Here is a 70,996-nt window from a genome sequence, read left to right on the forward strand (position 1 = left end):
TTTCACCAATTTCAATAAAATCTCTTCAAAAACTCCTTCATTTGTATTTTAAAAACCAAAATCACAGAGTCCTAAAAATCCAAGACTCTAACCCGGAGTTCCAGTTCACTTGAGACTCTACTTTCAAAACTTTGAATTTCAACTATTGATTTTAACCCCTTTTCAAAGCCATTTTTAGAATTTATTTCAATTTTTCAAAACTCTGATGTGGGGTCCACTCAGTTGGCGCCATATCCAGAGGAGTTCTGACCCAGTTAGAACTCTATGCCATTTCAAAACTTTTGATTTCAAGTCTACTTTTGAATCTCTTTTGAAAAACCTCTCATTTTCAAGTTTTAAAATCACTTTTGAAAATTCAAGTGGAGCCCACTCGGGGTGGCGCCACATTTGAAGAAGTCAAGGTTAGACTAGGATTAGTCAATGTCCTACCTAGGTTAGATGTCTAGATGAGTCAAAATCAATTTTAAAAATCAATTTTATTTAAGTTTTAAACCATTGGTTTTTAAAGGTTTTAAATTCAAGTTTTAAAAACCAAATGTGGGTCCATACTAGGTGGTACCACATTTGGACTTTCTAGGGTTTAATTAGGTGTTAATTAGGAATTAATTAGAGTCCATTTAGGTTAGAATTGTCCAAAAAAATCGTCCTCCCCATGTGGTTTATCAAAAACAATTAAAAAGAGTCCAAAAAATCAAAACTCTTCCTAAACAAATCCAAATAAAAAAAAAATCTATAAATAGGGGACCTAAAGGGGGTCAAAGGGAGCTCTTTTTCTCTCAAATTTTCGTGGTCTCCCTCCTCTCTCCATCTCCTCTCCTTACTCCATTGTTGCAGCCCCAAGGTAAGGTTTTATTTAACATTATTTTATTATTTTTTATGATTTTATATTAGATTTCACCATTGGCACCTCCCCTCTCATGGATTAAACCATGAATTCAAGTTCAAGAACCTCAAGATAGGTTCAAGAAGATGATCTAACTCTGTTTTGGTGTTTTTTCAGGGATTCTAATCCGTTAGAATCGATTGTAGCATGGTTTTTCATGTTCTTAACCATTAAGACATGCGATTTACCCGTTAAATGGGTCAAATCCATGCTTTTTAAGGTAAAATCAAATTTCAGCCATGGATTCCCTGTATTTTATTTATTTATTTGCTTATTTATGTTTATTACATGTTTTCCAGCATAGAAATCAATTTTATTTTACTGTTTTGGTATTTTCTTTATTGTTTTCATTGATTAATGCATGCTTTATTAGATTTTATCAAATTTCTGTGTGTTTTAAGCTTGAATCAGCAAAGAACAGGTTATTTCGTATTGAAGTACTCACTGTAAATTTCTGAATTTTTAATATGTGATACATAGATATGTCACTGAACTACTGTGAAAATTTCGGATGCTTTGGGATTCAGGAACATTGTCAAAAAAATAAAAGATTAAACCGTGATTTTCAGTCATTTAGAATCGAAATTGAAATTCATGGGTAACTTGCAGTTGTAATATTTCTCTCATCTGATATTAGATTTGAAATCCGTAAAGTGCAGTGGATTCATATTGATATGAAATATTTACTATGAAATTTTGATAATTTTTAGCCTCTGTTTAGTATTTTTCCTCTGTCAGAGAATCGGATTTAAAATTTAAAACTCGTTAGGGTTTACCCAAACCTTAATCTGACTTGTATTGATCATAGATCTCAGATCGTAGATTCGATTCATGATCTATAAAAAAGGAGTTTCATTATTTTTAGATTTATTCTTTACTGCTGAAATTTCAGAAATTTTTTATTAAGTTTTCTATTTATTTATGTATTTTCAACCCGAAGTATCTGTTTTAACCAATGCTAGATTCATTAAATTTTAGTCCAGATTGCTGGAAAGGTTTCTCCCTAACCAAATATGCTTTTCCCAATCTGTAAAAGGGGAAGTTTCTGTTTTTTTGTCTAGTTTACCTCTGTGAAATTTTAGAAATTTTTATGGTGATTTTCTTCCTGATTTGGGTCTAACATTGGAACTGGTCTGTGAACATGGGTGAAAATAGCTTATTTTAGGGTTTTAATGCAATATTTGAATTAAAAAATTGTCAAAAATATATTTTTATGATTACAACCTGATTTTAGGATGATAATAAGTGTAGGTGTCGATTTTTAGTAAATTTAGAATTCATTTGATGCTTGAATAGATCAAATTGCAAAATAGGGTCCCTGAAATATCCAAAAACACTGCCAAAATCATGATATTTGTGATATTTCTTGATTTTCGTGTATAAGTTCATGTTTTTAGGGTTTTTTCATGTTTAGCATCATATTAGAATGTTTCATGTTTTATTTTATGTTTATTTCAATCATAAATCCCAAGTTTTTACTAAAATCTATTTCAGAAAACCCTGATTTCAAGGCCATAGTCTTGCTATCAGGGGCATTTTGGTAATTTGACCTAAATTTCGAAATCATAAACCCTAAATTTCATATTTTTAATCATGTCATATCATATTTTAGTTAATTTATCATTATTTGTATTTCAAAAGTTGTATTTTACAAAATATCTTTCTAAAAACCCTGATTTCAAAGGCCATAGTCTTGCTATCAGGGGTATTTTGGTCATTTTGACCCTAATTTCGAATTTTCAAATCTCATCTTTATTATTTATTTAGTTTTATTTTATATTTCATTAATTTTATATCAAGGAATCATGGAAAAATGCTTATATCTAGCAAAATCCAGCAATTTCCAGATATTGCTAGATAAACCTAGAAAAGCCAACATATCTTTACTAACAAGTTTTCTAGTTTTGCAGGGATATTGGAGACTTTATTTTTCTGTATTTAAATTCAATTAGTGATGTAAATTTTAATTAAATTTGGAATAAGAATTTCAATTTCTGCTTAGATTAGGATTTGCATTGCATATAGTTTTAAACTTTGATATATAACTGTTGTGTATGTCAATCCATGCACATTCTTTACAAATCCACTATAGTCTACACGAATGGCACATGCACTAGCTCTTATGAAGTTGACAAACTCGGTGGAATTTGTATTTATGGCCATAGTCAGAATACGAATGATACCCAGATTTGTAATCTTCGTATTAGTCACATTAGGCCTACACTCTTAGGCTAACTTCAAAAATGCATTGCATTTCTCAAAAATACAAAAAGGATTTCCTAAATTCCTCAAAATTAAGTCTTTCAAATCCATATTCATTCATTTCATTCATTTGCAAATTCCAATTTCAATTCAAAGAAATCGATTTTCTCAAAATTTCTAAGTCTTATTCAGAAATTGATTTTCTCAAAACATTGAATTTCCAATGATATTTTAAGCATTTCCCAAATTCAAAATCCTGATTTTTAAAGTTACATTTTCAATTCTCAAGTTCTAATTCAGAAAAATCAAAATTTCCAAAGTTATTGGGGTTTTCTCAGAAATCAATTTTCACAAAACCTCTAAATTCCTCAGAAATCGATTTTCATTTTCCTCAGAAATATTCTCTCACCATGGTTCACGATTTTTCAAGTGTTATCTTTTCCAAAAATTTCCAAGTATTTCAAATCTTAAAGCAAACATCATGTTTTCAAACCTGCATTTTTAGAAAGCCATAGCACATGCTTGATTACTTGTGCATTTAGGAAATAAAACATGATTTAGACAAGTTGAGCAAAGTTAAGCATACAATTGATCCTTGGTTCAATTACCCCTGGTAAAGGCGCCATGAACGATTGAACCTCGTACCGACAGGCGAGTCCCATTCTTCGGAATTATCCCGCATTTTAAAACAGAGGCGAGTTATTTTCAAAATCTTTTTCAAAGGTCAGTTTGACTTGCAAAAGTAAAAAAAATTGCGATGATAACACAGCCCATGGTGCTTACACAATACATTTTCTGCACATTGTGTATGTTATGTATTTACCCATTCCTTTTTCTGCAGGTATGCAGTCTTGAAAATGGGCCATGTTCATGAATGGATATTTTAATATCCATTCATGATTTTTGGACAATCTTTTGTATGTTTTGTTATTGATATATAGGAAAACTCCATACCCAATTTTACTGAAAAATATGTTATAATTTGATAATTACAACTTTGTGAAATCACCTACAGAAACTGTATATACCCTGTATTTTCTGATTTTACCCATTTCAATTATTATATATATTCTCATTATACGTATATATATCTATATATATATATATATATATATATATATATATATATATATATATATGTATATATATCTATGTATATCTACATATATATATACATGTATATACATATATATATATATATATAGATAGATAGATATATACTTATATATATATAGGGATATCTTCATATACACTTGTTTTCACATATATTTTTCTTTTTCCTTTTCTTTTTGTAAATACACCTTCATTATCACATGTCATTCAGCACAAATTCAAACATTTAGATATATATATATCTTCGTTGTACATGTTCTATATATGCCCATTTCTTTGGGTATCTTGTATATTTCTTCCTTGTACTAATTCTCATTTTTGCAGGAAAATCTGGAGGATGCTGATTCTTTTACACTATGTATTTTGTTTATTTCATTTATTTTGACTCATGTCAGAGATGTAATAATCAAACTTGGAATAATATTTACTTTTACCGCTTAGATTAGGATGCATCTCATGTAGTTTGATTCCTGCAATATCCTGATTCTATGATTCATATATCTCAATTTTCAAAATTCACTGTGGATGAACACGAATGGCACGTGCACCAACTCTTAGAGAGTTGATGAACTCGGTGGAGTCCATATTTACGGCCCTAGTCGGAATATGGACGAGACCCAAATCCATCTTTCTACTAGTCGCACTGAGCCTACACTCTTAGGCTATCTTAAAAATGCACATCATATTTCAAATGTTTTCAAAATATTGTGAATTAACTCAAATAAACTCTGAACATATTCATGGCCACAGTCAGAATATGTGAAGAATTTACTTTGGCTTAATACACATTGTTCCAACAAATTTCTCAGAAAAATCTTTTCAAAGTGCATTCATTCAAATCATCTGCATCATGGCATCATCTGCTTTTCTCATGATTTTCTCAAGAAATTTTCATTCCTTGGAAATCGATTTCTCAAGAAACCATAAAGATTTCCGAAGTTGGATTTCCCAAGTTAAAGTTTTCCCGTGAGTTTTCCTGAAAATATTATTTTCTTAAGATGCTTTTCAAAAGGAATTTTTCATCTTTCTCAAGAATCAAAGTCGATTTTCAGATACTTCAAGGACAAGATTCTCAGAATTTCAATTTCCTAAGTTTTGAATTTCCTTCTTCAATGAGTTTTCCTATAAATTTTCCATCATTTTCCTAAGAAAATTCTCAAAGTCTGAGTTTTCCTGACAAGTGTTTTCTTTTTCAAGTGTTTATCTTTTCTCAAGAATTCTTACCATTTTCTCGAGATTCTCGTTTCTTCAAGATTTTCCAAATCTTTATAAACTTTCTCGAAATTTCAAATCTTCTTCGTCTGAGTTTTCTGAGAGATTGATTTCCATCTTTTTCCTGAGAAATGCTTTTCAACTCCAAATGTTTTCTAAGCATACATCATAGTTTTCCAACTTATATTTTACCAAATCTCATAGCACATGCCTGAATTCTCTGTGCATTTAGGATAGAACATGATTTCGATAATTTTACTAAGTCAAGCACAATTTTGGTCCTTGGTTCGATTACCCCTGTTAAAGGCGGCAGGAACGGTCGAACCTCGTACCGACAGGTCGAACCCCATCCCATGGATTTTCCCGCAAATTTTCAAAACTAAGGCGAGTATTTCAAAACCATTTCTAAAATCCGGTCAAGTTTGAATCGCGAAAGCATTTTCCTCTCTCTTCCGCAAGGAAGGGAAGACGGAAAAAAATTGCGATGATAACAATTTCCAATATTTATCTCAACTTTTTCAAAACCCTGATGTGGGGCACACACAGTTGGCCCCATATCTGGAGGAGTCACAATCCATTCAGAACTCCGATGGATTCGAAACTTTCAATTTCAAATCCAAATTCCTTTTAACCTCTTTTAAAATATCTTATTTTCCAGTTTTAAAATCGTTTTAAAAATCAAGTGGGGCCCACTCTCGGTGGCGCCACATTTGAAAGAGTCAGGGTTAGTCAGTGTCCTAATTAGGTTAGGAGTTTAAAATGGTTCAAATTGATTTTAAAACTTTATTTTTCTTCACAATTTTCAAAACACATTTTAACTTTTAAATTCAAGCCTTTAAAAACCCAAATGTGGGCCCATAGGGGTTGCCGCCACATTTGGATTAGTTTAGAGTTTAATTAGGACTTAGGTAGGTTTGCTAGAGTCCCACCTAGGCTAGGAGTTACTCAAAAAAATCACCCCCCCATATGCTTAATCTCAATTAATTAAGAAGAGTTCTAGTTAAACTAGAACTCCCTTTAATTAAACCTAAAAAAAATCTATAAAAAGGGTGGATAGGGGGGGTCGACCCCTAGGTTTTCTTCTTTCCTTGGATCAAAATCAAATTATTCCTGTTGGGTTTCTTTAAGGAAGCTATCAATTTCCTTGATATGAAAAGAAAGGAATTTGTTCTCAATATCATAAAAGCAATTGACGAAAAGGATATTGATAAAAGAATTTCACATAAATAAAGATAATTCTTGGTTGTTTTGGCAGTTTGATGTCTTAGTTTTTTTACCCATGATGATCTTTTTGCACTCTTTTGAGACATAGAGGATGAGTTTTCCTTGGGTCTTGGCAAGAATTTCATCACATCAGCCTTCAATTTAGCCGTGTTCTGATTTTCTCTGAAAGGATACGTCACAAACTCCTTCAACTCAGAGATGTTCCGCATCTTCTTTGGTCCCAAGAATTATATTAAGTATGTTGTCTCTTTTAATTAAAGTATCTTGATAATCTTTTGTGCTCTTTTTAGACATGAAAAGTGAGTTTCTTGGGATTGGGCAAGAATCTCATCACATCAGCCTTCAACTTAGTTGTATTTTGATTTTCTTAGGAAGGACACGCCACAAGCTCCTTTAACTTGGAGATATTTTGCATCCTTTTTTATTCCCAAGAAGTGAATTAATAAAATGGCCTCTTTGGTTGAAAATCTCTTTATGATAACAGTGGTTAAATATCTTTTAGAGATTGTCAGGAGGTTCATCACATCAACCTTCAACTTAGCAATGATTTAAACTTTCCCTGGAAGGACACGTCACAAGCTCCTTCATCTTGGAGATGTTTCGAATCTTCTTTGTCCCCGGGGGACTAACTCATCCATCGTTTTCAACTTGACGATATTTGAGAGATCCCTTTTGCAGATAGTTGATTATAGCTTGATTGATTGGAGAGATATTAAAATTGAGATTGAGTGAATTCTTTTTTATATTGCCCAGGATATTTTCATTATGTTATTACCAAAAGAATGATCTTTAAAAATGTGTCATAGCTATGATCAATACTGATTCATTTATGGCTTCTCAACATCATTGAATTTTTCCTTTGATGGTCATATCGGGGATTTTTTTTCATCCTTTTAGTTGATAAACAGAAAAAGCTTGAATTTTCTTCTTTATTCGCAAGAGCTTTGTCCTTTTGGATGGAATAATGAAAGTAATATAAGGTAAACTTTTGTGCAATAAAGACTTGAAATCAACAACTATTTTGATAGCAAATTGGAAAAATATTCTTGGAATCCTTGATGAAAGAAATCGCTTGAGGTCTAAATGAAGTATCTGTGGCTAGATTGAGCCCTGAAAAGACTCAGTATTTGATAAACGATCAACTCAAAAGTTGAGTTTTGAGAAGAAAGACTGAGTCAGAACTTGGATCTCCGAAGGAGAACTGGAAAGTTTGAGTTGAAACTCAAATTGGTTCAACTAAAAACATCATTGGTTCACTTAAGAACAACATAGGTTCACTTAAAAACAATATTGATTCACTGGGAACACTATCAGTTCAACTAAGAATGACTATCAGTTCACTAAGAACACTATCAGTTCAACTAAGAACGACTATAAGCTCATTGGGAACACTGCCAGTTCAACTAAGAATGACTATCAGTTCACTGAGAACACTATCAGTTCAACTAAGAACGACTATCAGTTCACTGGGAACACTATCAGTTCAACTAAGAACGACTATCCGAGAAGGAAATTGGTTCAACTAGTTGGTTGAATGGACCATCATAGTTAGCTGTATGTAGTCTGATTTCAGAATTATCCCCTTATCTTGAATGGGGATCTTAGATTTATCCCTTAACCTAAAGGGGAAGAATGAATTTGATGTATATGAATGCAAAAAAAAAAAATGCAGATGAATGCGAATATAAGCACATGTATGCAAATGAATGCTGATATATGCGAATGAATGTGGAAAGATTTTGTTTGATCCTGCCTACATACAGGACATTTTGAAAACAAATTTTCAAGAAAAATACCCCAGTGTAACTGAGTATAAGCTGTTGGACTAAAGAATTGATATTTGACGAAAGCTCTCTGAAGGTAATAAGGTAAAAACTAACAATGATCTTCTTGATTGATTTAGGAGGTACTCTGAAAGAGGTCACTCCCTTGTAAGAAGACATTAAACATTTTGCGAAGGAGGAATATAAAAGATGGTGTCCAGCCATGAAAAAAAAATTGATAAATTTATTAATGCATTGAAGAGAGAGATAACAGATTGGTAATAGAACTGGGCCTACATTATCCCTTCAAAATGACAAAAAACAAAAATGATAGAAGTGACATAGACTTGACATTGTCAATTTCTTAGAAAAACTTGGTTATGATGGTCGACTGGTATCTTCCTCATCTTCAATAAGGAGATTCTTGTCGATGCAATCTTGAATGATGTTCTTAAGAATGAAGCAGTTCTCTGTGTCATGCCCTACTGCCCGATGAAATTTGCAGAACTGTTCTTTAAATCTGCCCATGATGGCTGGGGGATCAGCTGCTTTAGGCAAACGGATCATATCTCTCTCGAGCATGTATTCCAGAACACTCTCGAGTGTCTGGTCCAGAGGGGTAAACTTTCAGTCAGTACTCCAAAACTTGCGCTTTGATTTTTCTTGATCTTTCTCTTTACGCTGAGGACTAGATTGAAGAGCCTTATCATTGTTGGAGAACTTTTCTTTTTGGCCCATGGATTCTTCTGAATTGTTATCATGATTTTTCTTGTTGCCTTTGCCATCATTGGCAGAAAGAGTGAAGTGAGCTTTCTTCTTCTACTCATTTTGATTGTTGTTCCGGGTAAAGATGAAGCCTTCATAGACTCCATTTTTCATGCTCAGCTCGAGCCATTCGGCTCGTTCTGTCAGTTTGATGAAAGTCCTTGACAATGCGGTGGAAATAAGACCTCTCAGGGATTGCAAAAAATGGTTTAAGATCAGCGACAATGGATGCCCCTCTGATATTGGGTCCCTCATCTTATTGTAAGCTGACCTCCATCGGTGAATGATGATGCGTAAATCACTTATAATTATAATATATTTTCATTGCAAAAATGCATCATTTATAGGTTGAGAACCCTCACTTAGATGCATTTAGATATCATTGAGCTAGTATTCAAATTTCGTTTGAATCAGACTTAAAATGAGAGAGATATTGCATTTTTAGTAAAACGGGTCGAACCTCAGGGTGAAATGGGTCAAAGTGGATCCAAAAGCCCATTCTGAGCCTTGGATGTGGGTGAAAACCTTAGGATCCAACCCCATTCACATTTTTTAAAATCTTTGCTAAAACCTCCCTCTAGAATAGGCACCTAAGAATTAAGTATTTTTTAATCTCTTTTCTGGAATTTCTAGAAAAGAGAGCTTATTCTATAAAAAGCCACTAAAACCCTATTCACACTATTCTTGTCTTGGAAATTGCGCCACCCAACTCCTCCTTCTCCCCTCTCCTTCCTCCCCATCCGTCTCTTCTTCTTCCTCTTCTTCTCTAAAACATCTCCTCTAACGCCCAAGTGCTGGCCGTCTCAACCCTTGAGCGTTATTGTCTCCATTATCGCCTTTTCGCCCTCTTCTTATCTACTTTCCATTTGCTGTATTGTGCTAACTTCATTAACCCTGCTGTATATTGTTTTTGTTGCAGAGAAGCAGCCGTGAAAGAGAGCACGCCTAATGGTCGTGCTGTCTACGACCCTTGGGTGACTGCCCCCCCTCTAGCCGGCATCTCCTCTGCCTCAATTCGGTGAACCTTCAAGGCTTTGCTTCAGCCACTTGCAGTAGCAGCAGTATGTATTAACCAACAGAATCTAGCAGCGTGGGAGGCACCTTCCGGGATTTGAACCACCTCTCTTCTACCATCCTCTTCGTCGGACTACCGAAGTAGTGCACGGTATGTCTTCACATCCCATTTCTTGTAGGTAAAACCCACTTGCGTGTGCTCTTGTTTTTCTTTTCAGAATGGTCTGCGTTTTTCTAATTTTTTTCAGCTATAGCATAGATATATAGTACTTAAACCAGCACCATATGTGATTTAGGAATTTTGTTTAAGTTGTTTTTGCATTCTAAAGGCTTGAACAACCGTTTTCCTCTCTAGCGCTTCCACCGCCTAGAGTACTTCTAGCCGGCTGAAGCGCTCCATTGTAAATCCTAGATTAATTAATTAGCTGTTGTATTCCCTATTTCTGTAGCTTAGGATGCGTTTTGCTGTGTTAGAAATGTTGGTTAGACTTTAAATGACTGTTTTAGTTTTTTTTGAAGCATGAACATGGTAGAATCGGGAACATGGTAGAATCGGGTAAATAGTTTTTTATCATGTTTTTTCTGTATTAACGGCAGCTAGATTATCTGTTTGGTAGCTAATTAGAGAATGTAATTAGGCTGCAGCAGTATAGTCTAATAGTATATTGGATTAACTTTGTTTTTGATATATTTTAAATGTATTTTGAATTAGGTGTTATAGTGTAAATAGCTTTGTTTGGGTATAATTTTTTGTTGACAGAATTTTTGTAACTGCTTCACTATTAAGTAGTGAGTTTAAGTATGTTATAGTCATATCGTTTCATTAGTGTGTTAGTTTTAATTCTGGCGTTAATTCAGGTTGTTTCATGCTACCCGATTTGGGTGTGTTGATACACATAGGGTTTTGGTTAACAGCCGTGTGATTCTGTTAACTCAGTGCTGCCACAATTAAGTCTAATTAGTTGAGGAGTATTATGTTGATTAGTTGGATGGATTAGGTTAGGATAATTGGATTAAATTGGGTTCACTTAGGAATTTATGTGCTAGCCTTGTTAGGGTCGATTTTTATGATTGACTGAAGTATTGTGTTAAAGTAGATTAGTAGACTTATATAATTTGTTTTGTTTAGTAGTATTACTGTAGTAGTTTCATTGCTCAACAATGAGTTGCTTTTAGCTTAGTTTGATGCTATGCTTGCTAAGTTTTGTTTAGAGTTTAGTTAATACTAGGGTTAATGGTACTTTGGAGCAATTCGGGTTTATCTAGTTAGCTTATGTTAAGTAACGATAGTCTAGCATTAATATGTATATAAACAGTGAATTGTTTCAGCACTAGATTAAGTCTAATTGCCATTTTGAGTGTGAATATTATTGTCATTTATGTGATAGCTCTAATTAGAATTTAGTTCCATGCTTAGTCAATGTTAGCATTGCTTAATTGATAGGAGTTTTTAATCTATTGTTAAACTGTTTTTTTTTAGCATATGTTAGGTGTTATTTATTTAGTCACAGTAGATAATGAATTTAGTTAGCTTAGATTAGAGAATATTAGTGTTTTTAGAAGTTATTTGGTTCAAACCCCTCAAATCGACTAGAATCACTCTAGTCGATTGAGGGCATTTTCCAAAAACCCAAGCATAGTTGTGAGATTGTATTTTCACTATGTTTTTAAGTTTAGTTAGTTGGTAATTAGTCCTATATAGAGGGTAGTTATGTTAAAATAGGTTTCCATTGCATTTTAGGTTTTCGTCGCAACAAATCTTCACTTTTACATCAAAATCGGCTATAACCGCGTGTTTAGACGGGTTTGTTGAATTGTGAGCGTAGGATTCATTGTGACAATTAGTAAGTTTTGTAGGATACTAGTTTACTTAGGCTTAGGATTAGTAAATATACATGTTAGTTCATTAATTAGTATTTTAGGATTCAATTTTTCATGGTTTTGCCTTTTGCATAATTAGATTTTCTAAATAGGCTTAGTGTGTAAGTTTTGCTTATTTTGTGATGCCTATATCTGATGTTCTGGGAGCGATATTTAAGATCTGAAAGCTTCACTGAATTTGTGGTTCTATTAGGAATTCAACGCAACAGAAATCACTCCAATCGGATTCCGTTTGAGCCGTCTACGAATCATTTTCCAATCGCCTATCAGAAATTAGGGTTTCGCGTAGCGTAGGGGCAAAATAGTCATTTGTGATTTTTTGTATTTTTCTAATTTCAATTTTTAGTGTTTTATTAGGTTTCTAACATTAGTCCAAAGTTAATGATAGTGTTAGTATAATTAGTTTAGGAAGTTAGCTCTGGTATTTTCTCGTATTACGTAGAATTAGGTTAGCGATTAATTTTAGCATTAACCTAGAAATATTTGTTTTTAATTTTTGTAAATAGTTTTACTAACTTCGTTTTGTGTCATGCAGGTGATATTAAGTTGTAGTAAGAGTATCTCATCCCAGTGGTCGATGATCGCATCAAGTTAAATGATGAAGATGCCCTTGCATTTGCAGGCTTAAATCACTACATGACTTCTTTTGTTATTCAATTTATTTGTCATTGTAATATTTCATGTAATTGAACAAGTGCAATATCAATGAAATGCAATTTTTAGTCTTATATTGAGTATATCCTGTTCCCTGTGGATCGATCTGACTCACCACTTACGTGAAAAATCGGTATTATTACTTGGGTGGCAATTTTCTAAACACTTTTCAATGATAAAAATATGTGTTAAAAATAACCATTACAAAAACCACACCAAGTTTTTGGCGTCGTTGCCAGGGAACGACGTATATACTCTTTTAATTCTAAGTTTGCAATTAGTTGATATTTGCTTAGTTAGTTAAATTAATTGCACTTTATCTTCTAGTTAATAGGATTAGTGAGTAAATATAGGGTTAACGTAGTAAGTACATATAGGGTTCACATTTTGTTTCTCTAAGATTCACAATTTTTCATCTTTCTGACGCGATTAGACAGGTGAGTTCTAGGTAACATAGCCTAGAGTCCTATTTCTGTATTTAAGCATACTTAGAGTAGATTTAATTTTGTATTTGAATTTTATTTAAGCATGATTAGCATAGTTTAATTGCATTTAGTTTTAATTCTTGTTTTTGTTCATTGTTTATTGTTTCTTTTCATTTACGTAGTTAGGTCACCTAGTTAGATTAGGTTTGTTGCACACATCTAGACTTAGTTCCAGTGTATGAAAGGGTGCAAGAATTTGGGTGTCCCACTTCAACCTTTCGTTGAGGATCGAGAGAGAATCATACGTTCTTCCCGGAATTGATCCGAAATGGGGGACCTAGAACCCGAAGCTCCTACGTGCCTTCTCAGGGAGTACTTCCTACCTACCAAGTACACTCAGACATCATGCATTTGCAGACCAACTATTGGAGTGCCTCATTACGAGTTTAAGGTCAGTGTAATTCAGATGCTCCCATCTTTTTATGGCCTTAGTAACGAAGATCCCTATTAGCATTTAGACGAGTTCCTCGAAATATGCCCGATGGTTAAGATTCAAAATTTTGAGGACGATACGCTGAAATTGACCTTCTTTCCTTTCTTGTTGAAGGACAAAGCCAAATATTGGCTAAAATCCTTAGACACTATCGTTATAGGGTCATGGGATCAGTTGCAACAGGAGTTCCTTAAAAAGTACTTTCCTATAGGTCAGACCAACCAATTCAGGCGAGCCATCACCAGTTTCTCAGAACTAGATGGCGAGCAATTCCATGAGACCTGAGAGAGGATGAAGGATCTCCTCAGGAAATGTCCTCATCCCTAGGTGCTCAAATGGCAGCTAGTGTAATACTTTTACGATGGATTGTCTGACAGAAATAGTCAGATGATCGATGCTTCTTGCGGGGGGGCATTCATGTTGAAAAGCGAGGATGAAGCTTGGCACTTGTTTGACACTCTTGCCGAGAATTCATTACACCATGCCTCCACCTCGCGCATTGAGAAAGTCACACCCAACGGATCAAAGCGGGGTGGTGTTCTTGAAGTTGGGTCCACTGCCGAGCTGCAAAGCAAGGTAGACATGCTCTCTCAGAAGCTGGACCAACTCCTCTCAGGACCACCTCAACCCCAACCTTATCCGGTGTGCATGTTGTGTGCTAGTCTGGCACATGTTGTTACTGAGTGCCATTCGGCATCTCAGTACCCTGAATTTGTGCAAGAGCAAGTTCAGGTTGCTCAAGGTTACGCTAGGCCCCCGAACAACCCATTCTCATCCACATACAACCCGAGGTGGTGTAACCACCCTAATTTTTTGTGAAGGAGTCCCCAGACTGCCACCCAGATTCTTCCCTCACAGACCACTCAGTTGCCTCTATTCACTCAGACTTTTCAGAGGCTAAGTTTTCCTCAAGTCACTCATTATCCTCCCCAGCCTTCACAAGGGTTTGCCTCGCAGACTTCATTCAAGGAGGGTCTTCTCCAAGCATTTTAGGAGGTGAAAACCTCTAATCAGAATGCTTTCAAGAAGTGCAGTCAGATTGTGAGTTCCCATACTCAATTCATAGTGAAACTAGAGTCACAAATGGGACAATTAGCGGAAGCGCTAACCAGGAGGCCTGAGGGTAGCTTGCTGAGTCAGGCTGTTGCGAACCCTAAGGGCAAGGAGCTGAGCTCTAGTGGCCTGTACATGACAGATTCACAGCAACAGGCCAAAGCTGTGATGGCCCTTAGGAGCGGACATGAACATCATGTCGAGAGCAGTCCAAGGACAGAAGAGCCAGAACTGATTAGATCGCCCCCTACGGCTCAGTCTTCTCCCCCGATTCAAATTCAGGATAGAGGTGAGCTTTCTCACAAAGAGGAGGAGCTCCTGATGTATATTCCCAAGCCACCCTATCCAAAAGCGTTAGAGTCTCTCCTTGGCAGAGGAAAGCAAGGCATGAAGGTCCAGGACATGCTTGAGATCTTCAAACATGTACAGATCAACTTGCCATTGCTTAATGCCATTCAACAGGTGCCGACTTATGCCAAATTTCTCAAGGAACTTTGTACCCAGAAGAGGAAATCTAGAGGAAAAGTTCCTACCAAGGTCCATCTCACTGAGCATGTGAGTTCGATGCTGCAGCACCTGACCCCGCCAAATCTCAAAGACCCTGGAGCCCCAATCATTTAGTGCACCAAAGGAAACATCCGAATAGAACGCGCTCTGCTCGATCTTAAAGCAAGCATGAACATCTTGCTGTGAACACCTTAAATTTTCCAAAGAAATCCAAAAATTCCTTCTTTGCCCCTAGATCCATCTTTTGAATAATCAGGTCAATTTTTTATAAAATTTTCATTCATTTCTCGGATTTGTTGGAAACCAGACCCAATTTTCATTTCTAACCCATTTTCTGAAGGATTTTCCAAAAGAGCAACGTTAAAATTCTTAGAAAACCCCTCTTTTGTAAATATTTCTCAAAATAAATCTGAAAATAGTTTAATCTCTCATTTTCCCTAGTTCTAGAATTTTTATTCTTAAAAAATACAAAAAATGTAGAAAATTTCAAAGAAAAATAGCAAAAAATCAAAATCTCAAGAAAAGAATAAAAAAGATAGAAAAATCAAAAAGAAAAAAAATAAAACTCTTAAAAACCACCTTTTTGAAAAAATCATCCTTTTGAAAAAAACTTTATTTTAGAAAATCAGATAAAATCAGAGGGGGTATTTGAAAAAGAAAAGAAAGAGAGAGAAAAACCCTAAAATGGACAGCCCTCTCTCTCTCGCCCAATTTCTCTCATTCTTTCAGAAACCCTCTCTCTCCCTGGCACACTCTCGACCTCCCCTCCATCGCACGCCCTCTTCCTCCTCCACTCATCTCTAACAACTTCAAAACCTCCAGACCCTTCTTCTCCATCTTTAAAAAGGGGCATGAAAGGCCACTTTTCCCTCATCCGCCTTCACCTCCCCATGTGCTCACACTTCTTCTTCCTCTCTTCTTTGTTTCCCCTTCTCTTCTTACTCTTCTTCTCCTCCTCTTCCCGACTTCTCTGCTTTCTCTTCTTACTGTGTAAGGAAATCCGATCCTACAACAGTAACATCCAGAGAGGGAGCCTCTCTCATCTCAGCCTTTGTAAAGCTACGGTAAGAGCCTCCCCCCCTTTTTTTTCTCTTTTATTTATGTCTCTTTTTTTCAAATTAAAGCACCCCTGTAATATCGATTTGCTCATAGCAAAATCGATCTACAGATGTGCGATAGCATTGGAATGCTCCCATTCCAACACCTTTTTTTGTGTTTTTTATTTATTTTCTTGGCAATTTCTTTGGTTTACATATGTTTGAATATCTGCATTTCCTCTGCGATACTGTTTCAACACAGTATTAGTATTTCCTTCATAAGCATTTTCTTTCTTACTTTCATTTTAGTGAATGTATTTGTTTTTAATTCAACGCATGACTGCATTTTGTCCATTTTTTCTTGGTTACAGCATCATCAGCCCTCGTTCATCGATCTTTATTTTTGTCACTACCCCTGCACAACATGTTACTATGTCACTGATGCATATATCATTGGATGGAGTCCAGAATCACCTGAAATAAACATCGACATCCCTGTTGTAACACGGTGTTCTAACACTGATCCAGCTTGATTGTATCTTTTGTTGCTGATTTCGCAGTGAAATCTTAACCCACATTGATTTCACTGCGAAATTTTGAGCTACATCCCCTTTTGTTACATGAGTAGCATTCTTTCTTTACAACAGTTTTCTAGTTTGCAGTTCAATGCAACACTAGACCATCTACTTATCTCCATGTGTTGTGCATTTACCAGACCCAGTAGTCATCCTTGTTCACCTCTTTATAGATATCTCATCCACCTTATTCCATTTATGATTCATCACAATCATTGTTCCTGGTGCTGTGGGAGTTTTAGTTTTATTTCATTTACTATCTGTCTGACTTCTCATTTTGTTTGGATTACCTTTCTGCAAAACATCTCACAGCCTAGCATTCCTACTTTGTTCACTCAGCATATCATCATCATCCACCGTAGCATATCTCCATTTTGCTTAGCTCTTATCACTCTCCCTTTTAAGCTCATTTTGCATTTACTATCGCGATCCATACTTGCTATGTTTTTGAGATACATTATCTTCATTTTGTTTTCAATATTTTGTTGATTTTGTTAGTAATATTTTGCTTTTTGTTTCTTCTGTGTTTTTTTTTTTTGAAATTTTATTTCATCGTTAGCACATGCACATTCCCATTGTGCCTTGCTTCATTTGATATCCCCTGTATATTTTTGGATCCTATGTGATCAAATTTCTTGTTTATAAGCAGCATCTAGGTATAGCCAGTGAACCCTCCCCAAGAGTTGTTCTAAATTTGTTCCCAAATGACGATCCTACCAATCAAGTTCAACACAGAACTTACCTCATTGATGGCCGATGAGAAAGTTTTAATGACATGTGATATTGCTTTAATCAAAGGCCCTTCACTTGTAATTATCTTGCCACTTGAACCTAAAACTGCTACATTACCACCATCTGGGATAGTAAACTCTGCAAGAAAAGGGAATGTTGAACTTCTAGGCGTACCAATTACAAGTAATTAGGCTCGTACTAATAAATCAGGTGATTATTGGTTCACATGATCCCCTATGTTTGGAAGAGATGGTACTTCAGGCCTTTAGAGTCTGTTGGTAAAAAGGATGAGGTGTGAAAGGAGGAAAGACGAGTTTATGGCTTGTAGAGGTGTCCGAATTTCTGAAAGAAACGTGACTGCTAGTAAAACTTTATTGATCCATCTACGATGAAGAATGTTTGGAAGCAGGAAGGAAGGATCCAGTCTTAAGTTGTCAATATAATGTACATGACATTCTATTTATGCACCTTGGCTATACAGTTTTTTTTTTTTTTTACTATTGTGCCTCACTAGTTTTCACAACCATCTCTCAAAGAGGAGGCTGGAGATTTTCTTGGTAGCAATGAAAGAACCTGAAATTCAAGGAGGATGCATGCCATTGGTCATATTCAGTTACTTTTCACAGGCCTTGTAAGATGGATAATGTGTGTTCTCAAATATGTTTAACAGGAATTCCAGCAAGCCTTGGTTACTGAATGTACAATGAGTGCCATTATGATATTAACATACTTGACAGGTGTGGGTTTTGTAGAAGCTGCATAACAGGTAATTTGTGTGGAATTCTAAAGCAGGAGATCCCTCTACGTTGTCACTCCACCACGGTGGTGATTTGATGAAAGCTACCCTACAACCAACTGCGTGATAATTTGTGTAACCATGCTTGGACCTTGAAGTTTCACAGCTCACTGTCGGCATTTCCAAGACTCTTGCTTCAATACATATATCACTACCTATATTGTTGATCTGAAATAAGGTATGTATTTAATCCCTCCTAAAAATCTGCTGACTTCTAAATAATGCTCCCAGGTTTGACAAGCTTTCAGCCACTGCTAGGTTCTGCATCTCACATCCAGCACATATGTTGAAATGCCTGCCACAACACTTTCACTAAAGTTTATCTCACCTGCATTTCACATTGGTTAATATATGATATGTTAAGATCATTAGTTAATATAACATCTCTAGGTATGCCATCAGCACATCAGCTTGCGTTATATGATCTCTGTGTATTACTTATAGCATTTACCCATCCCATTTAGATATCATACCCGCTTTCATGGCATCCCCTGTCATCTACTGTTATGCTGCCACAGTACTATCTGCAGCAAACCTGAGTATACCTTATCAACCACTATGGCTCGTACCCCCATGACATTGTATCAGTTTGTCATATTCTCAATTCATCTCAATTACTGGCCTTTATTCCCTACTGTAATCCCCTTGTCAACATATACTCATCATCACATACCTATAGTCATACCCACCTATATACTATCACAGCCAATCAATTCCAGCTATTCCCCTTTACCGCTGCAATTACCAGCAGCAGTTACTGTAACACCCCAACGTTTAATAGTAAAAATTTTGGAGTAAAATATATATTTTTTTAAATAGCAGAAGTGCGGAAAACACAAGTCGGGCGCATTACAGGGTAAAACAGAGAAGTACTAAACATACTATTCATTAATTGAAACATTAATGTCATTAATTACATCCCATAACAGAAATGTAAATCTACTAATCAGAGTTCAAACATAGAATACTGAATAAATGAGATCTCTTGGCTTTATCCAAAACGACACCCCGATGCTCCAATTAGTTGCTACCTGAAAAACATTTAAAGCAGAAGGGTCAGACTCCCCAGTCTGCGTAAGAAGCATTATATTTATATGTGGTGCTCAGTGACTTGTGTACAAATATGTGCAATAACTGCAGATATAACTAGCATGAAAGTTTATAACATTCTAAGAAGATGATTATGCTTTCTAATTCATGATACAGTGCAAAAGCTGACTGAACTAGATGTATATTTAACCCCATTAGTACAAGCTGTAGATTCCACAAGTTTTACTAAAGTCAACTCAACCGAATGTAATTCTTCAGAGATAAGTTTCTAGTCAACTTAAATTATTTAATGTTTATCTTACTCTTACCCTGTGGGTACGCACAGGCATAGACCTTGTAGTGGACCGAGACCATACGGGGGTCTATTATTTAATAACCCGTATGACTAGCCGTACGGATATCCAAAGAGGACGGTCAGTGACCGAGAGAGAACTCCTCAGTGGCTAGAACAAAAATTAGGATGCACCCTGTACTTCTGCAGAAGACTTGGATCTACCACCTAGGACATACTGGTAGTCCTGGTCCCCTAACTTCGTGTACTGGGGACCGGGTGAGACGCCTAGCTCTCACAAGAACAAGAATGTCCACGAAGCTTGTACCACCTACCCTCTCCAAGGTAGACCATGGGTCCAGTAACATACACCATCTTTCAGGTGTACCCAGAGCCCTGGGAAACCAGTAACATATACCATTTTCAGGTATACCCAGAATCCAACATATTTAATTTATATGTGTATAAATTTTCATTCTTGTTTTTTTGGATCCAGTAACATACATCTTCTTTCAGATGTACCCAGAACCCTGGGAAACCAGTAACATATACCATCTTTCAGGTATACCCAGAATCCCATATTTAGGTTATGTGTGCATATTTTTAATTTTATTTATTCCTATATGCAAGTCATTGCACCACAGGGGACTTTAAAAACCCCAATTCATACTCAGGTTGATCTTAGTATATGCACATTACCCATCGAATGCCTCAAAGGCACCAACCACAATTTCTCATAATTCTGGTTCAACTTTGTGTCGAGTACTCAAACATTCGGCATTTTCAGTTTTGTTTATGAGCTCGAGTGTACGTTTCGTACCCCTACTGGTTATGCCGCAACATGGCATTATCCAACTTTATCATGTGCGTTCCATGTATTGGACATAATCCTAAAGTCCATATGTGAATCACATATTTAGTTTACCATCGAAACTATTTCCTTCATAGATATTTCAATTGCATTCCACTTAAAAAGTCTTTAGAAAAACTTTTCTAAAAGAACCCTTCACGAAAATCATTTTAAAAAACTCTTTACTCAATTTTTTTTCATGTTTATTAGTCGACCAATAGGCTCACCGGTCGACCAACCTTTTTGGCTTCAAATCTTCTAAGCAAAACGTTATTTTTTTGTAAAATTAGTCGACCGAAGAATTTATCAGTCGACCGGACATAATGTCTGTTTTCTGGAAAAGTTTAGCAGCAGTCGACTGAAGCGTTTATCAGTCGACTGATCATAAAATTAGTCGACCGAAAGTTTTATCAGTCGACCGGACAGAATGTCTGTTTTCTGGAAAAATTTAGCAGCAGTCGACTGAAGGGTTTATCAGTCGACTGAACAGAATATCAATTTTCTGAAAATTTTAGCATCAGTCGACTGAAGGTTTTATCAGTCGACTGATCAGAATATCTGTTTTTTGGAAAAAATTTAGCATCAGTCGACTGAAGGTTTTATCAGTCGACTGATCAGAATATCTGTTTTCTGGAAAAAATTTAGCATCAGTCGACTGAAGGTTTTATCAATCGACTGAAAAGAATGTCTGTTTCCTGGAAATTTTAGCAGTAGTCGACTGAAGGTTTTATCAATCGACTGAACATATTATCAGTCGACTAACTATTGTCTCAGTCGACTAATTTTGCCATTTTTCTGTAACTTTTAAAAGGGTGTATCTTTTTATTTTTTAAACATTTTGATCATTCTAAATGGACTGTTTTGCCACCCCTTTCATCCTCAATGTATGGAATCTTTCAACTATAAATATGAGTGCATTCCACACTCAAAAACATCGAATCCAATCGAATTACCCAATAGGAATGATATATCTTTATTTTTACCATGATGTGAAATAGCAATCACGTATACATAACTTCAGACTTGATTAAAACCATTCAATCTACAAGGTATGAAAGGTGTATTGAACAAGAAAATGCAACCAAACAATAATTTCATGAATAATAATCCGAGATACTTAAGGTTTCACGCTATTTGCCTACTTTATTTTTGTTTCGATCTTGAATCTGTCATGGCTAACACCCACACCAAAATATATGCATTTTCCTACATAGATTCGAACTATAGGTTTTGATATGAGTACTACATATCACCAGGCATACACATAGGAACAAAATGCCCTTACAAAGAACACTACAGTGCCCCAACGTTGGCCAAGGGTGAGAACCATTGGCTGAACCACTACATATTAACCTATTGGCGAGTAGGTGTTTCCGCTCATGCCACCTCGGTCTCGAGGCCCTAAACATTCCTATATACAGGTGGTGCTTGTCGCATAAACTCCATGATATTGCAATATAGATGTGCAACAAGGCATCAACCACTTACATACAAATAGCAATGCTCTTTACCTCTTTGGAGTCTCACGACGGTAAGGCTGCAACCCCTTCTCTTCATTAGAGCGGCACTCCACGTCGATGATGGATGTTCACGCGTTCAGCAAGGGAGGTCCACACAGTCCAACAATGGAGGTCAACCACCACCGAGAGAGAGAGAGAGAGAGAGATACGTCTAATGTAACTCCTTACCAAAAATCTCTCATTTAACTCCTCTATTTAGGGGAAAGTTACTAAATTTTCAAAGCATTAATCTTCACCCAAATCTCAAGTTTTTGGTGGGTGATGTCTATTTCCAACAATGCCCCCCACTCTCTATGGCATGATTTCCTCTAACTTCCCTCACTATTTGCTTTATGGGTATCCCTCTTCCATGTCACCTGGGATTCTCCTCAATCCTTGGTAAAGCTAGATAGAAAAGCCAAAAATTTAGGCTTAACATAATCCCACGTTTTTACCCTTTTCACCAAGGTAGAAAACATCACTTTCTTGTGACAAAAAAATAATTTGTGCACAGGGGGTTTTGAATTGAGGTTGTAACTCTACAACCCTATGTGTCCTACCATAACTCCACTTCACCACTTGTTGTTTACTTTTGCGAAAATATTCTTTTTATGTCATATTGGGACGTTTTTCCTTGTTGATGGATTTCTTCCGTTTTCAAGTGGATTTTTCACCTGTTGGTTTTAAACTTGCACTCGTTTACTTTAAATATGCTTCGGATCTCACGCTATCATCCTGAAACCATCGGGTTTCCTTACTTGGACTCGTGAACTGGGTCGAATCATCGGATCTCGCCAAGATCCGGATCCAAAACCACTTGTGAGAGTTTGTTATCGATTTCGTTCTAGAAACCACAAGTCATAAAAATTGTATTGCCTAACTTAAAATCTTACTATTTCACATAACGGATGCCTTTTATTCATTTAGAATTTCAGAAATTTCACGGGTTTTACATCCTTCCCCTCTAAAAAGAAATTTCGTCCGTGAAATTTGTAATACATATCAATCCAACAATTGTGGGTATTTGTCCTTCATTGCTGCTTCCGGTTCCCACGTGCATTCTTCTAAGCCATGATGTCTCCATCTCACTTTGACTAATGGGATGATCTTATTTCGTATCACCCGCTCACTACGATCCACGATTTCAATCGGTCTCTCTTCTACGGTCAGATCTTCTTGCACACTGATGTCCTCGAACTGAATCACGTGTGACGGATCTTGAATGTATTTTCTCAACATTGATACGTGAAATACATTATGAATCTTGGCAAGTTGAGATGGTAACTCAACTCGATAAGCAGTTTCGCCAATCCACTCCAATATCGGGAAAGGTCCGACATATCTAGGACTCAACTTTCCCTTCTTTCCGAATCTGAAAACGCTCTTGGTCGGCAATACCTTGACAAACACTGCATCTCCCACTTCAAAACTAAGCTCTCTGCGTCGCTGATCCGCATGGTTTTTCTGTCGACTCTGTGCTGCTCTAAGTCGATCTCGTATCTTCTGTATTTGTTCAGTGTAATGTTGAAGTACCATTGGTGACTCAACTGTTCTTTCGCCAACTTCATCCCAATATACTGGTGACCTACAAGGTCGCTCATACAGTGCTTCGAAGGGCGCCATGCCAATACTCGCATGGTAGCTATTATTGTAGGCGAACTCAGCTAGTACCACGTGAGCATCCCATTCGCCTTTCCAATCCAACATACAGGCACGTAGCATGTCCTCCAGTGTCTGTATGGTCCTTTCTAACTGTCCATCTGTTTGTGGATGAAAGGCAGTGCTAAACTTCAACTTAGTTCCCAATGCCTTTTGTAACTGCCCCCACAGTCGTGAGGTAAACCGAGGGTCTCTATCAGATATGATCGAGATAGGCACCCCATGTAGTCGTACTATCTCCTGGATATACAGGTCGGTCAAGCTCTCAAGTGACTGATTCTTCTGCATTGGTAGGAAATGTGCTGACTTAGTGAGTCGGTCAACCACTACCCAAATAGAGTCATGGTTCTTTCGGGTTCGCGGTAACCCCATCACAAAATCCATCGTGATATGTTCCCATTTCCATTAAGGAATTTCCATCAGCTGCATCGTTCCTCCTGGCCTTTGATGCTTGATTTTGATTTGTTGACATGTTAAGCACTTTGTGACGTATCTAGAATGATAGCAAAAATTAGCATAATTCTGTTCTTATATCATAGAAAGAACAACCTAATTAGAACACATAAATTTTTCTCGTGAATTGGTTACCTTGCAACATCGCGCTTCATACCATTCCACCAGTACCGGTATTGAAGATCTTTGAACATCTTGGTACTGCCCGGGTGAATGGTATACTTGCTCTTATGTGCCTCTGCCAATAACTCTTCTCTGGTCTTTGGATCACTCGGTACCCATAATCGATCTTTAAACCATATACTTCCATCCTCTTTACGCTGGAAAACAGTGTCTTCTTGCAACGCCAATGCCTCCATCTTCCCGTACTGTGAGTCTTCTTTTTGCTTAATCATGATTCGCTCTCGTAGTTCTGATCGTACAGTCAGGCTAGACAGCCTAAGTACGCCTTGATCATCGGAGAAAGGTCTCCATTCTGTGAACTCAGAAATCATCTTCCATCCAAGATTTACCAGGCTAGAAAGGTTTCCCCCAGCCTTACGGCTAAGGGAATCCGCAACAACATTTGCCTTTCCGGGATGGTACGAGATTGTAAACTCGTAGTCCTTGATAAACTCGAGCCACCTTCTTTGTCGCATATTAAGTTCCTTCTGAGAAAATAGATACTTCAAGCTCTTGTGATCAGTGAAGACTTCGAACTGCTCTCCATATAGATAATGTCTCCAAACCTTTAAAGCAAAAACCACAGTCGCCAACTCCAGGTCGTGAGTGGGGTAATTCCTCTCATGCATCTTCAGTTGTCGTGATGCATAGGCAATGACCTTGCCGTGATGCATCAGTACACATCCCAATCCAGTACCAGAAGCGTCCGTGTACACCACGAATCCTCCGCTTCCAGACGGTAAGGCTAACACCGGGGCTGTGGTAAGCTTATCTTTAAGGGTTTGAAAACTTTCTTCACTTTTCTCATTCCATTCAAATTTTACCCCTTTTCGTAGAAGCTTTGTCATTGGCATAGCGATTCGAGAGAAGTCTTGGATGAATCGCCTATAGTAGCCAGCTAATCCTAGGAAGCTTCAGATTTCGCTGACATTCTTTGGTTGTGACCAATTCATCACAGCTTCCACTTTGGCAGGATCTACTGAAACTCCATCTTTCGAGATCACATGTCCAAGGAACATGACTTCTTCAAGCCAGAATTTGCATTTCGAGAACTTGGCGTATAACTGATGTGTCTGGAGGGTTTCTAAAACGATTTTCAGGTGTTCTTTGTGTTCCTCCACATTTTCTGAGTATATCAGTATGTCATCAATGAAGATAATGACAAAAGAGTCTAAGTATGGCTTGAATACCCGATTCATCAGGTCCATGAATGCCGCAGGAGCATTCGTGAGTCCAAATGGCATCACCACAAACTCAAAATGCCCATATCTGGTTCGAAATGCTGACTTTGGGATATCTTCATCTTTTATTCTCAACTGATGGTAACCTGACCTCAAATCAATCTTAGAAAAGACTTTTGCTCTTTTCAATTGATCAAATCGGTCCTCAATACGGGGTAAAGGATATTTGTTCTTCACTGTTGCTTGGTTTAACATTCTATAGTCTATGCATAGTCTCATAGACTCGTCCTTCTTTTTCACGAACAGGACCGGTGCTCCCCATGGAGACGTACTCGGTCGTACAAAACCACGCTCCATCAACTCCTGCAACTGCTTCTTCAGTTCTTCCAACTCCGCTGGTGCCATCCGGTAAGGTGCTCTTGATATTGGCTTTGTACCTGGCATTAGTTCAATCCCAAACTCGACTTCCCGCTGAGGAGGAAGTCCAGGAAGTTCTTCAAGGAATACATCGGCAAAATCGCGGACAATTTCCAAATCCTCTAGCCGCGTTAGTTTTGTTTCACCTCCGATCATACTAACCAGGAAAGCCATATCTCCCCGACGGAGATACTTTTGGGCCTTGAGGGTCGAAATAACCCTTTTCTTGATTCCGGGCCTTGCTAATCGGAATTTCACTTCCGGCATATCCGGTCGAGACAGAATTACTTTTCCTTCTCTACAGAGGACTCTAGCATAGTGTTCAAAGAGCCAATCCATACCCAGTATGACATCGTATTCGGTCATATCAAGTATGATTAGGTTGGCAGGTAAGTTGTGTTCTCCTAAAATAACTTCTACTTCTGGCATATAGTTCACACAAACTTCATTGAATCCTATAGGGTTATACACTACTAGTTCTTGATTCAATGATTCTATGGGGATTCTAAGTTGTTTTGCAAAATATAAAGAAATGAAGGAATGAGAAGCTCCACAGTCAAATAAGACAAGGGCAGCTTGGCCCGAAACAAGCACGGTACCTTGCACAAGGTCCCCCTTCTCCAGTTGGTCAGTTGTAGTAGCATACACACGTCCAGCTACGCGTTGTGGAGCCGCCTGAGGCTGTGGTGGTGCACGATGTTGTTGTGGCTGTTGTCCTCCAGTGCCGCGCCGTGCATCATCGGCCAGCTTCTTCCGACACTCCTTAATGTAGTGCCCCATCTTTCCACAGTAGAGACATCCTCCTGTCTCACGGGGACACTGTTGTCCGGGGTGAAAGCGATTGCACTTCTGACACCTTTGATTTTGTCCTGGCATGTGTCGGGTACCTCCGTCATGCCTTGGTTTCTTGGTTTGATGGTTGAAACGTTTTCCACCAAACCACTTCTTGAACTCGGGTTTCTGAACCCCCGTTCTGTTCTTTTGCGACTTTTGCCCATCCTTCCAGTCATCGTTGAGGAGAGTCGCAACCTGAATAACAAGGATAGTTGATAACTAGTCAACATTTCTTGCTAGTCTAAGTGTTAATTTTGATAACTTAAAATAAGACTTGTATCACAAGGAATATAGTGATTTTACCTGAATGGCTTCGTCAAGGCTCTTTGGCCCTCGAGTATACAGACGGTTTCTCAAGCCCGTCTTCAAGCCTCGAGCAAACTTCATTGCTCGATCTTCATCCGATGTATACACATTTGGGCAATAGCGTTCCAAACTGTGGAACTTAGTGATGTACTCGGCGAGGGACATCTCACCCTGCTGTAGGTCCAAGAACTCTTGCATCTTCTTCGCCCTCTCGTGCTTTGGAAAGTAGGCAGCGTTAAAAACCTCTACGAACTCCGTCCAAGATACAGGACCATCCTGGAACTTGACTGCCCTGGTAGTTTCCCACCATTTTTCAGCATGATCCTTGAGACGATATGTCCCAAAGTCCACCCGACGCTCCTCGAGCACCTCCAGTACTCGAAAGATACGTTCAATCTCCCGGATCCAACTCTCAGCAGCTTCTGGATCCGTCTTTTTGGAGAAAGCAGGAGGATCCATGTCCATGAATTTCTTGTAGGACATAGTCCCACCGTTTGTACTCTTCTCATGGGCCACATGTTGTAGATTGTCACCCATCTGCTGCATTGTCGTAGCTTGTTGGCGTACTACTTCGGCCAGGTTATGTAGCGTTTCCATAATATCGTTGCAGCGGTTTGCCTAAGCCATCTATTTGAGCAATTTGAAATTCATTATCACCTTAGCCATAATTTTGTGAAATACTCATACATACTCATATGGTTTTTGTTTGTACATTACAAAACAACTTTTCTACATACTTACAGAGTCATCGCGGTCGCTGGAAGAGCCAAGATCTCAGATTGTTCAGTCCTGCTTTGATACCAAAGCTATAACGCCCCAACGTTTAATAGTAAAAATTTTGGAGTAAAATTTTTTTTTTTTTTAAATAGCGGAAGTGCGGAAAACACAAGTCGGGCGCATTACAGGGTAAAACAGAGAAGTACTAAACATACCATTCATTAATTGAAACATTAATGTCATTAATTACATCCCATAACAGAAATGTAAATCTACTAATCAGAGTTCAAACATAGAATACTGAATAAATGAGATCTCTTGGCTTTATCCAAAACGACACCCTGATGCTTCAATTAGTTGCTACCTGAAAAACATTTAAAGCAGAAGGGTCAGACTCCCTTGTCTGCATAAGAAGCATTATATTTATATGTGGTGCTCAGTGACTTGTGTACAAATATGTGCAATAATTGCAGATAACTAGCATGAAAGTTTATAACATTCTAAGAAGATGATTATGCTTTCTAATTCATGATACAGTGCAAAAGTTGATTGAACTAGATGTATATTTAACCCCATTAGTACAAGCTGTAGATTCCACAAGTTTTACTAAAGTCAACTCAACAGAATGTAATTCTTTAGAGATAAGTTTCTAGTCAACTTAAATTATTTAATGCTTATCTTACTCTTACCCTGTGGGTACGCACACGCAAAGACCTCGTAGCGGACTGAGACCATACGGAGGTCTATTATTTAATAACCCGTATGACTAGCCGTAGGGATATCCAAAGAGGACGGTCAGTGACCGAGAGAGAACTCCCTAGTGGCTAGAACAAAAATTAGGATGCACCCTGTACTTCTGCAGAAGACTTGGATCTACCACCTAGGACATACTGGTAGTCCTGGTCCCCTAACTTCATGGACTGGGGACCGGGTGAGACGCCTAGCTCTCACAAGAACAAGAATGTCCACGAAGCTTGTACCACCTACCCTCTTCAAGGTAGACCATGGGTCCAGTAACATACACCATCTTTCAGGTGTACCCAGAGCCCTGGGAAACCAGTAACATATACCATTTTCAGGTATACACAGAATCCAACATATTTAATTTATATGTGTATAAATTTTCATTCTTGTTTGTTTGGATCCAGTAACATACATCTTCTTTCAGATGTACCCAGAACCCTGGGAAACCAGTAACATATACCATCTTTCAGGTATACCCAGAATCCCATATTTAGGTTATGTGTGCATATTTTTAATTTTATTTATTCTTATATGCAAGTCATTCCACCACAGGGGACTTTCAAAACCCCAATTCATACTCAGGTTGATCTTAGTATATGCACATTACCCATCGAATGCCTCAAAGGCACCAACCACAATTTCTCATAATTTTGGTTCAACTTTGTGTCGAGTACTCAAACATTCGGCATTTTCAGTTTTATTTATGAGTTTGAGTGTACGTTTCGTACCCCCACTGGTTATGCCGCAACATGGCATTATCCAACTTTATCATGTGTGTTCCATGTATTGGACATAATCCTAAAGTCCATATGTGAATCACATATTTAGTTTTCCATCGAAACTATTTCCTTCATAGATATTTCAATTGCATTCCACTTAAAAAGTCTTTAGAAAAACTTTTCTAAAAGAACACTTCACGAAAATCATTTTAGAAAACTCTTTACTCAATTTTTTTTCATGTTTATTAGTCGACCAATAGGCTCACCGGTCGACCAACCTTTTTGGCTTCAAATCTTCTAAGCAAAACGTTATTTTTTTGTAAAATTAGTCGATCGAAGAATTTATCAGTCGACCGGACAGAATGTCTGTTTTCTGAAAAAGTTTAGCAGCAGTCGACTGAAGGGTTTATCAGTCGACTGATCATAAAATTAGTCGACCGAAAGTTTTATCAGTTGACCGGACAGGATGTCCGTTTTCTGGAAAAATTAAGCAGCAGTCGACTGAAGGGTTTATCAGTCGACTGAACAGAATATCAATTTTCTGAAAATTTTAGCATCAGTCGACTAAAGGTTTTATCAGTCGACTGATCAGAATATCTGTTTTCTGGAAAAAATTTAGCATCAGTCCACTGAAGGTTTTATCAGTCGACTGATCAGAATATTTGTTTTCTGGAAAAAATTTAGCATCAGTCGACTGAAGGTTTTATCAGTCGACTGAACAGAATGTCTGTTTCCTAGAAATTTTAGCAGTAGTCGACTGAAGGTTTTATCAGTCGACTGAACATATTATCAGTCGACTAACTATTGTCTCAGTCGACTAATTTTGCTGTTTTTTTGTAACTTTTAAAAGGGTGTATCTTTTTATTTTTCAAACATTTTGATCATTCTAAATGGACTGTTTTGCCACCCCTTTCATCCTCAATGTATGGAATCTTTCAACTATAAATATGAGTGCATTCCACACTAAAAAACATCGAATCCAATCGAATTACCCAATAGGAATGATATATCTTTATTTTTACCATGATGTGAAATAGCAATCACGTATACATAACTTCTGACTTGATTAAAACCATTCAATCTACAAGGTATGAAAGGTGTATTGAACAAGAAAATGCAACAAAACAATAATTTCATGAATTAATAATCCGAGATACTTAAGGTTTCACGCCATTTGCCTACTTTATTTTTGTTTCGATCTTGAATCTGTCATGGCTAACACCCACACCAAAATATATGCATTTTCCTACATAGATTCGAACTGTAGGTTTTGATATGAGTACTACATATCACCAGGCATACACATAGGAACAAAATGCCCTTACAAAGAACACTACAGTGCCCCAACGTTGGCCAAGGGTGAGAACCATTGGCTGAACCACTACATATTAACCTATTGGCGAGTAGGTGTTTCCGCTCATGCCACCTCGGTCTCGAGGCCCTAAACATTCCTATATACAGGTGGTGCTTGTCGCGTAAACTCTATGATATTGCAACATAGATGTGCAACAAGGCATCAACCACTTACATACAAATAGCAATGCTCCTTACCTCTTTGGAGTCTCACGACGGCAAGGCTACAACCCCTTCTCTTCGTTAGAGCGGCACCCCACGTCGATGATGGATGTTCACGCGTTCAGCAAGGGAGGTCCACACAGTCCAACAATGGAGGTCGACCACCATCGAGAGAGAGAGAGAGAGAGAGAGAGAGAGAGAGAGACGTCTAATGTAACTCCTTACCAAAAATCTCTTATTTAACTCCTCTATTTAGGGGAAAGTTACTAAATTTTCAAATCATTAATCTTCACCCAAATCTCACATTTTTGGTGGGTGATGTCTATTTCCAGCAATGCCCCCCTCTCTCTATGGCATGATTTTCTCTAACTTCCCTCACTATTTGCTTTATGGGTATCCCTCTTCCATGTCACCTAGGATTCTCCTCAATCCTTGGTAAAGCTAGATAGAAAAGCCAAAAATTTAGGCTTAACATAATCCCACGTTTTTACCCTTTTCACCAAGGTAGAAAACATCACTTTCTTGTGACAAAAAAATAATTTGTGCACAGGGGGTTTTGAATTGAGGTTGCAACTCTACAACCCTATGTGTCCTACCATAACTCCACTTCACCACTTGTTGTTTACTTTTGCGAAATATTCTTTTTATGTCATATTGGGACGTTTTTCCTTGTTGATGGATTTCTTCCATTTTCAAGTGGATTTTTCACCTGTTGATTTTAAACTTGCACTCGCTTACTTTAAATATGCTTCGGATCTCACGCTATCATCCCGAAACCATCGGGTTTCCTTACTTGGACTCGTGAACCGGGTTGGATCATCGGATCTTGCCAAGATCCGGATCCAAAACCACTTGTGAGAGTTTGTTATCGGTTTCGTTCTAGAAACCACAAGTCATAAAAATTGTACTGCCTAACTTAAAATCTTACTATTTCACATAACGGATCCCTTTTATTCATTTAGAATTTCATAAATTTCACGGGTTTTACAGTTACCCTCATTCCATTGCCTCTCCCCTGCTACCATTCATATCCATCTTCAAAACATTCCAGTTTAAATATATGTCTGCCCACTGCCTATTCCTTGCTCCATATATCTTGTTTGTAGGATATTTTATCCACTTCTTAGTCAATAACAGTCAGTCATAACCCGATACAACCACATTGTCGTTATGTCAGCTTTGCAACATGTTCAGTTAATAGCCTTTTTTCTGGTTGTTGAGTATCCCAATATGACCATAGTAGTTATGTTTTATAGTTACATAGGCACCAATCTCTGCACTAGTTTGAATATAATCTCCTCCATTGTTTTCAATTTCATTTTACCATGTTGTTTTATTCTGGACCTGATATCATTCATACCTAGTTACCATTTTGTGTTTTGTAATATGACATGCTCCTTCATTTACATTCTATACATTAAATCACCAATACCTTCTCAGCACAAGGTAGGTGCACTAATATTCCATCATTTGCATCCTAAAAATTCAATAGGGTGCTTTTGTTATATATTCATCTTTTGTCTTATGCTAACCTGAATTTTGCAGAGATTAGGTAGAAAAGGCTATTTTCCATCTTAGCTTAGGAATTTGAATTTCAATTCCATTCGAGTTGTAATAAATTAGATGTTAATGAGAATTCTTTACATTTTCAATACTAGATTAGAATGTATGAGCATATAGATCTCAAAATCATGTGTTTCATCTCATTTTCCCTCTTTTATTTCAAAATCCACTATGGTGAAACACGAATGGCACGTGCACCATTCAAATAAGAGGTAATTAATCCTAAGCAAATGACTCACATTGATGGCCATAGTCAAAATGTGGGCAATGCTTAGGATTTTTATCTCTTATGGAATAACATTGGATCCACACTGGATCTCTTTCTAAAAAAAAATCATCATATTTTAAATATTTCCTTCTTTTATCAGAGTTTAACTTAAAATTAACTCAAGATATATATCAATGGCCATAGTCAGGATATGTTGAGAGTTAATTTCATTTTTAACTCTATAAAAGCACCAAAAATGTATTTTATTCTTCATCTGAATTGAAATATGATTATTATATAATACATTCAATGACCATAGTCAGGGATGTATTATATCTTCAATCTTATTTTAATTCGTTTAAAAAATGAGATATGCTTTTCAAGTCCAATTTCAAATTTCTTCAAATTCATTTATCATCTAAGATAGAACATCATCATACTTTCAAAATTCTTTTCCAAAATCCAAGTGATCTCAAAAATCTTTCCTCAATCACTATTTCAATTCATTCTTTTTTTTTCAAAGATATAAATTTCGATTTCAAAGTCCAATTTGACTTTGAGATTTCAAAATTCAATTTCATATTCAAAATTCCCTTTCCAAATTCAATTTCAAAGTTCAATTTAACTTTGAGATCTCTGATTCATTTTCTGATTTTCAAAAACTCAAATCAAATTTATCCTTTATTTTTTTAGTCTTGATTCTCAAATTCAAAATCCAAGTTTTGAGATTGATTCTGAATCTCAAAATTTGATTCTTCCTAAATTTTAAATTCAATCTGGGTTTTTAAAAAAACCCAGACCCATCTTCGAAAGTCCCATTTGGACTTTCAAAATCCAAATCTAGAGTTAAAGCCCAATCCCAACTAGGATCCAGAATCCAATTCTATCTTGGATCTCAGACTTCAGATCCAAAATCCATTTTTTAGGATCTAGAATCCAATTCTATCTTGGATCTTAGACTTCAGATCCAAAATCCATTTTTTAGGATCCAGAATCCAAATCTATCTTGGATCTTAGGCTTCAGATCCAAAATCCATTTTTTAGGATCCAGAATCCAATTCTATTTTAGATCTCAGACTTTAGATCCAAAATCCATTTTAGGATCCAGAATCCAATTCTATTTTGAATCTCAGACTTCAGATCCAAAATTCATTTTAAGATCTAGAATCCAATTTTATCTTGGATCTCAAACTTCAGATCCAAAATCCATTTTAGGATCCAAAATCCATTTTAGGATCCAGAATCCAATTTCATTTTGAATCTCAGACTTCAGATCCAAAATCTCATTTGGGATCCCAGAATCCAATTCCATCTTGAATCTCAGACTTCAAATCCAATTTCATTTCATTCCAGATTTCAAAAATCCAAGTTTATCTTGATTCCTAAAATTCCAAAAACCAATTCCATTTTTCAATTCTATTTAGATTTCTCAAAACTCATTCTGATTTCAAACTTCAAAAACCAGAATTCAATTCCATTTCAAACATTCATCTAAGGTTCAAAATTCTAAATTCAAAGTCCATCTTGACTTTAAAAAATTCCTTTTTGCTCCCTTTATCTCAACTTCAAAATCATTCCTTTAGAAGTTCAGGTTTATTTTCCCAAGCTCCGATTATTCCAAAAGCTTAGAACTTTAAATCTTAAGTTCTAAGTTAGAAACCATTTCTTCATTCTATTATCAAATCCCTCTCATAAACACTTGAAGATTTCGAAAATCATTTTTCAAAAAGAGCCTACATCCTTGCATTGCACAAGCATGATTATTTATGCATTTAGACTTAGAATAAATTCTTAGATAATCTCATAGGCAAAGCAAAAAGGCATAAATTTGATCCTTGGTTCGATTACCCCTGGTAAAGGTGCCAGGAACGGTTGAACCTCGTACCAACGAGCGAGCCCCGTCTCCCAATTTTCCCGTAAATATTTCAAAAACGAAGGTGAATAATCTTTTAAATCTTTTCAAAATTAAGGTCAAGTGAGACCTTCGCAAAAGAGTTTCTCTCTCTTCTTTCCTTTCTTTCCTCTTCTATCTTCTTTTCTGTCTTTTATTTTCTCCCTTCAAAAAAAGGAGGAAATAGGGATTTGAAAGGAAAAGATAAGGAAGAGAGAGAAATACAAGAGAAGGAAAAATTTTGCGATGATCACACTTGCCTGAATACTTCTATGATTCATTTGGGCTAGGAGAAATGAAACTGACCCTTATTACGCTTCAGCTAGCAGATCGATCAGTCAAGGTGCCGAGAGGCATCTTGGAAGACATGCTAGTGAAAGTAGATGATTTCTATTTTCCGATCGATTTCATCATTCTCGACATGGAGGCAATTGACAGCCAGCACCAGACTCTGATTATTCTTGGTAGACCCTTCCTAGCGACTGCCAATGTGTGCATTAATTGCAAAATCGGAGCCATGGATCTATCGTTCGGAAATCGAAAGGTTAGGTTGAACATTTTCAACGCCGCGATGGGCCAATTGGGAGATGTAGAGTGCTTTCATATAGATATTGTTCAGGAGTTAGTGGAAGCACATCCCGAGATGTATATGGCAGATGACTCCTTAGATGTGTATTGTACAATAGAAGATAGTTTTAGGGATAGTGTAGATGTGTCTTTGGTTGTTTTAGGTGCCTATTCGTGGAGAGCACATGTTGAACCTCTCCCACCACTTGCTGAGACCCCAACAAAGTCGTCGATAGAGTCTCCCTCACAACTTGAGCTAAAACCCTTACCGAATTTACTCAAGTATGCGTATCTGGGAGACAGTGAGACCCTGCCTGTGATCATCTCCTCACAGTTCACGGAGGAGCAGAAGCATAGATTGATCGACATCTTGCAAGAGCACAAGGCAACAATTGGTTGGGGAGTAGCAGATTTGAGAGGGATAGACCCTTCATTCTACATGCACCAGATTCATTATAATGAAGAATCCAAACCGGTGCGGGATATGCAGAGAAGGAAAAATCCCAACATGAGAGAAGTGGTGAAGAACGAAGTGGTTAAGTGGTTGGATGCGGGAATCATTTACCCCATTTCTGATAGTCAGTGGGTCAGCCTGATTCAGACCGTGCCTAAGAAATTGGGACTTTTTTAGAAAATGAAAAGGGGGAGAGCATCCCGATGAGGACCACCACAGAGTGGCAAGTCTGTATTGATTATAGGAAGTTGAATGCTGCAACTCAGAAGGATCACTTCCCGTTACCATTCATTGATCAGATCTTAGAGCGACTCGCTCGACAGAGCTACTACTGCTTTTTGGATGGTTACTCTGGATACAATCAAGTAGTTGTCCACCCTGATGACCAAGAAAAGACTATATTTACTTGTTCGTATGGCACCTTCGCGTTTGAGCTCTGCAATGCCACGACAACTTTTCAGAGGTGCATGATTGCTATCTTCTCTGACATGGTGGATGATGTCATAGAAGTTTTCATGGATGATTTCTCTGTTTATGGCTCTTCGTTTGAGGATTGCCTCCAGAAACTTACTTGAGTACTGAGTAGGTGTATAAAGACAAACTTAATTTTGAGTTGGGAAAAGAGTCACTTCATGGTCCAAGAAGGGATAGTGCTTAGACACATTGTGTCCAAAAGAGGGATAGAAGTTGATCAAGCAAAGATGGAATCGATTTCCCGATTGACCCCGCCTACCACTGTTAGACAGGTGAGTTCATTCTTAGGGCATATTGGATTTTACAAGCGGTTCATCAAAAATTTTAGCAAAATCTCTCAATCGCTCTGCTCTTTATTGGCAAAGGATCAACCATTTGAGTTTGATAATGATTGCATGAAGGCCTTTGCGACACTCAAAGAGGCCTTAACCACTGCGCCCATCCTGAGATCTCTGGATTAGATGCTTCCTTTTGAGATCATGTGTGATGTTTTCGATTATGCGTTGAGGGTCATTTTAGGGCAAAGGATTGATAAGAAGCCCTATGTGATCTACTATGCGAGCAGAACTCTGACCGATGCTCAGATAAACTACACTACGACAGAGAAAAAACTGCTCATGGTAGTGTTCACTTTGGATAAGTTTAGGTCCTATCTTCTCGGTTCGAAAGTGGTTGTCTATTCTGATCACGTTGTATTGAAGTACCTTCTCAGCAAGAAAGACACCAAACTGAGGCTCATCTGATGGGTCCTGCTACTACAAGAGTTTGAACATAAGATTTGAGATAAGAAGGGAAGTGAGAATGTAGTAGCAGACCATCTTTCGAGACTGATCATGGATTCCACTCAAAACCAAAGGTCGATCTGTGACACCTTTTCTGATGAGCAGATTATGGCCGTCGGAACATCACATCTGTCTTGGTTCGCAGATATTGTGAACTACCGGGTTTCGGGATAGATACCTGCACATTGGACTAAGAATGAGTGAGAGCGATTCTTACCACAAGTCAGACAGTATTATTGGGACGAACCAGAGTTATTCAGATATTGTGCAGACCAAATCATTAGAAGGTGCATCTTGAAGGAAGAGTAGGAGTCCATCCTGAGTTTTTGCCATTCGCTAGCCTGTGGAGGGCACTTTAGTAGCAGGAAGACAACTACAAAAGTTTTGCAGTCTGGATTTTTATGGCCCACACTCCACAAAGATGCTCATGAATACTGCAGAAAGTGTATCCGTTGTCAGTAGACAGGGAACATGTCCAAGAGGTACATGATGCCCTTGCTCCCGATCTTAATTGTTGAGATTTTTGATGGTTGGGGCATAGATTTTATAGGCTCATTCCGGCCATCCTTTGGTAATGTGTATATCTTAGTGGCAGTCGATTACGTGTCTAAATGGGTCGAGGCCGTGGCAACCAAGACCAACGATCTTAGCATTGTGCTTAAGTTCATTAAGCACAATATTTTCAGTCGATTTGGTGTGCCACGCGCGATGATAAGTGATGGAGGCAAACATTTTAGGAACGTACAGGTAGCTCCTCTTTTGAGAAAATACTCTGTCAATCATAGGTTCACCACTCCTTATCATCCGTAGACTAGTGGACAGGTCGAGTTTTCTAATAGAGAAATCAAATGGATATTAGAGAAGACAATCCGCCCGGACCGCAATGATTGGTCTCAACATTTAGATGATGCTCTCTAGGCATATAGGACTGTGTTCAAAACCCTTATTGGAATGTCCTCATACCGTCTGGTTTTTGGAAAAGCATGTCACCTCCCTGTAGAATTGGAACACAGGGCATATTGGGCAATTAAAAAGCTTAACTTTGATATGACCCAGGCCGACAAGGAGCGAGCACTACAACTCACTGAGCTAGAAGAGCTTAGGAATGATGCATACGAGAATGCCAAGTTGTATAAAGCTCGCACTAAGGCCTTTCATGATAAACATATTATCAGAAAAGTGTTTGAGCCGGAGCAACAGGGGTGGTTGTTTAATTCTCGCATGCAGTTATTCTCAAGTAAGTTGAAATCATGATGGGATGGGTCTTATACTGTGAAAGAAGTGTTTTCGCATGGGGCAGTGACGCTAGTCGACCCACGCACCAATTTCACGTTCAAGGTTAATGGGCAAAGACTGAAGCCCTACATTTCAAATGTCTTACAGGCCAATGAGTGCGAGGTCTGGGATCTCACAAATGACTAGGGTCCGAGCAAAAAAATGTATTTTATGTACATAGTAGAATTAGGATTTTTAGTTCAGCATTTATTTTTATTTCGTTATTTGATTTCTGATAAGCTTATATTTGATTTAAATCATGCTAGCTTATTTGATTGTTTAAGTATGAGTACAAATTACTAGATTTAGGACATGGCCTTGAGAACAAACAATCGATTAGGTCAGCTGAAAACTAAGCATCGGCGTATGCTTAGTGGCAGAGCATGATCCAGTCAAGAATCAGCAAGAGGCCCCACATATCAAGTTATATCTATCCTTTCTCCCATCTTAAATTTCAATTTTTTTTAGTAAGCATCTACATTGCATTTTTATATCTCTGCATGCCACTAGGGACAATGTCATTCAAGCATGGGGGGGGGGGGGGGGGTCAGTAGATACACACTATTTTGTTCTATTTATCCTATTTCAATAGCTAAAACTCATAAATTAGGCGTTTCAAATTTTTTTTTAACATATCTGAATGTTTTTTACATAATCTGACATGTTAGGAATTTTTAGAAGCCCCATAAGGAATTTTTTTTTCTAAACAAAGCTAAAAAGAGTGAGTATTTATGTGAAGTTCAAAGAAAAGACTGTATTTAAATATGAAAAGATAATTTTGAATCATGAAGTATAAGTAAGCACAGTTTAAAATAAACTACTATGTAAATGAAAAATATAAGAAAAAGATCGAGATCAAAAGATAAGAGCCTGTGTTAGGTTGTTTGGATGATTTCACAATCTCTAGTAAGATGAATTCAGACGCAAGTTGAAACATTTGAATTTCATTTAAAATGGAAAGTAAGAACTTCGTGAACCTTAGAAGCTGAGATCATACACAAGTTGAAGTGTCTGAACCTCATGTCGAAGGGGTAAATGAAGGAAGTCACTTTTGTGCCTAGTTAATGCCCTTGACATACAAATAGTGGTATAAGAAGGCATTAACATTGCACAAGGCACAAAAGCAGACCACATGCAAGCTATCAAATGAAAAGAAAAGAAAAGAATCCGAAAATTTGAAAAAAAATAAAAATCCAATGAAAATGAGAGCTTAATGAAAAGAAAAAGTCATTACTTAGAAGTAGAATGAAAAACTATGCAGAAAAAGATATAAGTGATGAAAAATGAATAATAGCATGACAATACACGATTTTATGAGAAACAATCATAGATAAATGCAATTTTTAGAAGAGTGAAAGGAAAAATTTTATCGTGGAGGCATAGAATCTCTAATTGTGTCCTGAGAGTGAAAATTACATGAAATGTTTGCTATAATTGATTTCTGAAATTGCCTAGCATTTTAGAAGAAAATTTTCAATTTCTGCATGATTTTTGATATTTGTGGGTAGCATCTCTGCAAACCCTCACGAGACCTTGCTCGTCCACAGGGATAACCCAGGGGTTCAAAAAGGGCTTGTTGTATGTGCTAAATGCATTCGTGATTCCTACAAAAGTGAGTTAGTTGTTTAATAAAATTTGCATTTTATTCGGGTAGTTCATATTCATCACAAGAGTAGAGTATATTGCTAGGGACTAGCAATTATTCTAGCATGAGGGTATTTGATGATACGTAAATCACTTATAATTACAATATATTTTTATTGCAAAAATACATCATTTATAGGTTGATAACCTCCACTTAGATGCATTTAGATATCATTGAGCTATGGTTCGAATTTCGTTTGAATGAGACTTAAAACGAGAGAGATATCACATTTTTAGTGAAACGGGTCGGACCTCAGGGTGAAATGGGTCAAAGTGGATCCAAAGACCCATTCTAGGCCTTGGATCTGGGCGAAAACATTAGGATCCAACCCATATCCAACCCCATTCACATTTTTGAAAACCTTTGCTAAAAATCCCCTCCAGAATAGGCACCTAGGCAATAAGTATTTTTTAATCTCTTTTCTGGAATTTCCAGAAAAGAGAGCCTCTTCTATAAAAAGCCCCCAAACCCTATTCACATTGTTCCTGTCTTGGAAATCGCTCCACCCAGCTCCTTCTCCCCTATCCTTCCTGCCCATCTGTCTCTTCTTCTTTTTCATTAAAACATCTCCTCTAACGCCCAAGTACTGGCCATCTCAACCCTTGAGCGTTATTGTCTCCATCATTGCCCTTTCGCCCTTTTCTTATCTACTTTCCATTTGTTGTATTATACTAACTTCATTAACCCTACTGTATATTGTTTTTGTTGCAGGGCAGCAGCCGTGAAGGAGAGAACGTCCAATGGTCGTGTTGTCTATGACCCTTGGGTGACCGCCCACCCTCTAGCCGGCATCTTCTCTGCCTCAATTCGGTGAACCTTCAAGGCTTTGCTTCAGCCACTTGCAGTAGCAGTAGTATGTATTAACCAACAGAATCTAGCAGTGTGGGAGGCACCTTCCAGGATTTGAACCACCTCTCTTCTACCATCCCCTTCGTCGGACTGCCGAAGTAGTGCACGGTACGTCTTCGCATCCCATTTCTTGTAGGTAAAACCCACTTGTGTGTGCTCTTGTTTTTCTTTTCAGAATGGTCTGTGTTTTTCTATTTTTTTTCAGCTATAGCATAGCTATATAGTACTTAAACCAGCACCATACGTGATTTAGGAATTTTGTTTAAGTTGTTTTTGCATTCTAAAGGCTTGAACAACTGTTTTCCTCTCTAGCGCTTCCACCGCTTAGAGTACTTCTAGCCGGCTGAAGCGCTCCATTGTAAATCCTGGATTAATTAATTAGCAGTTGTATTCTCTGTTTCTGTAGCTTAGGATGCATTTTGCTGTGTTAGAAATGTTGGTTAGACTTTAAATGATTGTTTTAGTTTTTTTTAAGCATGAACATGGTAGAACCGGGTAAATAGTTTTTTATCGTGTTTTTTCTATGTTAACGGCAGCTAGATTAGCTGTTTGGTAGCTAATTAGCGAATGTAATTAGGCTGCAGCAGTATAGTCTAATAGTATATTGGATTAACTTTGTTTTTTATATATTTTAAATGTATTTTGAATTAGGTGTTATAGCGTAAATAGCTTTGTTTGGGTATAATTTTCTGTGTTGATAGAATTTCTATAAGTGCTTCACTATTAAGTAGTGAGTTTAAGTATGTTATACTAATATCGTTTCATTAGTGTGTTAGTTGCTAGCCTTGTTAGTGTTAATTTTTATGATTGACTGAAGTATTGTGCTGAAGTAGATTAGTAGACTTATATAATCTGCTTTGTTTAGCAGTCTTACTGTAGTAGTTTCATTGTTGAATAGTGAGTTGATTTTAGCTTAGTTTGATGATATGCTTGCTAAGTTTTGTTTAGAGTTTAGTTAATACTAGGGTTAATGATACTTCAGAGCAATTCAGGTTTATCTAGTTAGCTTATGTTAAGTAGCAATAGTCTAGCATTAATATGTATATAAATAGTGAATTGTTTCAGCACTAGATTAAGTTTAATTGCCATTTTGAGTGTGCATATTATAGTCGTTTATGTGATAGCTCTAATTAGAATTTAGTTCCATGCTTAGTCAATGTTAGCATTGCTTAGTTGATAGGAGTTTTTAATCTATTGTTAAACTGTTTTTTTTAGCATATGTTAGGTGTTATTTATTTAGTCACAGTAGGTAATGAATTTAGTTAGCTTAGATTAGGGAATATTAGTGTTTTTAGAAGTTATTTGGTTCAAACCTTTCAAATCGACTAGAATCACTCTAGTCGATTGAGGGCATTTTCCAAAAACCCTAGCATAGTTGTGAGATTGTATTTTCACTGTGTTTTTAAGTTTAGTTAGTTGGTAATTAGTCCTATATAGAGGGTAGTTAGGTTAAAATAGGTTTCCATTGCATTTTAGGTTTTCGTTGCAACAAATCTTCACTTTTACATCAAAACCAGCTATAATCGCGTGTCTAGCCGGGTTTGTTGAATTGTGAGCGTAGGATTTGTTGTGACAATTAGTAAGTTTTGTAGGATACTAGTTTACTTAGGCTGAGGATTAGCAAATATACATGTTAGTTTATTAATTAGTATTTTAGGATTCAATTTTGCATGGTTTTGCCTTTCGCATAATTAGATTTTCTAAATAGGCTTATTGTGTAAGTTTTGCTTATTTTGTGATGCCTACATCCGATGTTCTGGGAGTAATATTCAGGATATGAAAGCTTCGCTGAATTTCTGGTTCTGTTAGGAATTCAACGAAACAGAAATCACTCCAATCGGACTTTGTTTGAGCCATCTACGAATCACTTTTCAATCGCCTATCAGAAATTAGGGTTTCGCGTAGCGTAGGGGCAAAATAGTCATTTGTGATTTTTTGTAGTTTTATAATTTCAATTTTTAGTGTTTTATTAGGTTTCTAACATTATTCCAGAGTTAATAATAGTGTTAGGATAATTAGTTTAGGAAGTTAGCTCGGTATTCTCTCGTATTACGTAGAATTAGGTTAGTGATTAATTTTAGCATTAACCTAGAAATATTTGTTTTTAATTTATGTAAATAGTTTTACTAACTCCGTTTTGTGTCGTGCAGGTGATATTAAGTTGCAGTAAGAGTATCTTGTCCCAGTGATCGATGATCGCATCAAGTTAAATGACAAAGATGCCCTTGCATTTGCGGGCTTAAGTCACTGCGTGACTTCTTTTGTTCTTGTTCAATTTATTCCTCATTGTAATATTTTCTGTAATTGAACAAGTGCAATATCAATGAAATGCAATTTTTAGTCTTATATTGAGTATATCATGTTCCCTATGGATCGATCTGACTCACCACTTACATGGGAAATCGGTATTATTAGTTGGGTGGTGATTTTCTAAATACTTTTCAATGATAAAAATATGTGTTAAAAATAACCATTACAAAAATCACACCAGTGAATAAAAACTCTAGCCTTCTCATTTTCTTTCTGCTTGAGGCCACAGAGATGCCTGAGAGTTGAAAGTGCCTCGGCATTGAAAAGAAATTGTTCGATGAACAAATTCACCACCTTGTCAAACTCTTTCAATTCGATTGGATTGACATGCTCTGAATACCATTTAGTTGTTGTTCCCTCCAGACTGCGAGGGAAACAAAGGAAGAGAGCTTGATTGCCTCGCTTGAATTTTGCACATTCAGCAAAGAATATAGCCAGATGTGCCTTTGGGTCGCTAGAACCATCGAACTTGATAAATGTTTTGGGGAGATTGTCATCTCCATCCAAACCATCATAGAAGTCTTCGCTCGTGAAGACCTTCTTACCCCTGTCGTGGGCCTTCAGATCTTTGACCATTTTGACCACATCTCTAAGTTGTGGTTGGTTAGAATCATTGACAGATGTATCTTTGAATTTGTGGGTCGACCCCTGCCCTTGAGTTGATTTGTGAACTGCCTGCTAGGCCTCAAACTCTTCATCGGTGTCACCCACCGATTCTGATTCATCAGATATATCCTCATGTTGGATATGCTTCTTAGATATCTTTACTTGCTTTTTCAATACCCGACCCTTGGTCTTTTTCTTATTATGAGCTTTTCCTGAGTTGGCCTCTGTCTGTTTAGACAACATCTTGTTCATCATTCTCTGAGACAATGAATACATCTGAGGGTCAATATCAGTATTGCCTTGTTGGCTTCTATTTTCGGGAGATCGTGGGGAGGCCATTTCTTATTTAGATGTTGATGAATAACTAATGTGTTGGACTGGTATGGTTTTCCTGCCGGACCTTGTCTGAATCATGTAAGATTGCTAGTGCTCTCTGCAGAACAAAATTGGGCAATTAGCTTTGAAGAATAGCTTGGGGATAAAATGAGTAGGGGAGAAAGCGATTGATGAGGGTTAGATTGACGATTTGAAGGATATCCCATTACCCGGGAATGGTTCATCGCTGGAATTACGATAATTACGTTGATATTCTTTGTAGAAAGAGATAAACAACTAAAATATGCCTTGTTACCTAGGCGAGGTCGTCAAACCATAACAAAAAGATTATTTGCAAAAGAAAAATGATTTTATTTATAATAAGCTTGAGAAAGAGGGGGCGGACAAACAATTTTCCACCACTCATGATAATCAGAAGATACTCGGGGACCAGGAAAAACAGTGAGGGTTACAAAAGAATCCCAACTATGCTTGGTAGAATAGTATGTTCCAGACCACTGAGCAGACTTCAGATCGAATTCTGGCACAATGCCTGACAATAACCGAGCTTCAATGCGCTTCTGTCTCTGCAAGAATTGTCTGACACATCGCTATAGATGATAATAAACTGATAAGAATGGTCTGAGTAGCTTGAATCGTTTGCCATATGCATAGGTGTACCAAGGGAGTGACTCGTGACAGTCGAAATAGTCCCACATGATTTCTTCTTCATGGAGGTTCTCGATCAAAAATCTATACCGAGCGATGAGTAATGGCTTCTTGTTGTTATATATGAATGAGTTGGCTCGAGTTGGTACATGCTGAAGGAATCAAGACTGTAAAGCGTAGATGCATCCTTCAACTAGGACTGAATTTTTAAGCACGAAGCGGGTCAAGCCGCGATATAAGAAGGCGAGTGCGGCCATGGCAATTAAAAGACGATTGGTCTGTCGACTTCCCCATTTTCGCAAAAGCTGTACTATTCTGATATCAATATAATTTTGTCCGTCCTGGAAGAAGTCTAGTCCTACTGTACACAAGACCATAGCGTGCCAAATCCTCTCTCGCGGTGCTCGGGATAAAGAATCAACTTCTGCAAAAGTTTCATACTGTTGGTATAGTTTGAATAGATCGATATATTGGCTCTCATATGCCTCAATCAGTGGCCAGGATCTGCATCCAGTCATACAGGCTAGAGCAGCTCGGGGGTCCAATCCCTTGACGTTGATAAAAATTGTTGCTCTATCGGACCACCGGGCTGACCAGTTGGCTCAGGTAGACCCATAATATCTAAGAATTCGTCCAATAGTAGAGTCATCTCTCCCCATGGGAACCAAAAGGTACAGGTACGCAGATTCCACCGCTCTGCTAATGCTTGAATCAAACTATCGTTGATGATCTGCTCCCCCACTGCTAATGTCAGTTCCAATTCGCAGTCACTTAGATGGTCTGGGAACATACGAGAGAAGTTCTTAAACCAAGAATAGTACCACCGAAAGATGAAAGGTCCGATATTCAGAATTCAATAATCAGGGAGACCTTGCCACATCTCATAGGAGATATGGCCCTCAGGAAAGACTGAATCAAGTTGACTAGATGCCATCAGGATAAACTGAAAAATAAAGAGGAAGTAAGGACAAGACTTTGGGGAAAATACATAATTTTTGAAGAAATTGCAGGCAGGATAAAAACAAGGCTGGAACTTTGAGATCCAGAGGAAAGGAAGGATGGAAATCACCTAAAGTTTTTAAAGAAAAATGGAGGAATTTTCTGAAAAATTGTTCAGGGTTTGAAAAATAAAAAGAGGATTCATGAAAATAGATGGAAATAGGGGATTTTGAAAATCGTTCAGTATTTTTGAAAAAAATAGGGAAAATATGAGAAAATAATAAAAATAAAGGGAAATAAATAAAGTACATTCAATCACATCCTGCACAAACAAGTATGCACACACAACATTCCCTAAAGGCTGACTCTAGATGCATAAATTTTGAAATAGCTATGGGACCTTAACCCTAACTCTAAGGCTCAGATCATCTGTATTCAATTATGTTATGCCGATATACTCAAGCCAAGGCTCGATGTACGTGGCATAAAAGAATTTCTCCGGTTCTAGGCTTATGTTTTCCAACATCCTTGAGCGCCTGTCGATATACTTTGGACTATGACCCTCGGTACGTGGCAGGGGGGATCAACCCTAATAGGTGGCCCAGTTGTGAGGTTTTGTCCTGAACTATGGTTCTGGAAGAAATCCCAGCAACATGAAGACCGGGTAAAGATAGGTGGGGTTGTTTTAGAAATATGATCACATGCAGAAAAATAGATGGCTTTAAGTCCTAAAGAAGTAGAATTTTGAAAAACTTTAAGAAGCAAACGTTGTTTTCAATCAGATCCTAGATTAAGGAGGATTGTATTAGACCTAAGTCTACGTGAGCATGAATAATGCATCCTCAATCAGTCCTACCAAACCATGCCTAAGTCTACATGAGATCCATGTCAGCTAGGTTTGAGTCTAGGCTCCTAGGTTCACATGATATCATGAAATAAAAGCTGACATTTGTAGAACACAATTTTGATAATTTGAACAAAGCAGAGCATTAGATTGATCAAGTGAAGGCAGGTCCCATCACGGTCGCCAAACCTGTTATCATTGCAATATTTTATTTTTGCAAGTCAAACTGACCTTTGAAAAAGATTTTGAAAATAATTCACCTCCATTTTAAAATGCAGGATAATTTCGAAGAATGGAACTCGCCTGTCGGTACGAGGTTCAACCGTTCCTCGCACCTTTACTAGGGGTAATTGAACCAAGAATCAATTCAGTGCTTTGCTTTGCTCAACTTGTCTAAATCATGTTCTATTTCCTAAATGCACAAAGAATCAGGCATGTGCTATGAATTTCTGAAAATGCAGGTTTAAAAACATGATGTTTGCCTTAAAGATTTGAAATACTTAGAAAATCCTTGAAAAAGATAACACATTAAAAATCGTGAGCCTTGTTGAGAGAATATTTTTGAAGAAAAGAAGATTGATTTCTGAAGAAATCTTGAAGTTTTGAGGAAATCGATTTCTGATAAAACTCAAAATGACTTAGAGAAAGTTGATTTTTCTGAATTTGAACTATGAAATTGAGAGTATCACTTGGAAAATCATGAATTGATCTTGGAAAATACTTGAGAAATCTTTGAAACACCAAAGGTTTTTGAGAAAATCGATTTTGAGGAAAATCAGGTCAAATTTGAGGAAAATCAATTTTCTGAAATAAAGTTCAGGAATCAATCAAAAGAAGGGGGCGTGTGGCCCTATGAAATATGTTCATGATGCTCTCTAAACCTAGATCATGCATGAATGAAATTTGTCACAGATATTTTTTGAAGAAATTTTGAGAAATCATTGATAAAAGAATTTTTATGTCTTATAGAACTTAGATGAAATAAATTCTTTACATATCTCTGACTATGGCCATGAATACGTATTAAACATATCTCATTTGATTCTAAAAGGAGAAAATATTTAGAAAAAAGTTTGAAATATGCAATGATTTTGAAGATAGCCTAAGAGTGTAGGTTGATTATGGCTTAAAAGAAGATGGCAAATCTGGATTTCGTTCATATTTTGACTATGGACATAAATACAAACTCAATCGAGTTTACCAACTCCCTAGAAGCTAGTGCATGTGCCATTCATATAGACCATGGTGGAATTGAAATATGTGCATGAATGACAAACATGACAGTTATATATTAAAGTTTAAACTATATGCAATACAAACCCTAATTCTAAGCAGGAATTTAAATTCTTATTCCAAATTTATTTATAATTTACATCACTAATTGAATTTAAATAAAGGAGAATACAACCTTTAACATCCCTGCAAAACTAGAAAGCTTGTTAGTGAAGATATGTTGGCTTTTCTAGATTTATCCAGTAATATTTAGAAATTGCTGGATTTATTTAGATATAAGCCTTTTTTCATGATTTCTCTGATATAAATATAATGAAATATGAAATAAAAATGAATAAATAATACAGATAAACAACTTTGAAATTCGAAATTTAAGGAAAAATGACAAAAATACCCCTGAAAACAAGACTATGGCCTTGAAATCAGGTTAACATTGGATTTAGGGTTTTAAAAGACTCAAATCAATGATAAATTGAATATGAAATGCCCTAGCATGATTATAAACATGAACAAACCCTACAAACATGAACTTTTATGAAAAAAATAAAAAAAACACAAAAAACACGATTTTGCCAGTGTTTCAGGATCCTGCGGGCACCCTGTTTTGCAATATAATCGATTCAAGCATCAAATGAGTTCCAAAATTAATACAAATTGACACATACACTTACAATAACCCTAAAATTAAATTGGAATCATAAAAATCTATTTTTGACATTATTCCAATACAAAAATTGTATTAAAACCCTAAAATATGCTATTTTTACCTATGAGCATGTACCTATCATACTGTTAGACCCGAATCAGGAGTAAAATAACCATGTAAATTCATAAACATTTACAGAGAAATAGTAGACATAAAAAACGAGATTCTCCTTTTCATAGATCAGAAAAATCATCTTTGGTTAGGGAGATATCGTTCTGGCAATCTGTGTGTGAATTTAACGAATATAAAATATACTAAAATAGGTACTTCTGATTTCAGGAATAAGAAAAAATAGTAAATCACATTCAACAATTCTAAAATTTTAGAAGTGAATAGCATATATGCATAAAAATATTCCTCTTTTTACAGATTATCAATCGGATCTTCGGTTAGGGAGATACAAATGACACAAGTTGACTTAGGGTTTGAATAAGGCATAATGAGTTCTAAGAAGTTGGTCCTACCTTCTGATAGAAGAAAAATAGCAGACAGAGACATAAAATTATAAAAACATTACAAAAAATAATAGACACCATTATAAAGCTAGTGCAATTTACGGATTGCAAATTGAACCTTGGATGAAAGAAATATTGCATCTGCAAGTTATACCTGAATATCAATAACAATTTTAAGGAACAGGAATCACGGTTTGACTTTGTATTTTTCTGACATAGTTTTCAAACTCAAAAACATCTGAATTTCTTTGTAGGAATTACTGACAAATCTATGGACCAACCATAAAAAAATTTAGAAATTTTTAATAGATATTTAAGCATGAAATAGCATGATTTCTACAGACCTAGAATCAAAACACACGAATATCCAATAAAACACTATAACTATGATTTAAACATGGAAATAAATAAAAAAATATGTAAACAGCATAAAGAAATTTGATTTGATGTTGGAATATATATAATAAACACTATTATGACAAGAAAATAAAAAAAATATAGGGAATCCATGGTTGAAATTGATTTGCCCTTTGAAAAGATGGATTTAGCCCATTTAACGGACAAATCACACTTTTCATTTGTTAAGAACATAAAAATCGATATTCTAAATGATTCTAATGAATTAAAATCCTGAAAAACATTCTCAAATAGGGTTAGATCATCTTTTTGGCTCTGTTTTAGGGTTCTTAAATGAAAATCATGGTTGAAATCCATGAACAAGGGGCGGCAATGGCTAAAATATGAAATAAAACAAAGAAAAACTAAAAAAATAATAAAAAGAGAAAGAGAATCATACCTTGGATGTTGCAGAAATGAGGGAAGCAGCTGGGAGGAGAGTGAAGCTCCAAGAAGAGGATGAGAGAGGAATAGGGGTTGACCCCCCCTCTTGCTTCTTTAAATAGAAAAAAATTCTAGGTTTAACTAGAGAGAGTTCTAGTTTAACTAGAACTCCTCTTAATCAAGCATGTGGGGGGCGATTTTTCTGAAATTTTTTAACCTATATGGACTCTAGCTAACCTAATTAAAACCTAATTAGACTCCTAACTAACCTAAAAGACTCCAAATGTGGTGCTACCTACTAAGGGCCCACATTGGGTTTTTAAAACTATAATTTAAAACTTGGAAAAAAAATAGTTAAAAACCAAAGTTAAAATGGTTTTCAAAAATTAACTTTGACTCTTCTAAACCTCTAATCTAACTAGGACACTGACTAACCCTAGTCTAACCCTGACTTTTGCAAATGTGGCGCCACCCAGAGTGGACCCCATTTGGTTTTTCAAAAACGATTTTAAAACTTGAAAATGAGAGGTTTTTCAAAAGATATTCAAAAGTAGACTTGAAATTGAAAGTTTTGAAATGACACAGAGTCCTGACTGGGTCAGAACTCCTCTAGATATGGCACCAACTGAGTGGGCCTCACATCAGGGTTTTGAAAATTTTGAAATAAAGACTGAAAATGGTTTTGAAAAAGAGTTAAAATCAACAGATGGAATTCAAAACTTTTAAAGGCAGAGTCTTAAGCGAACTAAAACTCTAGACCCAAGTCTCGAACCAATTAGGACTCTGAGATTTTAGATTTTTGAAAGCCAAATGAAGGAGTGTTTAAAAGATTTTATCAAAACTTGTGAAAATACGTTGAAAAATACAGTCAGAGTTAGAGTCCTAACTCAACTGAAACTCTGAAATAGAGTCCTGAATCAACCAAAACTCTGCAAAATAGACCAAATTTGGAAAAACAAATGGAGAAAATGAAAATGAAGGTAAAAACAAGATTCAGAACAGAGTCCTGATCAGATTAGGACTTTGAGACAGAATTCTGATCGGACTAAAACTCTAGTTTTGGGTCTTTTTTGAAAAATAGATGAAAGAATTTGCGAAAACCAATGATAATGGAAATAAACAGTGAAATCAGAACAGAGTTCTGATCCAATTGGGACTCTAGGGACAAAGTCCTAATTTGACCAGGACTCTTTTGAAATTTTGGATTTTTGAGAAAACAAACGAGAAGATTTTGAAAAATAGGTGAAAATTGAAGTCCAGTTCAAAGTCTTGATCTGACTAGGACTCTGAGGAAGAGTCCTAATCTGACTAGAACTCTGAGAATTTTCGGTTTTTCAGAAAACAGATGATGAGATTTCAAAAAGAACATTTGAAAACCGGTGAAAATAAAGTGAGAAAATGAACTTGGGATAGAGTCCTGATTCGATTAGGACTCTGGGATAGAATCCCAGAATTTTGAAACCCTGTGATAGAAGTGTAGAAATTTTGGTTTCTAAAGAGATAAATGAGAAGATTTTTAAAAGATTCTCTCAAAATTGAAATCAGGGTTAGAGTCTTGATCCAACTGGGACTCTGGAAAAAGTATCCCAGTTCAATTAAGACTCTGAGTTTTTTACTCCTTTTGAAATATTTTGAAGAAATTAGTTGAAAACAAGTAAAAATAACGACGAAAGATAGAGTCCTGATCCGACTGAAACTCTGAGGAAGAGTCTTAATCTGACTAAAACTCTTGAATTTTGGCTCTCTTGAAAATCAAATGAAAAGGTTTTCGAAAACATGTGAAGAATAGGAGTAAAGGATGAAATCAGAATAGAGTCCTGATTCGATTAGGACTCTAAGAAAGAGTTCTAATTCGACTGGGACTCTAAAATTTTGGCCAAAATAAAGGATTTTGAAAGATTTTATCAAAAACAGGTAAAATGGTAGTAAAATATAGAGTTCTGATCCAACTGGGACTCTGGAAAAAGAGTCTTGATCCAACTAGGACTCTGGAGTTTTGGCCAAAATGACAGAAATAGATGAGGGATATGATTATAACTGATTTAAAACCAAAATAAAGTTTTGAAAAAGGTTTAAAAATATGAAAAGACAGAGTCCTGATCCAACTAGGACTCTGAGATTTTTGAGAAATTTGATAAATGAAAGAATCCAGAAGCGACACCACCTAAATGGGTCTCATTTAAGGACTGAAATCAGTTGAAATTGAGTTTAAAATGAATCCAGATTGTTTTCTAAGAAAAACATTTTAAAATATGAGATCCTGGGGGTTAGCAAATGGCAGAATATTGATTTAAAACCCAGGTTTTTTAAATTGATTTTAAAAAAAAAGTTTTAAAACTCGAATCTGGATTCAATGTTTTGAAAATAGGAATGCTAGATCTTGAAAATGAGATGCAATGACATGTAATGCTATGCAATGCAATGAAATGATATGCCAAATGCATGCAGTGATATGCAATGACACATGAAATATAAACCTTGGACGAGGGACTTGAAATCCTGAACTCCCTGCAAAGACAAAGAATTTAAAGACTCTCATCTGAGGATGAGAACTGATAGTTGAAATTGAGCTAAAATAAGGATTGAATCTTGATTATAGGATGAAGTTTTGAGATTTATTGTAAAATTTAGGCTATGAACAGCCATGGCTCAAAGGTCGACCAATTGGTTCCCTGAAGACTGCAGAGAGTGGGTCCCAATGGCAGGAAGCAGGTGTTTATGAATGAAGGTGAAAATTTGGGGTGTTTACAGCTGCCCTACATCTAGAGGAGGATGGAAGCATTTGGTTTAGACACAGATTATGGGTGCCGAATGACTCACAGATTAAAGGGAACTTGTTAGATGAGGCTCATCAGAGCAAGTACACCATCAACCCTGGTAGTACTAAGATGTTCAAGGATCTACAAAGGAATTAGTGGTGGACTGGTATGAAGAGAGAAGTGGCTGAGTATGTGTCTAGGTGCTTGTCTTGTTAATAGATCAAGATAGAGCACCAGAAGCCTGGCGATTTGATACAGCAAATGGAGATCCCTTAGTGGAAATGGGAATGAATTATTATGACAATGAAGCCATACATGATACTTCAAGTACAAGGTTTTGATGATGAACAAGTGAATCAACTGCATTTCAGCTAAGATAATGAAGAAAGATGACAAAAATTGAAGAATTCGATGAAGAATCTATGAAGACTAGTGTGCAAATGTAAAATTCATTAAATGTCTTAGATTCTTGTAAGAGTTTTACTTAGAGTGCATATTTCGATTGCATTTCACCTAAAAAGTCTTTAAAAAAACTTTTCTAAAAGAACCCTTCATGAAAATCATTTTAGAAAACTCTTTACTTAATTTTTCATGTTTATTAGTCGACCAACAGACTCACCAGTCGATCAACTTTCTCGCATCAATTTTTTAAAGCTAAAACGTCAACTGTCTGAATTAGTCGACTAATCGACTCTTAGTCAACAAAACAGAATGTTTGTTTTTAGAAAATTTAGCAGCAGTCGACTAAAGGTTTTATCAGTCGACTGGACAGAACGTGTGTTTTCAGAAAAATTTAGCAGCAGTCGACTGAAAGATTTTTCAGTCTACTGATGATATTATCAGTCGACTAACTTTTTCTTTAGTCGACTAAGTTTCAAAACTTTAGATTTTCAAATGGCTATGATAAACACATTAGTCGACCAACGATCTGCTAATATTTGTTTTCAGTTAACTAACTACTGCTCCAGTCGACTAATTTTGTCGTTTTTCCTAAAACTTTTAAAAGGCGTGTCTTTTTATTTTTTAAACATTTTGATCGTTCAAAAGTGACTGTTTTGACACCCCTTCATACCCTCAATGTATAGAATCTTTCAACTATAAATATGAGTGCATTCCACACTCAAAAACATCGAATCATATCGAATTACATTGAATTACAAAGATCAAATTCTTTGCTTTTCATTCCTCTTCATACAAGTATTCGTTTTCTCACTCACTTGATATTTTCACTCCAGTTTTTCACTCAAATTCTTTTGAAAGACAGTGAATTCATGAGTTAAGTATTTCAACAACCTCAAAAGCCAATTGCATTCCATTTGCATTCATAAGAAGGGCTCGTAGGTTGATTGTAAGTTGCTTACTTATATTTTTCTGTAAAATGAAAGAACTCCTTGGTTTAAAGGAGTTGTTTGTTTTTAGTAGGCTTGTTACTGAAAGTAGGATCGGATTTCGTCTATATGTTCTTGTGTTTACACAAGGTTGATAGTAGAAATCTCAAGCGAATTTTGCTTGGGGACTGGATGTAGGTCTGAAAGACCGAACCAGGATAAATTCTTGTGTTCTTTGTGTGATTGCTTTGCGAATCTCAAAATCCTTCAAAATTCCATAGACGTTATTTAAAATCACTATTCACCCACCCTCTAGTGTTTGTTGCCTCAATCTTACAACACTTTCATTTGGTATTAGAGCATGTTAGCTATATTTTGATCTTACAATCATCTAGCATGACAACAACATCATCTTAGCACAAAGAAGGATGCTCCTCTGTTCGTCCTCCTCTCTTTGATGGAACAAACTATGGATATTGAAAAGTAAGAATGACAATATTCCTAGAATCCATGGATCTCGAAATTTGGAGAGTTGTTTCAGAAAAGTACCAAACACCATCAACTGATTTCAGCCTATGGACTGATAAAGAAAAGAAAATTGCTTCACTCAATGCCAAAGCCATGAATGTGTTGTATTGTACCGTTGACAAGGTAGAGTTTAATCACATCTCTCAATGTTCCACAGCAAATGAAATTTGGCATACTGTTCTCGTTACTCATGAAGGTACGTCTAAGGTTAAGGAATCTAAGATTGCCTCTTTAGTTCATAAATTTAAATTGTTTAAAATGAAGCAGAATGAGTCTATATCAGACATGGTAACAATAATGACTGATATTACTAACACTCTAAAAACCCTTGGAAAAGAATATTCACAAGTGGATTCAGTCAAAAAATCCTAAGGTGTTTAACTCCTGAATGGGACAGAAAACCCACATCAATAGAGAAAGCAAATGATTTAAACACTCATTCTCTTGAAGATTTGGTTGGTAACTTAATGACATATGAAGTCCAACTTCATGATAGACAAGAAGAAGAACCCAAGAAGAAATCTCTTGCTTTCAAGGTCACTTTTGACTCTGAAGATTCATAAAAAGAAGAAGATATTGCCCTCATCACCAGGCAATTCAAAAGATTCATAAAAAAGGAAAGATTTCAAAGGAAGGTAAAGAAAACTGATTCTTCTAATCCTAATGAAGTCAAGTGCTTTAACTGCAAAAAGGTAAGACACGTCAAGAAAGATTGTCTTCTTCTCAAAATTAAGCCCAAGGACCAATTCAAGAAGAAAAAGGCATTTCAAGTTGGGATGATAGTGACTCCTCTTCCGATGAAGAATCAAATGAAGAAGTCGCCAATATGTGCTTTGTAGCACAAGAAAACTCGGTAAGTCAATATGAGTATGATGACTTATTAAAAGCATTTAATGAATTATATGCTAAATTCAAGAGTCTAAGTTCTAAAAACAAATAGTTAAAAACTAAAAATCCAATTCTTGACTCTCAAAACAAAGTGTTACTTCAAGAGATAGAAGATCTCAAGAAGAAAACTCTTGTCAAGCATTTGAGATAAAATAAATTGGAATTAGAACCAATCTCTTACAAGAAGAAATAACAAGTCTAAAAGAAAAATCAAATGATCTTCTTTCTATAGTGACTAAGTTCACTAATGGCCAAGATAATCTTGAAAGACTTCTTGGTTCTCAAAGATGCTCGGTTAATAAAACCGGATTGGGATATAGTTTCTTTGATACTCAAAATAGACCAAATTATGGGGTAAAGAATCAAAGTCAAAATTCTCAATCATTTGTTAAAAGAACTCAATTTTCTAGTTATAATAGAAATACATCTAATCATGGTACTTATAAAACTTATAAGCCTAGACATGATTACTCTAGAAATGCTAGATTTTTTTATAGATTGAATATTTATTCTCAAAGGAAACCAAAATCCAAATGGATATGGGTTCCTAAAGCTAACACTCATAGACCCAAAAATAAAAAGGGGTTGAATGCTTTGTCTTTAAATTTTGCTGTAGGTATACAAAACAAGGAGCAAATGGATATTGGACAACGGTTGTTCCAAACATATGACTGAAAGGCCTGAGTTATTTTACACCCTCCAAAGTAAGGATGGAGGAACCGTCACCTTTGGTGACAATAATAAGGAAAAAGTAATCAGTATTGGTAACATTAGTAATCCAAAATTTCCCTTGATAGAAAATGTTCTTTTAGTAGATGGTTTAATGCATAATTTATTATCCAATAGTCAATTATGTGATAAAGGTTTTCTCATTTCTTTTGAACATGATTTATGCTTAATTTCTGATTTCCAATCTAAAAAGATCGTTTTTAAAGGTAAAAGAATGAATAATGTATATAAACTTTATCTAGATGGGTTACCCTCTTTTAATGAAAAATGTCTTATTGCTTCAAATAAAATTCAATGGTTATGGCATAAGAGACTTAGACATGTTAACTTTAAATTAATTTCTAAGTTATCCAAGAATGATGTTGTTAGAGGCCTACCTAAAATACTATATAAGAAGGCTCACTTATGTGATGCTTGCCAAATGGGTAAACAAATCAAGAGTTCTTTAAAAGCAAAAGATATAGTTTCAACAAAACATCCTCTTAAACTTTTACATTTAGATCTATTTGGACCATCTAGAATTCAAAGTTTGAATGGTAGCAAGTATGTTTTTGTTATAGTAGATGATTATTCTCGATTTACTTGGGTAATTTTTCTAAAAAGCAAAAATGATGTTTTTTCTGAATTTTCTAGACTTTGTAGAAGAATTACAAATGAAAAATCTACATCTATTATTACAATTCATAGTGATCATGGTGGTGAATTTGAAAATAAATATTTTCTAAAGTTTTGTGATTTACATTGTATATCTAACAACTTTGCTTTTCCTATAGCGGCTCCACAAAATGGAGTTGTTGAAAGAAAGAATAGAACTTTGTAAGAATGTGCTAGAACCATGCTTCAAGATAAAAATTTACCAAAATGCTTTTGGGATGAAGCAATAAATACAACATGTTATGTTCTAAATCGTGTTCTCATTCAACCATTTTTACATAAAACATGTTTTGAATTGTATTATGATTGTATACCAAAGATCTCATATTTCAAAAATGTTGGTAGTAAATGCTTCTTGTTAAATACAAAAGATAATCTTGATAAGTTTGATTCAAAATCAGATAAAGCAATATTTCTTGGATATTCTTCTAGAAGCAAAGCTTATCGTGTTTTTAATAAAAGAACATCTTGCATTGAAGAATCTTTACATATTGCATTTGATGAGAATTGTGAGCAGGTTATACCTCTAAGCGAAGGAGAAAAAGTCATACTTCAAGGAGAACCTTTGATAGATATCACTTCTCAAGAAAATATTCCTCTTCCACCGGTTTGGAAAGAAGTTCCCAATCATCCACATGAACAGATTATTGGAGAAATAAAGAGTGGTGTCCAAACTAGAAGACAATTGGAAAAATATATTGCAAATATTGCTTTCATATCTCAAATAGAACCAAAGAATATCAATGAGGCTTGTGATGATGATTTTTGGCTTTTAGCCATGTTTGAAGAACTAGGCATTTTCTCATTATTAGACTTATAATTTAAAAAAAAAAAATTTGTTTTACTTGAAAACTTTTAAGACTAACATTTTTCTTGAACTTTGTTTAATGTTATTGCTTTGATAAAACAATATTACTTTTCATGAACTTTGATAATTTCTGGGTTGTAATATTTTGAACTTGAATTTGTATTTTTGCTTATACTATGACTGCACTTACTCCTTTTGATTATGACAAAGGGTGAGAAAAAGACAAACATGGAAATGGAAATTGCATGTAAAAGAATTAAAAATTGCATTCATGAAAAAGAAATAGAAATGCATGAAGTAATGATGGAAATGCAAAACAATCAATATGTGATATATATATGCATTGATTGTGCTAACTTTTTATGTTTTGCAGCATATTAATAAGGGGAGTAAAATCTCCATCTATGCATCTAAAGGTTCCATCTTTAACTAGTTTGTCATCATCAAAAAGGGGAATATTGTTACGACAAAGAAGTCGTACACGATACTTTAAGTACAAGGTTTTGATGATAAATAAGTGAATCAACTGCATTTCAGCTAAGGCAATGAAGAAAGATGACAAGAATTGAAGAAATCGATAAAGAATCTATGAAGACTAGTGTGCAAATGTAAAATTCATTAAATGTCTTAGATTCTTGTAAGAGCCTTACTTAGAGTGCATATTTCGATTGCATTTCACCTAAAAGTCTTTAGAAAAACTTTTCTAAAAGAACTCTTCATGAAAATCATTTTAGAAAACTCTTTACTTAATTTTTCATGTTTATTAGTCGACCAACAGACTCACCAGTCGACCAACTTTCTTGTGCCAACTTTTCAAAGCTAAAACGTCAACTATTTGAATTAGTCGACTAATCAACTCTTAGTCGACCGAACAGAATGTTTATTTTCAGAAAATTTAGCAGCAGTCGACCAGACAAAACGTGTGTTTTCAGAAAAATTTAGCAGCAGTCGACTGAAAGATTTTTCAGTCTATTGATGATATTATCAGTCGACTAACTTTTTTTTAGTCGACTAAGTTTCAAAGCTTTAGATTTTTAAACGGCTATGATAAACGCATTAGTCGACCAACGATCTGCTAATATTTTTTTTCAGTCGACTAACTATTGTTTCAGTCGACTAATTTTGTCATTTTTTCTGAAACTTTTAAAAGGCGTGTCTTTTCATTTTTCAAACATTTTGATCGTTCAAAAGTGACTGTTTTGACACCCCTTCATACCCTCAATGTATGGAATCTTTCAACTATAAATATGAGTGCATTCCACACTCAAAAACATCAAATCATATTGAATTACATTGAATTACAAAGATTGAATTCTTTGCTTTTCATTCCTCTTCATTCAAGTATTCATTTTCTCACTCATTTGATATTTTCACTTTAGTTTTTCACTCAAATTCTTTTGAAAGATAGTGAATTTGTGAGTTGAGTATTTTAACTACCTTAAAAGCCAATTGCATTCCATTTGCATTCATAAGACGGGCTCGTAGGTTGATTGTAAGCTGCTTACTTATATTTTTCTGTAAAAGGAAAGGACTCCTTGGTTTAAAGGAGTTGTTTGCTTTCAGTAGGTTTGTTACTGAAAGTAGTACCGGATTTGGTCTCTATGTTCTTGTGTTTACACAAGGTTGATAGTGGAAATCTCAAGCGGGTTTTGCTTAGGGACTGAATGTAGGTCTGGAAGACTGAACCAGGATAAATTCTTGTGTTCTTTGTGTGATTGCTTTGCGAATCTCAAAATCCTTCAAAATTCCATAGACGCTATTTAAAAGTACTATTCACCCCTCCCCCCCCCCCCCTCTAGTGCTTGGTGCCTCGATCCTACATCACTTTCATGAATCACAATGGACTTTGTGGTTGGTTTATTGAGAACCCGTAGGGGTAAGGATTTGATTTGGGTGATAGTGGATCGAGTCACCAAGTTAGCCAATTTTCTTCCAATCAGGATCAGTCAATCTTTGGAGAGTCTGATAGATTTATATGTGCAGGAGATAGTGCAATTACATGGTGTGCCACTATCGATTATATCAGACAATGATCTAAGCTTCACATCTAGGTTTTGGAGACACTTGCAGAAGGCCTTGGGTATGAAGTTGAAGTTTAGTACAACCTTTCATCCTTAGACAAACGGACAGTCGGAGTGGATGATCTAGACTTTGAAGGACATGTTGAGAGCTTGTGTCCTAGACTGGAGAGACGAGTCAGATAGATATGTTGATGTGGTAGAGTTTTCCTATAACAACAGTTACCACGCTAGCATAGGGGTGACGCCTTACCAGGCACTTTACGAACGATTGTGCAGATCACCAGTCTACTAGGACAAGGTTGGTGCAAGGACAGTTGATGCACCTATGGTGATTGAGCATTACACTGAGCAGGTACAAAAAATATGAGGCAGACGTTTGGCAGCTTAGAGTAGGTAGAAGAGTTATTGTAACACCCTAATTTTTGATACAAAAAATTTAAGGAATTTTTTTTCTTTCTTTAATGCAATAGTCTCATCAACAGACTCGTTCCAACCATATCAAGTATTAGACGGTGCGCCTGAGAGCAAGCGCGAGCGTGTCTTAGCCTCCTAGTACTAGGTCCGGTACAGAACTACCATCAACGAATCCGATTAAACCATTACATATAAGAAATTCTTTAAAACCAGTATTTCATTATTGACCTTCCCTTAACCGAATTCAGATCTAAGGAGTTAGCCTACGCATGCACTGGCATTGAATAGCTTTGTAGAACTAAGTTCAAAATTAAAGCATCTAAATGACAAAATTCTTAAATTATTACTTTTCAAGAAACACAACGAAAATTCTTTTTAAATATGGTTCAAGCCTTGGGCGAGTTACAGACACCACACACGTATGAAACTAAAATAATTAAATCAAACCATGCATTTAATAAATCAAACACTAGTCTCAAACTTTATCAGAGTTAACAAGACTTAATCAAATAAAAAAATATCAAAATATTAAGTCCTCTCGAAACTGTAAAGAACTGTGACCCTCTTGGCACCACTCGAGCCTACGGTCATCACCCATCGACCTACTAATTACCTGAAATATTAAAAATAAAGGAATAAGTCCACAGCCTTAGTAGGTAATCACCAAACACGTGAACACAAATATTTCAATCACATAAATATACATTGACATATTTTCAGATATCATTTAAATCATGCAATATCACATGATCATAATTAAACATAATTTACAACTACATAACTAATCATGCTTACATTCATATTTCAGAAATAAACATGTTACAATGCTTCATGCCAATGAAATAACAATTTATACACAAACTGAATATTACAATGATTCTATTCGGATTTCTTATATGTCACTTTTTCTCATGCCCAAAGGTACACTTTTGGGTTCCTAACTTTGATTCATCCAATCCAATGAGGGGTATATTATGCCATGTATTTTATTAACCTCATTGAATAGAAAGAACCTACAACCTCACCTCGAGGTCCCACTAGAGCATTCCGTAACCAAGAGAACTCCCAGTGCTCTAGCATGAAATCGATTCTTACTCTGCAAAGATTTTGGACCTACCACCTAGGACACATGGTAGTCCAGCCCCCCTACGATCGGAGACAGGGGACCAAGAGACGTCGCTGCTCTCCAAAATAAAACAACAGTCACCAGGTTGTGTGTACCTTCACTTTATCCAAAGTGAGCCCCAGTCGAAAGGACCTGTTCCGAATGGGTCATAGGTGTTATTTAATTACTAGGATCATAAATTAAATTACATGTGCTCACCGCATACACATCCAGGCTCACCAGCCCAATCTCCTCACTGGAAATTTCATAAGAAAGTCTATTTTTGACCAATCCAGATCTCACAATTTACACTGTGAGCCCAGCCTCCATGAGGCAATTATGTGATTATGTGCAGGGATATATTTTTCTGTCTCTGGTGCACCACAGGCACCCAAAGGTTCCACCAAACCCTAGCTTACACTGAGCCCCACACACATGCTCATATCACACATTATTATCACTATGTCATATGCTATCATACATAAATAAAGGCTGCAACTATATACAATTTATGATCATGCTTAAATAAGCAACAACATGTGTAACAGTTATGCAGACCAACAACGTAGAGAGCTCACATTTGAGATAAAAGATTTCATTTTTATACGAGTGTCTTCTACCAAGAGTGTGTTCAGATTTGGTAAGAAGAGGAAGCTAAGTCCCAAGTATATAGGACCGTTTAGGATCCTAGAGAGGATTGGCACAATAGCTTACCGGTTAGAGTTACCACCACAGTATTCGTAGATTCATAATGTATTTCATGTGTCAATACTAAAGAAATATGTACCTGACCTATCATACGTGATCCAGTACAAGGATATTGAGATTCAGAAAGATCTAACTATTGAAGAATAACCTATTAAGATTGTTGATCGTAAGGAAAAAGTATTGTGATCGAAGACTATTCTCTTAGTGAAGGTGCGTTGGCAACATCACATAATCGAGGAATGTACATGGGAGCCTGAGTCTAGCATGAGGGAGAAATACCCTCACTTATTCGAGTAAGTATAAATTCTGCAGACGAAATTTCTTTAAGGGGGGTAGAATGTAACACTTGTGATTTTGTTTTAGTTTTTACTTTTAATTTTTGGTTAAAACCAATTTTATATTTAGGCAAAATTCGAGTTTAAGTTGATCGAGTTGTGTTTTGGACTCAAACCATGAGAGGCTTAGAGGGGTCATGCCCAACCCAGTGGGGTGCCAAGTATGGTTAGGGTGACCCACAGGGGTTCAGGGGTGACTCAGGGTTAATTGGATCTTGGATGAGTTAGGTTCAGATCCAAACCTGAGTTTGGATCCAATATAAAATTGGAGGTCTTGTTTAGATATGGATCTTTAAATTGATTTTGGATTTATATTTCTTTGTTTAGTTCCTAGATCCAACCCAAATAGAGATTGGATCTGAATTAGACTTTTAAATTTGGATCAAGTTTTTGGATCTGGACCCAAGTGAGATCCACTCCAAGTTCTAGAGACCTCACTAGGAGGGTCTTTAAAACCCTAGAGGACTCTAGAGAGGGTGGGACCCCCCCTCCCCCTCAAGTGGACCCAAACTAATTAGGTTAATTAGTTAGTTAATTAAGATAAATATTAGTGTGATCATGCAAAAAATTTCCTTTTGGTTCTCCTCTTTCTTCTCTTTGCCTTTCTAGCCTCTATTCCCTTTTTGAAGGGAAATAAAAGATAGAAAAGAAAAAGAAAGAAGAGAGAAGAACTCTTTTGCAAGGTCTCATTTGACCAAAGAAATGTTTTGAAAATCACTCGCCTCCGTTTTGAAAAATTGTAGAAAAATAGAGAGACGGGATTCGCTCGTCTGTACGAGGTTCGACCGTTCCTAACGCCTTTACCAGAGGTAATCGAACCAAGGATCGAATTTATGCCTTTTGCTTTGCTAAAATATTATCCAAGAATTTATCCTAAGTCTAAAATGCACAAAGAATCATGCTTGTATAATGCAAATGCAGAAATGTATGCTTTGAGAAAGTAATTTTGGGATTTTCCAAGTGATTTCTGAAATAAACGTGATAATGGAGTGAAAGAATGATTTCAAGGTTTGAAATTGGTTTGAAAAAGTTAGATTTTGAATCTAACTTAGAATTTAAAATATATCTGGAAAGAGAGACTTGAATTTCCAAGTCTTGGAGTGATCAGAATTTGGAAAGATAAGCCTTTAGACGAAGAGAAAAGAAATTTAGAATTGGAATTTTGAAATAAGAGTGAATTTTTAAAGTCAGAATGAACTTTGAATTTGGATCAATTTTTAAGAATCGATTTTGAAAAAGAAAATTTTGAATTCAGAACCTAAAACAGAAATTGAATTTGAATTTAGATTTGAGAAATGGATTTGAAAATAAGAATTGGAAATAGAACGGGATTGTAAATCTGGAATAGAATTTGATCTGAAATTTGGAATCCTAGAAGGATTTGAATCCGAAATATGAATCCTAAATGAAATTTGCATCCGAAGTCTAGAATCCTAAATGAAATTGGATCCAAAGTCTAGAATCCAAAATGGACTTGAATATGAAATCTGGAATGGAATTGGATTTGAAAAAGTTGAATCCAGGATGAAATTGGATTCGGGATCTGGAATCCTAAATGGAATTGGATCCGAAGTCTAGAATTAAAAATGGAGTTGAATCCGGGATCTGAAATCCTAGATGGAATTGGATTTTGGAAATCCAAAATGGGATTTTGAAGATGGATCTAGATTTTGGAAATTCAGATTTGAAAAAGTGGGCTTTGAACTTTAGGAAAAATCAGATTTTTGAGATTCAAAATCAATCTCAAAACCTTGATTTTGAATTGAGAATTAAGACTCAATCTTTGAATAGAACTTTAGAGATAAAGAATAAACTTGATTTTAAACTTGAATTTTGAAATCAGGAGATGAATCTGAGAATTTTAAAGTTAAATTGAACTTTAAAATTTGATCTGAGATGTTAAATTGAATTTGAAATTAAATCCTGAAAATGAACTTGGAATTCCAAAGTTTAATTGAACTTTGAAATTTAATTTAAATTGGAAATTGAATTTTGAATATAAAATTGAAGTTGAAATTTCAAAGTCAAATTGGACTTTGAAATTGAAGTTTGAACTTTAAAATGAGATAGAATTTTGAGAATAGAAAGATGAATTTTGAATTTATAAATAAGAATTGAAGATTGATTTGAGAAGTAAAGAAGATATTTGAAGAATTATCACTTTGGATTTTGAAATATTATGAAAAGAATTTTAAAAATATGATGTAATTCTATCCTAAATGATGAATGAAATTAAAAGGAATTTTGAAATTGGGTTTTTGAAAATCATGTTTCATTCTTTAAATGAATTGGACTAAGATTGAAGATATAATACACTTCTGACTATGGTCATAAAATGTATTATATAATAATCATATTTAAATTCAAGTGAAGAATAAAACACCTTTTGGTGCCTTTATAGAGTTTAAAATGAAATTAACTCTCAATATATCCTAACTATGGCCATTGATATATATTTTGAGTCAATTTTAAGTTAAACTCTGATAAAGGAAGAAAATATTTAGAAAAATATGATGATTTTTTAAAAGGATCCAGTGTTATTCCATAAAAGATGAAAATCATAAGTTTTGTTCACACCCTGACTATGGCCATTGATGCAAATCATCAACTTAGTATTTAATTGCCTCCTATTAGAGTGGTGCACGTGCCATTCGTGTTCCCATTCATGAATTTTTGAAAAAATAAAGGCAAAATGATATGAAACAAGCAATTTATGGCACTTACATGCTCATACATTCTAATCTAGTGCTTGAAATGTAAAAATTCGCATTATAATCTAACTATTACAATTTCGAAATTGAAATTTATAATTCCTGAACTGAGAAAGAGTTCAACGATTTCTACATATTTCCTGCAAAATAGGATTAGCAAAAATGTCATGTACAGAAGAAGATGGAAATGCTATAGGAATGGGTGTGACCATGCCTATTCTAATGAGGGATATTGATACAAAATGCTATACTCATAGCATCAATGAAATGTACACATACATGTCATATGCTAATGAGGGCATTCATATGCAAGAATATATATATATATATATGATATCCTAGATTGATGAAAATTTACATATAAGGAGGAATATTCGGTGCTTTGGGGAAAGTGTATACCTATTAGGGAGACAAGTACCACCTTGTTTTTCTAATATCTTTCCAGCCAACTGTGAGGGTTTTTACATTGGGCAAAGTGGATCTTTACAATTAATCCAAAACAAGAGTTTAAGCAGGAATATGAAGGGTAGCAAAGGGAAATATGGGAAAACGAGGATCACAGTAGTGCACTGGTGTTATCATCGCAAAATTTTTACTTTTTGCGAGTCAAACTGACCTTTGAAAAAGATTTTGAAAATAACTCACCTCCGTTTTAAAATGCGGGAAAATTCCGAAGAATGGGACTCGCCTGTCAGTACGAGGTTCAACCGTTCCTGGCGCCTTTACCAGGGGTAATTGAACCAAGGATCAATCTACTGCTTTGCTCTGTTCAACTTGTCTAAACCATATTCTAATTCCTAAATGCACAAAGAATCAGGCATGTGCTATGAATTTCTAAAAATACATATTTGAAAACATGATGTTTGCTTCAAATATTGGAAAATATTTGGAAAATAAACTCTTTGAAAATCGTGAATCATGATTGAGATACTGTATTTGAGAAAGTGAAAATCAATTTCTGAAGAATCTAGAGGTTTTTGTGAAAATCGATTCTGAGAAATGTGAAATAACTTTGGAGAACTTGATTTCTTTGAATTCAAACTTTGAAATTGAAAATATAACTTAGAAAAATCAAATTTGGAACTTGGGAAATACTTGAAATGTCATTGGCAAATCCATATTTTGAGAAAATTGATTTTAAATAAGACTTAGAAAAATTTGAAGAAATGGATTTCTCTGATTTGGAATTTGAATTGGAATTGGGAAATACATGAAATGGATGAATATGATTTTGAGGAATTGAGAAAATCTTTTTGTATTTTTGAGAAATGCAGTGCATTTTTGAAGTTAGCCTAAGAGTGTAGGCTGAATGTGGCTAATACGAATATTACAAATCTGGGTATCATTCGTATTCTGACTATGGCCATAAATACAAATTCCACCAAGTTTGTCAACTCCATAAGAGCTAGTGCACGTGCCATTCGTGTAGACCATAGTGAATTTATAAAGAATGTGCATGAATGATACATTCATCAGACATTTAATATTTGCAGAATTAAACTATATGCAATGCAATCCTAGTCTAAGCTGAAATTTAAATTCTTATTCCAAATTTAATTTAATTTACATCACTATTGAATTTAAATACATGAAATTAAAGGAAAGTAAAGTCTTCAATGTTCCTGAAAAACTTAGAAAACTTTGTTAGTGATGATATGTTGGCTTTTCTAGATTTATCCAGTAATATCTAGAAATTACTGGATTTTGCTAGATATAAGTCTTTTCCATGATTCCCTTAAATAAAAATTGATAAAATATGAAATAAGATTGAATAAATATGAAAATGGAATTTGAAATTTCGAAATTGGGGTCAAAATGACCAAATTGCTCCTAATAACAAGACTATGGCCTTGAAATTAGGGTTTTTAGAAAGATATTTGATAGAATGCAAGTTTTGAAGTTCAAATGAAAATAAATCAAACCAAATATGATATGACATGATTAAAAATATGAAAATTAGGGTTAGGGATTTCGAAATTTAGGTCAAATGACCAAATTGCCCCCGATAGCAAGACTATGGCCTTGAAATCAGGGTTTTTCAGAAAATATTTTGGTAAAACTTAGGTTTTATGCACTAAATGAAATCAAATGAACATCAAATTTAACCTAAAGTATCCTAATATGATTATGAATATGATTAAACCCTAAAAATATATGATTATGCAGAAAAATCCAAGAATATCACAAATTTTGTGATTTTTGCAGTGTTTTGGAATTCTTCGGGTGCCCTGTTTTGCAATTCAAGTCATTCAAGCATCAAACGGATTCTAAAAATCCTCAAAATTGGTACCTGTACTTGTTATAACCCTAATATTAAATTAGAATTATAAAAAATATTTTTTTGGCATTAAATTAATCCGAAAATAGCATCAAACCCTAAAAATATGCTATTTTTGACCTAGTTCACCAACCAGTCTCAGTCCAAGACCCAAACCAGGGGTCAAACCTCCATGAAAATCTATGAAATTTTACAAAGACCAAATAGACACGAAAACAAAACTTTTCCTTTTTACATATATGAAAAATCCTTTAAAACCAGGGAGATCCCCATCCGACAATCCAGACTTGAATATATTGATTTTAACCTTGGTCCAAACTGATATTTTCAATTGAAAATTCCGGAATAAATAACAAAACGCATTCAAAATATTTGATATTTTAACAGTGAACATATATTAGAAAAATAATAGTACTCACTTTTTATAGATCATGAATCGTATCTGTATTTTGGGATTTATGAATAACACAAGTCTGATTAGGGTTTTGGTAAACCCTAACGAGTTTTAAATTAAAAATCAGAGTCTCTGACAGAGGAAAAATACTAAACAGTAGTCAAAACTTCTAAAAATTTCACAGTAGACAGATCTAATCAATGTGAATCCATAGAACTTTACAGATCTAAAATTGGATATAGGATGAGAAAAATATCATCACATCAAGTTACCTTCTTGATTTTAACAACGATTTTAAAGATTTAAAAACCCGACTTGATGTCTGATTTTTCTGACAGGGTTCCCGAAGTTTAAAATCTTTGATTTTTTTACAGTATATCAATCACATATGCATGCATCACATATAAAAAAATCAAAAATTAACAACACATATTTCAATCCGAAACAGCATGCTCTTTTATGTTCTAAACTAAAAATACACAGAAATCTAAGAAACTTGAGAAAATATGCATTAACTAATAAAAAAAAAAAAAATAAACCATAAAACAGTAAATAAAAATTATTTCTATGCTATACAACGTAAAACAAACATGGATAAACCATGAAAATAAAATAAAATCAGGGAATCAATGGCTGGAATTCAATATTACCTTTAAAACATAGATTTAACCCATTAAAAGGGTAAATCATGTATTTTATTGGTTAATAATGCAAAGACTAATGCTAAAATCGATTCTAATGGATTAGAATCCCTGTAAAACATAAAAAACAGAGATAGATCATCTTCTTGGACCGTTCTTGGGGTTCTTGGACTTGAATTTATGGTTTAATCCATGAAGGGGATGGCACCAATGGCTAAAAGTGATTTAAAACATGAAAAAGTATTGGATAAAACTAAAAATATTAAAAATATTACCTTGGTGCTTGAAGCTGCAATGGAGGAAGGTGGAGATACTGGAGAAGAAAGAGAGAGTCCAAGACTTGCCAAGAGGAGAGCTTGAAAAATCGTCCCCCCTATGGGGGCTTTTTATAATAAAAAATTAGGTTTAAAAATGACCTTTTTGAAAATTTTTGGACTCTCTAAGGGGGGGGGGGCGATTTTTGGGTGGAATGACCTAACTACCCCTAGCCTAATTAATCTAATTAATTCCTAATTAGCCCCTAACTAAACCTAGAAAACCCCCAAATGTAATGCCACTTGGCATCTTCCACATTTGGTTTTTTTAAACACCTTTAAAAACACTAGTTTTAAAAACTAAACTTCAAAATGAGTTTTCAAAATGATTTTTGACTCTTCTAAACCCCTAACACTAACCAAGACACTGACTAACCCTAGTCTAGCCCTGACTTACTCGAATATGGTGCCACCCCGAGTGGGCCCTACTTGAGTTTTTTAAAAAGCGATTTTAAAACTTGAAATTGAAGGAGTTTTCAAAAGGATTTTCAAAAGCAAACTTTTAAAATGAAAGTTTTGAAATAGCATGGGGTCCTAACTGGATTAGAACTTTTCTAGATATGGTGCCAATTGAGTGGGCCCACATCGAGTTTTGAAGAATTTTGAAATAAACATTGAAAATGGTTTTGAAAAGGAGTTAAAATCAGTATTTGAAATTCAAGATTTTTTAAAATAGAGTCTCAAGCAAACTGGACTCTGGGCTAGAGTCCTGGATTTTTAGGACTCTGTGATTTTGGTTTTTAAAAGCCAAATAAAAGAATTTTTGAAAAGATTTCATCGAAAATGGTGAAAAAGTCAGAAAATACAGTTAGGGTTAGACTTCTAACTCGATCAGAACTCTGAAATAGAGTCCTGAATTAACTGGACTCTACAAAATGACCTAATTTTTGAAAACAAATGGAAATAAATGAAAATGGAATAAAAGCAGACTTCAAAATAGACTCCTAACTGGACTAGGACTCCGGGACAGAGTCCTGATCAGACTGAAACTCTAGATTTTTTGGTATTTTCTGAAAAACAAATGAAAGAACTTGTCAAAACAGTGAAAACAATAACGAATATTGGAATAAAACAGAGTTCTGATTCAACTGAGACTCTGAGGACAAAGTTCTGATTGAACTAGGACTCTCAGATTTTTGGATTTTCTGAGAAAACAAATGAGAGAATTTTGAAAAACAGTTAAAAACAGGATGAAATCAAAGTTTTGGTTTAGCCTCTTGATCTGATTAGGACTCTGAGAAAGAGTTCTGATTCGATCAGAACTCTAAGAATTTTGGTTTTTCTGGTAGGCAAATGATGAATTTTAAGCAAAGCTTTTGAAAACCAGTGAAAATGAAGCGAGAAAATGAACTTTGGATAGAGTCCTACTTCGATCAGGACTTTGGGGTAGAATCCTAATTTGATCAGGATTCTGAGATAAAACCTCAGAATTTCGAAATTCTTTGATAAAAGTGTAATAGTTTTGGTAGATTGAAAGATTTCTGAAAGATTCTTTCAAAATTGAAATCAGGATCAGAGTCCTGATCCAACTAGGACTCTCTGAACAGAGTCCTGTTTTAACTGAAACTCTGAGTTTCTGACTCATTTTGAAAGTTTTTGAAAGATTTGATTGAAAACGAATAAAATAGTTGTAAAAGATTAGAATCCCAATCCAATTGAAACTCCGAAGAAGAGTCCTGATCCAACTGGACTCTTGAAGAAGAGTCCTGATCCAACTAGGACTCTGAAATTTTGGCCAAAACAGAAAATTTTGAAAGGTTTTCTTCAAAAACAGGTAAAAAGGTAGTGAAAAGTAGAGTTCTGATCCGATTGGACTCTGAAAAAAGAGTCCTGATCCAACTAGGACTCTAAAATTTTTGAGATTTTTGATAAGTAAAGGAATCCAGAAGCGACACCACCTAAATGGGTCTCATCTGAGAATTGAAATCAATTGAAATTGAGTTTGAAATGAATCCAGATTGTTTTCTGAGAAAATATTTCGAAATATGAGGTCCTGGGGTTGGAAAATGATAGAATGTTGACTCAAAACCCAGGTTTTGAAATTGATTTTAAAAGAAAAAGTTTTAAAACTCAAATCTGGATTGAATGTTTTGAAAATAGGAGTGCTGGATCTCGAAAATGAGATGTAATGACATGCAATGCTATGTAGTGCAATGAAATGGTATGCCGAATGCATGCAATGATATGCAATGACACATGAAATGTGAGCACTGGATAAGAGTGAAAATTTGGGGTGTTTACAACTGGCACTGCTGTATGCACGGCTACAGCAATGCTTGTATGCACGGCTACAGCAGTGCCAAGCACTGTTGTAGATGTGTGAATGAACGCAATTGTTGATAAGTGCATGTTGGAGGTGAACATGGTGCTAAATATGGTGGAATATAGTGTTGCAGTGAATAATGTCATGAAGTGAGGTACTTCAGCCATGCTGGTGCAGGTGGGCAAAAATATGGGGAATGATGTTATGAATGAGGTGTCAGAGATATACACGGTACATACAACAGATAGGATGCTATGCGAATATGCATGGGTGTTGTTGATGTTGGGAGTGAAGAGTTGCATGAAGGAAGTGGTGGTGTTTGCAACAGGCATAATAGCATTGGGGAAGAGACAGTGGTGTATGGGTATTGGGTAACAGCTAGATGAGGGTAATGTACTGAACATAGGCATAGGCAATGCTTGGTAATAGGTGGAGATGAAGGTGATGAAGTATGAAGATGAAGATGGTATAGCAATTGGAGTATAGTGATATGGAGGATGAAGCAAAGATGTTGCGTTATATATGAAATATTCTGCAAATATGATGCCATATTGGCATGTATTGTGACCACTGCCTGATCTACTCTCAGCAAGGTCACAAACTTTCATAACCCCAACATGATGATTCAAAACATTTTCAAGAAACTAAGTAAAATGATGATGAGACCAGATTTAAAAAGAAAGTAAATTGTGCAAGTGCCCATGATTGTGGTAAAGATGAGTATGAGGGATGTTGTGGAGTGCTTCATGTTGTGTAAGTGCAGCAGTGAGGTTGAATGGAGTGTCACATACAGGGCATATTGTGATGAAGTGTCATAGAGTGACCTAAGTAATATTGGTGTTGAGTG

General features: G+C 35.8%; 1 pseudogene; it reads left to right on the forward strand.

The window, feature by feature from the left end:
* Positions 1-37,353: 37,353 nt before the first annotated feature.
* Positions 37,354-38,067, forward strand: LOC149830020 (uncharacterized; annotated as a pseudogene).
* Positions 38,068-70,996: the final 32,929 nt, after the last annotated feature.

The sequence above is a fragment of the Nuphar pumila genome, chromosome 8 (genome assembly GCF_984573655.1).
Source record: "Nuphar pumila chromosome 8, dmNupPumi1.hap1.1, whole genome shotgun sequence".
Taxonomy (NCBI): Eukaryota; Viridiplantae; Streptophyta; class Magnoliopsida; order Nymphaeales; family Nymphaeaceae; genus Nuphar; species Nuphar pumila.